Source organism: Psammomys obesus, unplaced genomic scaffold (assembly GCF_907164565.1).
Source record: "Psammomys obesus unplaced genomic scaffold, mPsaObe1.curated_primary_1811, whole genome shotgun sequence".
NCBI classification, from domain to species: Eukaryota; Metazoa; Chordata; class Mammalia; order Rodentia; family Muridae; genus Psammomys; species Psammomys obesus.
Window position 1 is genome coordinate 29,817,460 of NW_026587216.1, and position 71,712 is coordinate 29,889,171.

At 43.7% G+C, this 71,712-nt stretch overlaps 2 protein-coding genes and 1 pseudogene across 7 annotated transcripts; 1 reads left to right on the forward strand and 2 right to left on the reverse strand.

The window, feature by feature from the left end:
- Positions 1-16,493: 16,493 nt before the first annotated feature.
- On the reverse strand, positions 16,494-45,098 carry Adhfe1 (alcohol dehydrogenase iron containing 1). Of its 6 annotated transcripts, none has more exons than XM_055603155.1 (15): positions 43,683-43,819; positions 42,926-43,039; positions 40,982-41,019; positions 39,210-39,256; positions 38,008-38,061; positions 37,705-37,859; positions 37,361-37,557; positions 35,128-35,205; positions 33,610-33,715; positions 31,530-31,682; positions 29,694-29,792; positions 26,608-26,686; positions 26,297-26,393; positions 23,714-23,871; positions 16,494-17,010 (listed from the first exon to the last, which is right to left on the reverse strand). In XM_055603155.1, the coding sequence occupies exons 5-15, from the start codon at positions 38,059-38,061 to the stop codon at positions 16,927-16,929; spliced, it is 1,260 nt and encodes a 419-aa protein (XP_055459130.1). In that variant the 5' UTR covers positions 39,210-39,256; positions 40,982-41,019; positions 42,926-43,039; positions 43,683-43,819; the 3' UTR covers positions 16,494-16,926. The 6 variants fall into 6 exon arrangements, with proteins under 6 accessions (XP_055459130.1, XP_055459131.1, XP_055459132.1 ...); XM_055603156.1 differs by having other exon boundaries at positions 43,744-43,761; XM_055603157.1 differs by lacking the exons at positions 42,926-43,039; positions 43,683-43,819 and adding an exon at positions 45,031-45,098.
- Positions 44,203-46,525, reverse strand: Rrs1 (ribosome biogenesis regulator 1 homolog). Its single transcript, XM_055603159.1, has one exon. It carries the CDS (start codon positions 46,425-46,427, stop codon positions 45,330-45,332), a length of 1,098 nt encoding a protein of 365 aa, XP_055459134.1. The 5' UTR covers positions 46,428-46,525; the 3' UTR covers positions 44,203-45,329.
- A 19,228-nt stretch (positions 46,526-65,753) lies between these two features.
- Positions 65,754-65,875, forward strand: LOC129673753 (small nucleolar RNA SNORA17; annotated as a pseudogene).
- Positions 65,876-71,712: the final 5,837 nt, after the last annotated feature.

Here is a 71,712-nt window from a genome sequence, read left to right on the forward strand (position 1 = left end):
AGACCCCTTTACTTCTCCTGGCTGTTTAGGGTTGAGGGGTTCTTCTCGGGCTCTCTACCAATCTCCATCAACAGCAAACGCTGCCCGGAGCACACTCCAAGATGCTGCGCCCAAACTGTTTCTCTCCGTCTGCTCCAAACAGCCGCATTGTCCTCTTTCAGGTCTCTTAAAAGTGCTACTTGACACAAGCCCATACCGCATGCCACCCCTTCTTTTTCTGGGCTCTCAAATTTATATCCTCAGAGCCATAGGCCACACCCTCACCGTGCTGCACGTGGAAGACGGTTTCCAGCTGGCAAAAGCCACACCCTGCATGAGACAATTCACAGCTGTGGACAAACTATAGCCTATACGTGGGACAGAAACAAAAACATATTTACATAACATAACTGAGTTTACAAAAAAACCCAAAACTTACATACATTTCTCTCTCTCTCTCTCTCTCTCTCTCTCTCTCTCTCTCTCTCTCACACACACACACACACACACACACATACACACATACACACACACACACTTCTATCAGCACTAAAAACAAGTGATCTTGAGACAGGATGGTTGCTTAATTGCCCAGTTCAAGACTCTCTGGGCAATGTAGCATGGCCTCCATCTAAAAAATAAAAGCCCAAAATAAAACAAGCAAAAAATGATCCTGACAAACAGCTCAAGTTAGAGAGGGAAACTGCACAACATCTGGGGAAGAACATCTGCTCAGAGAGGGGAAATCCAATGCAAAGCACACCCAAAACGCTGTAATATGCACACTTACATAGTTAAAAGAAACAGACAAGGACCTCATGAAACTGAAAAGCTTCTGTGAAGCAAAGGACACTGTCGTCAGAACAAAACGACTGCCTACAGATTGGGAAAGGATCTTTACCCTATATCTGACAGAGATCTAATATCCGGAATATATAAAGAACTCAAGAAGTTAAACAGCAACAAATCAAGTAATCCAATTTAAAAATGGGGTACAGAGCTAAGTGGAGAATTCTCTGTAGAGGAATATAGAATGGCAGAGAAACACTTAAAGAGATCCTCAATGTCCTTAGTCATCAGAGAAATGCAAATCAAAACAACCTGAGATTTCACCTTATACCCAACAGAATGGCTGAGATCAAAAACTCAAGTGAGAACACATGCTGGAGAGGATGTGGAGAAAGGGGAACCCTCCTCCATTGCTGGTGGGAATGTAAACTTGTACAAGCACATTAGAAATCACTCTGGAGCTTTCTCAGACAATTAGGAATAGCGTTTCCTTAAGATCCTGATATACCACTCCTAGGCATATATCCAAAATATGCTCAAGTACACAACAAGGACATATTCAACCATGGTCACAGCAGCTTTATTCTAAAAGCCAGAACCTGGAAACAACCCAGATGTCCCTCAATGATGGAAGGGATACAGAAACTGTGGAATGGAATACTACTCAGCAATTAAAAACAAGGAAATCGTGAAATTTGCAGGCAAATGGGGGGGATCTAGAAAAGATCATCCTGAGTGAGGTATCCCAGAAGCAGAAAGACACACATGGGATATCCTCATAAGTGGATATTAGACATATAATATAGGATAAACATACTAAAATCTGTACACCTAAAGAAACTAAGCAAGAAGGTGGACCTTGGGTAAGATGATCAATCCTCACTCAGAAAGACAAACAGGATGGACATTAGAAGAAGGAGAAAAAAAGGAAACAGGACAGGAACCTACCACAGAGGGCCTCTGAAAGACTCTACCCAGCAGGGTATTAAAGCAGATGCTGAGACTCATAGCCAAACTTTGGGCAGAGTGCAGGGAATCTTATCAAAGAAGGGGGAGATAAAAGACCTGGAGGGGACAGGAGCTCCATAAGGAAAGCAACAGAACCAACAAATCTGGGCACAGGGGTCTTTTCTGAGACTGATACTCCAACCAAGGACTATTCATGGATATAACCTAGAAACCCTGCTCAGATGTAGCCCATGGCAGCCCATTTGGACATGAACTCAGTGGCTGGCTCTTTGATCACCTCCCCCTGAGGGAGGAACAACCTTTTCAGGCCACAGAGGAGAACAATGCAGCCAGTCCTGATGAGACCTGATAGGCTAGGGTCAGATGGAAGGAGAGGAGGACCTCCCTTATCAGTGGATTGGGAGAGGGGCATGGGAGGAGATGAGGAAGGTAGGGTGGGATTGGGAGGGAATGGGGGAGGGGCTACAACTGGGATACAAAGTGAATAAACTGTAATTAATATAAAAAATAAAAAAATAATAAAAAACAGGCAGAGTGAGCTTTAATGTTTTAATGTGGTATATCGTGTGTGTGTGTGCATGGGTATACCTATACATAACTTCAATAATATGTTTGCTAGTGTGTATCTCCTTTATATTTAAACCAGTTGTGTCGACTTTTCTGTGAGCTGGAACTTAGAGCTCTTAAACTGATGAACCACAAGTACGTCTACCTTGTTTTGATCTATTTTTTTTTTTAAATAAATAGGTTGGTCTTTAACTCACAGTCTCAAACGACCCAAGCAGCTGGGATGGATAGTGGACGCTCACAGTCATACCTAGCTTCTATCTCATCTTCTTCAGGGGCCTTGGTTTGACGGCATCACAGAACACTTAATGAAAGTTGAGATCTTCCTGTACTCATTTCTCGTACTAAGATACACACACATTCGGGTCTATCAGTATGATGAATTCTTAGAAGTCAAATTGGAGATTTTCGGATGATATCTAGAAATGTGTTTCTAACTGGGAAGTTAAAAGCGGTTGCCTCTTGGACAGGAAGTTTGGTGAATTAAGAATGAATGTTCTCCATATATTAAAAAACACAAATGTATACATTTTAACCAAAGAGGGAAAGGATGCAAATAGAAATGTGGAACATAGACTTCGAAGCTAAAAATATTATGCATAATGCTTTTTAAAGTGTGCAAAGCGGGCTGCAAAATAGTTCAGTGGTAGAATTCTTGCCTACGTGCACAGGCATTAGGCTATGTTTAGCCCTGTCAAAAGTTATAGAGACTACATAATACATGAACTCAATGGTAGGACAATCTACGTGGATATAAATTAGAGATCTGCAAGTTCTTGAGGCAAGGGTGTACTTTAGTGACTGAAGGCTTTGGCTAGTGTGTGCAAAGTACTAATTAGATGTCCAGAAATGAGAAAGAGTTACAAAGAAAAGAAAAAAGCCACAGATTTAGATGAAGGAAGAGAGGTAAAAATATTTAGTATGTAATTGAAAATACCAAAATAGCATCATTTAACCATGTAACCAATATAGAATAAATCATTAATGAGGTAGTTGAATTACTTTTAAGTTTTAAAAGGTTATTTTTGATTCACTGTATAGTCCTCATGCTGTTGTTGGAATCTGGTATGTATTTCCTATGGACAGCACATCTCAATAGCTCGTGTGGCAATTGGCCACCATATTGGAAACTGCTGATTCCCTCTGGCTTCTGGACCTTGTACTTGACATTCTTGGAGCCAGCATCAACCCTCAAGAAAGACTAAGTGCTCTGCATGGGTTTCTGTTGCTCTGATAAAACCAAAACAACTTGGGAAGCAAAGGGTTTACTTTTACTGGTCTTACAGGTTGACGTGTCTATCATTAAGGAAAGTCAAGGTAGGAACTCTAGGCAGGAACCTAGAGGGAGCAACTGTCAATTATACAAAATGATGGGTCTCATCACAACATCTCATGTATGCATATAATGTACTTTGATCACCTTCAATACATGATTATCATATCCTGCTCCTGATTCCCACTGTTTCCCCTCATCTGCACCATGTTCTCCTATTACTTTCATGTATTATCTCCATTGCTTTTTTATTATTGTTACATACATATATATATACATATAAACATGTAAATACAACTTGCTGAGTTCATTTAGTGTTGCTTCTAATGCTATTATATATATAATATTATATAATATATTATATATAATATTATATATTATAATATATATTACATATAATATATATATTAGGGCTGACCATTTGGTATCGGATAACCAATTGAGGGGGGCTCATCCTTGGGGAAAACAAATTCTCTCTCAGCAGTCATTTATTGCTTGCAGCTCTTCCTTTAGGGGTGGGACCTTGTGATATCTCCCACATCCATGTTGGGACATCAACTGATATTGTCATTGTTCAGGTTTCGTTTAGGCTCCCATATTGCTGAGATTTCATAGATGCAGTTTCTCTATTCAATATGGAAGACATAGTCTCTTAGCAGATGTCTTGGTTCTCTGGCTCTTACAATTTTTCTCCTTCCTCTTCCATGATACTATCTGACCCTTATAAGTAACAGGTGTGCTGTAGTTGGAGTTGGGGTCCCTCTCCAAGGTCTGTTGTTTTCTTCATTTTGACTAATTGTGGATTTCTGTGATGGTCTCCATTTGCTGCAAAAAGAAGCTTTCTTTGCTAAGGTTGGAGAGCCACCCTTATCTCTTCACATAATATTTAGAATACAGTTAAAAATATATGATGGTTTAGGAAAGGAAAATGGCAGTAGCGGGTTCTCCCCTAGATTCCATGACCTCAGCAGCCATGGGTAGTTGGCTAGGTTTGCAGTTCTATCATGACCTCCTCCTATTGAGTGTGCCTTAAGTCTAGTTAGACAGCTGTTAGTTATCCCCAAGATATAAGTTTGACTCTTGCACTTTTGAGGTTATCTTAGCGTACTGGTCATTGCTGGATGTCACAGGCATTCCAGCTGGACAGGACTATTAATCATGTTTCTCCCTTGGAAGCTTGTACAGCACCTTCTGGTAATACGAGAGCTAGTCCTAAGGGAGAAGACCTCCACGTCAGTCCCAGCGACATCCCTCCCAGTCCTACGTCTGAAATATGTGGTATCTTCATCAATAAGGACTTACCTTCAAGTTCCTTAAGTAACCAAGGCAATGGCAGTAGCTTGCATTTTGGGGGGAGTCTCTCGGGCTCCCCTAAACTTGGAAGAACGTTTCTCATGTCTGGTACTGGGATTTTTGTTGGATAGACTATGGCTTTGGGGAGGGGAAATTATCGACCTTTGTGGTTCAACTTCATTTGAATTATATATCCACGTGTGTGTATGGGCACACACTTATATAACATGTAATTTTAGGTAAACAAAAATCAATATAATTCCTTATGGCTTTCTTTTAAGTACTGTTATTTACCTCTCCCCCTGTGTTGCCGTCCTTCCCTGCTCCTCAGCTAAAGCCACCCCACCCCCATTTTTCCAATTCCCACCTTCGTAGCACCTGCAGCCTATTGATCCCTTTCTAGAGCTCCTTCCCCGCATCCCCTTTTTGCTTTCCTGGTTTCTGTAGTTGCCTTTCTCCTATAGCCCAGGCCTACCCAGAAATGACACCGTTTTATTGATGCTGGACCCTCCGACATCAATAGCAATCAAGAGAATGCCTCACAGACATGGCCATGGGCCAGTCTGATGGAGACCACTCCTCAGCTGATGCTTCCCTTTTCTGAGATGCATAAAGTCAGGAACCAAGATGAGTCATCGCACGAGGTGCTTTACTCACTGCAGCCCTCATGCGGGCACCGTGGCTAATCTATTTGTCTTCCTGCGCTGGAAACCCCATGTGTGTGGCCTCTGTGCTGGGTGGCGGTGGTGAGTGAGTCCTGAGGAAAATGGCAGTCAGTGGAAGGGACATTCTGCCTGTGAAATGTGTTGCAAAACTCCTGTTCGTTAATGTTGGCTTCTTTGCCTTATCCAATGTTTAAACTGTTATGTGAGCAAGTCTTTCTTTTTATTAAAAAGCAAAACAAAATAAAACAACTGTCCTCTGGGAGTTCGAGGCCGGCATGGTCTACAAAGCAAGTCCAGGGCAGCCAAGGCTACACAGAGAAACCCTGTCTCAAAAAACAAACAAACAACAACAACAACAAAAAAAACAAAAACAAAAAAGAAAATAAAACAAACAATAAAAAACAAAAAATAACCTATAAAAATATATATACTAAACAATGGATGCTCCCATTTTCCAGTTACCTCCATTTTATACATATTTTATTTTTTATACTAATTCAAAATGTATGCAGAGTGGAGATTATAGTATAATGACCTGTCACTCAGTTTTAACAATGATCAATTTTGTTTTGCCATTTATACTGCTACTTTCCCTCTCACCAAAATTTTATTTTGAAGCCAGTTTTAAGCTGTTTCTTTGTCTCTAGCAGCCCTATAGGAAACTGCCCCACCAGTGTGTGCAACTTCTACAGATATTTGAGTGTGCTATTCGGGTGTGTCTTTTCATGTTTCCTAGAGTTTTGTGGTGAGATCAGAAATATAAGTCAGGTCATCAGGCCCAATGTCAAGGTAAATGCTTGGGCATTTAATCGGATGGCTTGTTCATGACATGAGCAACTGGTTTTACCATTAGCTCTTGATTTATGAGGCCACATGTTCAGTTGTATGACGGATGTCATGAACATCAGCGTGGCAGGTTCATTCATCTGTCTCTGCCCAGAGCTCTTCAGTCATGAATGCACTCAACAGATGGGGAATTTCATGGTCCCAAATGGAATTGTTTATCCTCTCATTGTTCCCATGTCAGCAATCAGACTAAATCCATTACCCACCAATAAAAAGATCAGCCTGCTGCCAGTTCAGCTGTGGAAGGAGCGAAGCTATGTTGGAGGGATTTACAGAGTTTCAGAAGAGATAAACGATGCAATAAGAAGCCACATAAATATTAAGACCCCAGGGAAAAATTTGAGTCTTTCATTCTAAACTCAAAGGATTAAGGGATTTTAGAGGGAAGACCCAGTAAGTCTCTATTTTCTTTAACATAAGTACTCTAGAGCCCCCTTTAATTATAAACAGCTTTCACTGTGTGCTGACGGCTTTATTATGTCATTTAAAAATTCATAAACACTGTTTTTGTTTTTCTTTTGTAGTTGTTATTTCTTTGGTTGGTTGGTATGATTTTTCACAGGGTTTCTCTGTGTAGCCTTGGATGTTCTGTGTCCTGGGAAAGGCAAAGTTTGCTTTGCTTTGGTGTGTTTGTTGTCAGCAAATGGCTTCAGCAAATGAGGTTTGAAATACCAGTCTCCACACATCAGGAAAATTTCAGGGTGAGGACCTTTGCTGACTAATACTGCAAGGTTAGCAAATTGTCTGCTCCTGGGTGAGAATGAGAGAGAGCCATCGGAGCTGGCCCTAGGCTCTTGTAGGACCCAAAGGAGACACAACGTGGAATCCTTACTTAGGCTGTTGTCCACTTAGAGCTGAATATTTTCAAGGGTCTGTATGGCTAGTGGTGGAACAAGGTGTTGAGCAAAGAAAAAAATACGGATAACATCCAAACCAAAGGCTGTGGTTAGAATGAAAAAAATGTCCTGTTTTTGAAGATTGTCAAGGAAAGTAAGCATGCTTTATTGGTCAGGTTCAATGAGGGGGAAAACGGATTATGTTAGCTACTGGGTCTCAGTAACCACTCATGACTTTTCCTCTGTAAAAGTGCCAACAATATAAATGTATCCAAATCTGTAAATATGCTATAATCTTCAATGCTCTTGTGACCCTTCATTGTGAAATGAATTAGAGAGCAATTTGCAAGAACAAAATGCCATAGAAATGCTAAAACAACTAAACAAACAAATATTCAGTCTGAGCTCTGAAGCAGGAGGAAATGTCAGCTTCATAACAGGAAGGCTGCTGAGATGGACACTTGGGACCTTTGGGAGACTTTATGTGGATAACGCTGCTTTTTAGAAAAGTCTCGCTCTGGCTCAGCTTGTAGGTTCTCTGTCCATCCACCTGGTAATTCTCTGGCTCCTCCAGACTGACCTCCTAGCATCTGAAATGGACTATGGAACCTTGTTTTTAGGATGTGAATTCTAGAACACTTCTTACCTTTTGTTCTAATACAATATTACGGGAAAGAGGTGTTGGTTCCAGCATTCATGCACAGTGGTTGAGGATCTGGATATGAAGCCTTTCTTAGTCAGAATGTGAGATTTTAGTTAACAAAAAATAGTCTGAGAAAACAGTCTGCTTGATTCTTACTCTCTTTCTATTCTTCAAGTACATATTGCCAATTCACTCTTGCGGATGCTGGCTATCATGGGAGAGGATGAAGATCTTCGTGATAAAGACAAAGGCCTTTCCTAGTTCCCACCATTTGCATGCAAATTTCATGATTTCCTTGTTTTTAATTGATGAGTAGTGTTCCATTGTGTAAATGTAACACAATTTCTATATGCGTTGAGGGACATCTAGGTTGTTTCCAGATTCTGGCTATTATGAATAAAGCTGCTATGAACATACTTGAGTGCAGGCAAATGGTGAGAACTAGAAAAGATCATCAGGAGTAAGCATCCAGAAGCAGAAAGACACACACAGTATATACTCACTTATAAGTGGATATTAGACATATAGTATAGGATAAACATATTAAAATCTGTACAACTAAAGAAGCTAAACAACAAGGAGGACCCTAAGGAACATGCTTAATCCTCATTCAGAAGGGCAAACAGGATAGACATTGGATGCAGAAGACAAGGAACAGGAAAGGAGCCTTCCATAGAGGGCCTCTGAAAGACTCTCCCCACCAGGGTATGGAAGGAGATACTGAGATTCATAGCCAAACTTTGGGCAGAGTGCCAGAATCTTTATGGAAGAAGGGGAGATAAAAAGAACTGGAAGAGACTGAAACTCCACAAGGATAACAACAGAGGCAAAAGAACTGGGCCCAGAGGGGCCTGCAGAGACCAATACTCCAACCAAGGACCATGCATGGAGAGGACCTAGACACCCTATTCAAAGGAAGTCCATTGGTTGCTCAGTGTCCAAGTGGGTTCCCTAGTAAGAGGTACAAGGGCTGTCTCTGACATGGACTCAGTGCAGGCTCTTTGATCACCACCTGCTGGGGGGAGGGTGCAGGCTTGCCAGGCCACAGAGGAAGATGATGCAGATAGCCTTTATGAGACCTGATAGGCTAGGGTCAGATAGAAGGGACTAGGAAAGGGCATAGGGGGAGAAGAGGTAGAGTGGGTGGGACTGGGAGGAGACGAGGGAGGGAGCTGTAGCAGGGATATAAAGTGAATACATTGTAATAAATAAATATATAAATCAAATTAAATAAAAAAGACAAAGTCCTTTACTCTTAGTTAAAATATTAGAAGGAGAAATGGAGCAGATAATAAGTGACAGACAGGTACACAGACAGACAAACACACAAACAGACAGGCATATAGAGGATGTTCAGAGGACACTTCAAATCAGAGTTCCTTGATCTCTCTAGAGAGAGAGACAGCCACCGAGAGATTTTGGACTTCTCTCTTTCCTTTGTTTCTTTGTTCTGTCCTTCCTTTCTTTTCTCCTCTTTTTGCTCTTGGCAGTGTGGAGGATCCACCCAGGGACTCATTTCTGCTACTGAGATGCTCTGCCCCTGAGCTATGTTCCCATTCTCTACTGAGAGATTTTGACGAAAGTGTGTTTTACAGAGGCCGTTCTGGGCACAGGGAAGGGAAGGGCTTGTAAAATGTTTAGAGACAGAAGCAAGAACATGCTTACAGTATAGTACTTGTATAATCTAACCTCAATGTAAACTCCTATTTTTCTCTTTGGAATGTCTTTTCCAGCATGGACTATTATAACAATCTCTATAGGCCAGGATGGTCTCACATCTGTTTCTTATGGCTCTCGAGGTTGGGCAAGCCAACACACATGTTGTGTGTGGAATCATTTCTGGTGAGAGGTGTCTTCTTCAGTGGAAGGTGTCTGACTGTTCGTGTAAAGAGCAAGAGCTTGTTTGAGCAGACACACCCTTAAGACTTCAATGAAGCTTAACCGTCACACAAAGATCTCAAAACACTTGGAGTCCTAGCGTTAGCACTGGGAGCTGGGGAAGATACAAAGGTGCAAAGAAAATCCTGGTGGACACCGCGCAGCAGAACGGGAAACTAGGAGGAGTAAAACGAGAGGGGTGGCTACGGTTTGGGAGGGAAGAAGGATGTGGTAGGGAGGGGCCAACGTTCTTCATTCGTTCTCTAGGAGGCTCTGCCCCACGGGAAACCCTTCTTGTTGTTGGAGGCCAAATGAGACCGTGGGAGTTTGGGGACAAAGAGACCACAGAGGCTGGACAAAGAGCCTGTCTGTTTAGTGCCTGGAACGAAGCTGAGGTATTCTGTGGAACTAAAAGTTTGCTCCTCTGTTTGAGTGACAGGGTTCCATCATCTCTTTTGTCTTGATAGCCCATAATAGCCCATGATAGCCCATGACAGCCTATGATAGCGCATGGTACAGCGCTTCCATTTTTTTTAAAGTAATTTTCTTTCAAAAAATTATTTTTAACTTATGTATTTACTTTACATCATGATCATAGTCCCCTCCCTCTATTCTGCCTGGTCCCTCTCCCCACCCTCTTTACCCTATTCCCCCTCTCCTTGTCTTCAGGAAAGGAGACCTTCCCCCTACCCATCCCAGCACACTAAGTCACATCAGGACGGAGCTCCCCCTCATCCACTAAGGCCAGGCAAGGCAGCCTGGCTAGGGCAAAGTGGTTGCTTGTCCTCCTTCTTTACATTTCATAGTTTTTAGTCACTGTCACGTGGTCAAATTTATGAAAACTGATGAGCATGATGAAGCAGGAGGATGGCTCTGTTAAAGGAACTCTACTTCTGCAAAGTAGTGAACACTGCCTTCTTTATAAGATATTAAAAAAACATTAGACCACGGTTCAATCCACACATTCCTAAAGGTCTCTGAGGCAGTTTAGCGGTTACTTGTATGATTCAAACGGTGATACTTTGTTTCCTCTGATGGATAATGAGCTCTTTAAGGGGCAGGACTGTGTATTACTAATCTCTGCAGTCCCAGGCTGTCTTTGATCACTGGCCCTGCACGCATAGCTTGTTAGGGATCCACCAGCTCCCTATAACCTCACTAGAATGATTGGGGAGGAAAAAAATAGTTTAGGCTCCCTAGATATGGCTTAGTTGGTAGAGGTTTTGTCTAGAAAGGTTTTGTCTAGGTTCAATCCCCAGTACCACATAAATCCAGGTGTGCTGTTCACGCAGCGGATTTGAGGCCAGCTTGGGGTATATGGACTTCTGTTTCTAAGTAAGTAAATAGAATAGTAGTTTGTCTTGTGGATATTTTCCCTCATGTTTAGCACATGGTCTAAAGCTCACAGTGGGTGCCCTGTAATTGTTGTCAGAGGGAGCAAGTGCCCACACAGCTTCCAGAAGTTACCGATGAGAGAAAGCAACTGAGACCCATGGGAGGGGTCTTGGGGACGGGTCCTTGTCTCGCTCAGCTCTCACGGGGCAGCAGTCCTTGCACTAACCAGCCTGGATGACTTATAGAAAAGGGCATTTGGGTATTGTTCTCAGCCGGCAAAACCATGGCCCATGACTGTGAGAATACAGGCCTGTTGGCTAGGGAACGAGCCCTAGAGGTCCAAGAAGGCAAAAAATAATAAACAAATAAAAAAAAAGGCAAAAAGGAGAAAAAAGATCTGACGATTTTATAGTTCGACTTTCGCTTCACTCAAGTGTGTTTTATAAGTTGATTTGAGTTAATCTGCCAGGCTATATAGTCATCTCTCCATCTCTGTGCATTCTGCAGATACAAGTGAGCACAGAGCAAAAACATTCAGAGGACAATGGTACCTGACACTCACACATGCTGCTATTCTTGCTGTGCGTGTCTTGTGCTCCGTCAGGTCTCTGCCAGCATGAAGACCACCATCAGCTGCAGCCCCAGACCCTGCATTTCCAGACGCCTCCTTCTGCCATCGCAGCTCAGGCCTGCCTCCAGCTGACCGAACGCCAGCTGAAGGGGTGGCAAGGTTGCTGTTTCCTATGCTGTGGCTTCTTCCAAGATGGCTGCCTGCAAATCCTCCAACAGGGGAGGATGCCTCAGTATAAACGGGCCTGGTAGTTTGACACTGCTCGAAAAAAAGATGTGGTCAGAAGTCTACGGAACCGTTACTTTGCCTGGTGTGGAAGAAAAATAGAAGTGATTTTGACACTGAGTCTTTGAGCTTTAGAGTTATTGGTGTTCTGCAGCACGAAGTCAAATTAAATTGGCCTGAGAGGGCCTCCATATCTCTCCCCGCAACCCCTGCCTCTGTGCTGGACATATACAGACTTTCCTCTTGCTTGACAGTCCCTAAACAACACAAGGTACCTTTTTATACTGTATCACACACAGTGCCAGTCACCTCCAGGTGATTTAAATGATATGGATATAGAAGTAATGTCTGTATCATTTTATACAAAGGACTTGAGCGCCTTAAGATTTTTGGTATCTGAGAAGTGTTCTGGAAACTCCATGGATGCCACGGACGTTAAAAAAGAAAAAAATGACAGTTGGTTTTTGTGGGCCCATCCATGTGATTGACCCCCGCTGCATTTATCATTGTGCTAGGGGTTATGCTGAAGAGAGGGACGAGGAAAGGAGTGAGGAAGAGCCCTAAGATGAGGTACTGTGTGTGTTTAGACAATGAGCCAAAAGTCCATGCTCAAAATGTAAAAAGTTCAATGTGGTAAAGCTCATGAAAGTGACGGAATACACAAAAACACGTACCCTTTCATCGCCTGCCCCCTGCTGTGGTACTGATTAGAGTGAAAATCTGAAAGTCATCTCAGTTGCTTGGATTACGGATGAGTTATAACACTTTCGGTTTGTGAGCTTCTGTATGGCTTCTAAGATAGTGATCATGAAGCTTATGTGGAAACACTGGAAAACTTAAAATGCCGTATCTCCTTAGAAAAGAGCTGAAGACTACACATACCTTCCATGTGGGGAAAAAAAATGGTAAGAGAAGCTGACATGGTAACAGTTGTGTTTGGGTAATGCAATTTTGTACCATTTTTTTTCTTTTCTCTTGAGTATTTTAATTAGTTTCCAAGGTATAAAAAACAAATTCTATGGATTGGAAAGTGATGAAAAGCATCCAATTAAAAATCCAGTGTTTAAAGTCACAAAGAATGGAGGGTTGGAGTTAGCTGTCCTGGGCGTAGCCTCAAGGGGGAATGCTGCATGGGACAGCTCAAGCCGTCTTTGCAATTTGAAGGACGATTGCATTTAATCTGAGAGTGATTGGAGCTGAAAAATCGGAGGAGTAACAGCAGAAGAAACCAGGCCCTCCCAAACCAGCTGCCAGCAATTCAACTGAGGCCTTCAAGAACTCATTTCCGCCCATTCACTGCGGTTGTGCTCGGGAGACCTGCTTCCCCAGGCTATTGTAGTGGGGATGGCCTTGTCTGCCGATGGCTCCCAGAGGACCAGGCGCTTAATGGCAGCTGTCTAGGTTGGGGTTGCTGGCATCAGAAAAGCACAGGCTGTGTTGACCTGGAGGTGACCAGTTATCCTACTCACCACCCCCCTTCCCGAGGGGCAGCATGCCTCATTAGAGAACAGTTTCTAATCCAAACAACCATTAATCTTTTTTTCGGGGTTAAAGGGCCGGAAAAGCAGTTTTCAGGCACACGCTTTCTATCTTGATACTGTATTTATCTGTGTTTTACCGGGGCAGAATTACTTCACTGAACATTTGAAAACACCCTACAGCTGTGTCCAGAGCTAAACAAACAATGTCAAACTCAACATGGCCCTTCCTGTTCATGGAGAAGGGACAAGAGAGCAAAAACCCGCTTAGTGTAGCGCGTGACAATAAGTCATGGCAGAGTGGCTTAACCCAGGGCAAATTAGTGCTTATCTCATGAGTCAGTAGGAGATGAGTTAAGTGAAAATGCTGTATTGTGTGATGACTTTATGAACACAGCATTACATAAACTCTTGGGTGTTGCTCTTTTAATTTTTCCTCCCTTGCCAGGAAAACCAGGTAAGTGAACTTTAGAAATGCAACTTTAGAAATGTTTTTAAAAAGAAAAAATAGGATTTGAATGAGAAAAATGCACTTGTCCTCTCGAGCATGAATGTGCTTGATTTACAGACATTGGCCTTATCTTCTCTCTCACCCTTAAAATAGTGGACAATTTACCAAACACTTCTTTTCCCGTGTTTTCAAATTGTAAAGAGCAAAATGATGTGTTTCGAGATAAAAAAAAAAAAGAAACAACAAAAAAACTAATCTGTTTCTTAATGCATGGCCTTTAAAGTCTTCCTTTGCAGAGTCATTGTCAATGTGAACACCAGACAGAATTTCTGGTGAGTCACATTTAAGACATCTGGCTACGGTTAGGAAAAAGCACCAAATGCTCGAGAGATAAAGAATTCATTTTTTTATACCTCAGATGGTTTTTCATTAAATTTCTCAAATTCAAAACCTCACATCCAAGAGTTGACAATACATGATACGTATTCATAACATTCTCCAATAAAGTAAGATTCTCTAAATAAAGTAAGATTCAGGCGACAGGACAAAACCCCAGCACCCCAGACTCTCTAAATACCATAGAGCATCAGAGAACAGGCATGACCTGTGGGCTACACACGTGCAAGGCAGCCAATCCCAAACTGCAAACAGCCGAAGAAAAAGATTTCACAGGTTTGCCCAGAGCAGACCTGACTCTGTGGTGCACCGAGCACCGTGCTGAGTTCGGGAATTAAGCGTGTGGCTGCACCTCCCTGGAGCCGCCCAGCCCCGCACGCTCTCCTGCTTCCCGCACTAGCTTGCATCACTTGCCTGGAGTCTTGTGAAGTCACAGCTACAATAACACGAACGGGTTCATCTTCATCCCCTCACAGCACAGCACAGCACAGCACAGCACAATTACACAGCCGTTACCGCGTGTTAGATAGAAGGGGTCCAGAGTACCTTCAAGAGAGCACTAGAAGGATGGTCACAGGTTACACGGGGATACAGCTCACAGGTGTGTGTGTGTGTGTGTGTGTGTGTGTGTGTGTGTGTATATGCATACTGTGTACTAAGAATTGCACCATTTTACCATTATTTGTTACGGAGGAATTGGGTGTTCACAGATTCCAGTGCCTGCCTGGAGTCCCGGAATGAACCGTCTCAGGATGTAGAAGAACAATGTATTTTAAGAGTTCTACTTGGGCCTTTTTAAAAGGGGTGGGGGCTGCAATGGGCGAACCCCCAGCTTTTGCAATAAGCAAGTTTCCTTTCATTAACTGACAAATTTTCCTGACGATTACTCGTGTTAGCAGAGCTAACCCACTCTCTTCCTCGTTCACATATAGCTCCTATTCATAGTCCATTATGTACAGAAGCCAAGAAGTAATTTTAGCTAGACAAGGCCAGTTTTAGCTGGCACTCTGCTGGCACCATCTTACGCCTGTCTCTGGGTGCTGCGTGTAAGGAACTGAGTGTTGCATAGGATTTATCTTTTCGTATGTGCATGTGTGTGTCATGTGCTGAGCATGCATTCTACCTCTGAGTTATATCCTAAGCCCCTTGTTCTCTTTGTGTGTGTGTGTGTGTGTGCACGTTTGTGCACATGTGTGTCGCTGCACATGGTACATGAGTTTGTCAACACTGGGTGTCTTCGATTTGCTCTCCACCTTATTTTTTTGAGAAAGGATCTCTCGTTCCATCTGGAGCTCACCTATAGGCCAGCTGGCTGGCCAGGGATCCTGGGACATCCTGTTCTTCCTGAACCCCGAATGCTGGGATAATATGGGCACACCACTGTACCAGCTTTCAAGTCAGGTCCTCAGGCCTGTGTGGCGAACATGTCACTAACTGAGCTACCTCCCTAGCATCTGCCATCTGTGTGTGTGTGTGTGTGTGCCAGAGGTAGACATTGGTGTCTTCCTGTTACTCTACACCTTGGAGACAGGGTCTCTTGGTGAATCTGGCTAGGCTGGCTGGGGAGCCCTGGGGAGCTGCTTGTTTCCACCTGTGCCAAGTTTACAGATGCAGGAAGCCGTGGCTGACATCCACATGTATGCGGGGAGAGGGTCTGGACTCAAGTGTCTGGATGGCAAGCACTGCACCAGCTGAGCCATCTTCCCAGCCCCACCTCCCCCTTATAAGATTAGACACTTGCTTTCTTGAACAAATACAGACCATATAAGTATATATAAAATACCAAGCGAAGAGAGCAGGCTAGGGATGGTGGCACATTCATAATCACAGCGCTGGGAAGACAGAGGCAGAAGGACCCTGAATTCAGGACCAGCTTCGGCTCTATGGAGAGTTTAAGGCAGGCCTTACACTGCAGCTGTGCAGTGAGATTCTGTGGTAGATCTCCTGCCTGACATGCACAAGGCCCTGGGTTCTAACCTCAGCACCTTAAAAGAAACAAACCCGAAAGCATAAAATACTAAGTGCACACTTAATTTTTCTATACCTCCAATTTCATTCCTTTACTATCTTCTAATATTTTGACCTATACCTTTTCTCTATATAGATACATTTATAGATAATTGAAAATTATCTATAAATTATCTATTAAGTCAGACTATACTATTATATAATTTTTCTGCCACATCTTTTGTGAAATAGACGTATTTCCAAGAGATTTACTTCACCTTTATTAATAATACCGTAGTATTTTACCATTTACTATATCAGAATATAGAAATGAATATTTGTAAGTATTCACTTAGTAATGAATATTTAGATTGTTTTAATTTTTATTACCCCAAACAGTACTGTCAGAGACATCCTTGTCATATTTTTTACACACTACTGGTAGTATTTCTTCAGGATAAATCTGTAGACATTCAGTGTCTGGACATAGGCTATACAAATTTCTGCGTTTGATGGACAGTTTGCACCCATTTGGCACATGGACTGAGAGGCAGAGTGTTGAGTGAGGTTTGGTGCAGGAACACTGACCCCTGGGGAGTGGTCCATGGGTTTTGCCTAGCGAGCACCAAGGATTCTCTCAAAGGATAAAATCATATCAGGTTTGAATCAGCAACAGGAGAATTAAGTGTGGCGATAAATCAAAGGCATCGGTTAAGCTTGATCAGCTTCTGCTCTCTGCAACCTGTTGCAGGGGTCAATAGCGATTCTTCTTACTAATGTGGTCATTAGTACAGCTTCATTGATGCCTCAAACAAGGCAGACAGATCCTCTTCTGACTGGGCACGGGGCGCAAGCTTCGTCACCCTCTCCTGAAACAGTAGATAAGGTAAGAGGAGTAATCCTGGGCTTAGGAACGGCAGTTTGTCAATGCTAGGTGGTTATATAAATCAGCTTAGTCATTAGAAACAATGACTAGATACTTTAAATATCCTATAGAAATAGCTTGGTGTGTTGGTTCCTATAATCCAGCACTTGAGAGGCAGGTCAGGGGAATCATGAATCCAAGGCCAGCCTGGGCTCAAAAACCAGACGAACAAAGAAACCTCCCACCCCCCAGGTCCTAAGCCATATTCCTTGAGCGGTTTGGGCTAATTCTGAACTCGGATTTATCAAGGATGACTTCTTTCTCATGAGGCTTTGAAAGCCCTCAGCCCTTGCCTTCTGCTCAAATGTAGAGAAACAAATGAGCCCGTGCACTGATCAAACTGGGCCAGCCAACAGCCTCTGCCAGCTGTCACTGTCCCCGGTAAGGACAGCGCGGTGCTGCTAAGAAAAATGTAGCTGCTTGTCCCTGACTCAAGGCCACTTCCTTCAGGGCGTGGTCTTGAGACACATCCCGAAAGACTTTCGTAGGACATGACCCTTTAGGCTATGCCAAACAAGGAATCCATTGACCAGTGTTTTCTATTTACTTTTCCAAACTAGTTTAGAAGTTTACTTAATTTCTCCAGTGTTTTTTTTTTTTTTTTTTGGGTGGAGTTGGTGATGTCAGCATCCTATGCATAAATGCTCTCTCAAAGAGGGCGGTAATCTGCCACCCAGACAAAATGAACAAACATGGCATCCCGCGGGCTCCGTTTTCTCGTGCTGAGCAGGCGTTTGGTGTATACCCTATAATCAGGCAGGCAGAGGAGTTCAGACCCACCACCTGCCCTGTCCTCTTGAACAGCCCTGCAATGGACTCTTTCCATTTTTGCTCCGCTATCGCCCCCTAGTGGTTATTTTCTTGACAGTCGCCAGCTCTCCTTTAACGCCCAAGCAGAGACCTGGGCTTAGGAGCTCTGGATAACTTCCCTTTGCGATAGCAAAATCGTGGAGCTGCCCAGTAGCTCAGGTGGTGGAGTACTTGCCTAGCGCGCAAGAAGCCCTGGATTCCATTTTCAGTACGACAAAATCAAAGTAGGTGGCTCCCACTGCTAATTTTAGCACTCAGGAGCCTGGAGGCAGGTGGGTCAGAAGAAATTCAAGGCCATCTTGGGATACACGAGATTCATTCTCAAAAACAGACAAACAACACCATAGCGTCTGATGCCTCCCTGGTCTGTCTGTTTCTCAGCCTTCTCTCTCCCACTGGCTCACTTCCCTTGTTGGTTTGCTCGAGACAGAGCCCTCTGTTCCCTGACCGGCTTCAAACTCGGTGTTCAGCACAGGCTTGTACTACTCGGTCCTTCTGCCCACACTTCTTAAGTGCTGGGGTTACAGGTTCCGGCCACCATACCAGATCCACCATCCCCTTTAAATTGTAGCCTTTCTCTTCGTCCTTCTCCTAGTTGCCATGTCTGGGTTGGGGTGTCACACAAGACCCTTGACTACCCTCACTGGACTTCCCTCCACACTGTCCCCACAGGATTTCTCTCTCTCGCTCTCTCTCTCATTACCCAGGCTCTCTGTCCCACCAGTGATCATCACCTGAAATTTATTTCTCACTGGCAGATGCTCATGGCTTGTATCTCCTCGGGAGAAGAAAGGCAAGCTCCAGTCATGAGCCCTAAAACCTCTGAAGGAACACACAAACAGTACATGCGGCATATTAATGTCCAGAATATAAAAATTATTCTCAGAGCACAACAGCAAAATAACCAATTTTGGATCAATCAAGAAACCAGCAAAAGATTTGAATAAATATGTCTCCAAAGAAAAATATATAAATGGCCAATAAGCATAGGCGAAGATGGTCAGTACTTTTAGCCTGTAGTGGGGTGCAAATCCAATCCACTCCACACCACTTGGATAGCTACTATAAAAATAATGGAAACTATCAGGACAAGATGGCACATGTCTGTAATCCCAGCACTCAGGGAGGCAGAGGCAGGCGGATCTCTGTGAGTTTGAGGCCAGCCAGGTCTACAAAGCAAGTCCAGGACAGATTACACAAAAGTAGTCCAAGTCTACACAGAGAAACCCTATCTCAAATAAATAAATAAATAAATAAATAAATAAATAAATAAACTAACTAACAAGTTCTGGAGATGAGACTTGGAACCCTTTGTGTTAATAGGAATGTAAGTGGTGCAGGCACTGTGGAAAAGTTTACCAGTTCACCAGTTAAAAACTGGACTAAGGTTGGAAGCACATTCTGGAAATCCCAGCCCTTGGCAAGCGAAAGTGGGGATCACCAAGGCAAGCGGGCCTACATAGTGACATCCTGTCTCACTCATACAAACCAAACCAAACAGTAAGATTGCCATAGGAACGAACTGTTCTAGTCATAGACACTCGGAAAAACTGAAAGCAGGGACGCAAGCATATACTCGTGCACTAGAGCTCAGACCAGCCAGAGGCAGAAACAACCTAAGTGTCTTAACACACGTGTGAAATGGATAAACAAAATGTGGTATATAACCACGCAAGGAAATATTACTCAGCCGTAAACAGGAACAGAATCTGAGACATGCTACAGCACTGGCCAACACACTGAGGTAAAATAAAGCACCCACAGAAGGATTGACAGTGTGTGATTCCACGTATGTGAGGTGCCTGGTTTAGGCACTTTGAGAGACAGGAAAAGGATCCGACCGTACTACAGGCTGCGAGAAAGGCAATAGGATAATTGCTGTTTGGTGTAGGGAGAGCTATTTGGGGTGCTAGGAAAAGCTCTACAGCGGATAATGCTACTGTGTAGCACTTTGGATGTGTTAAATGGCGTTGAACTATGTGCAGAAGAGTTACCTAAATGATAAACTAATGTTACTTTACTACAGCTAAAAAAATAAAAATGACAAGGATGAATGGCATCTTGGAGAAAGTGGGAGGAATATGAACGAGACAAAAGCAAAATTTTTATATTCTCGCAGATCTTGTTAATAGTTACATAGCAATTTGTCATTTATCTATGTTTCTATTGTCTATCCTACCCATCTACATACCTTATCTGATTATCATCAATCTATTTGAAATCAATCATCTATTTATTTATAATCAATCAATCTATATCTATTTATTATCTATATTGTCTATCTATCTATCTATCTATCTATCTATCTATCTATCTATCTAGTTTGTGGCAGGATAAAAGCTGAATTTCAGTGTGTGTTATGGCTGATGATTATGGTGATGATGGTGATGGCTTCTACCACATTTTGTTATAACAAAGAAGAGTCCTTTGATGAGCTCAGAGTCTACCACCATGATCTGTTCATCTTTGGAGAGGCAGTTCTGGACTTTCAGGAGCAGCTGAGCCCCAGCCCATGCTAATTTTCTCTTTCACATTTCCAACCCCAGTGACCGGGCAAATACAGACAAAGTGTCTGATCTGATGCCATATAAAAGCCAAATGATTTCAGAATGAAGATGTGTTGAGCAACGAGCTATTATTTATAGACAGGAAGACCAAAGAACAACTGACTAACATGGGCACTGAAATAAATATTTCTACTTTTAGCACGTTCATAAAATAACAGCATTTCAGCTGGTCCGTCTACCAAGCGTGGGAACGCTCATTCGGGCAGACAGCTCTCCCCAGTAATGAAATGTTTTGATTTGAAATGTAAATGTTTCTTTCCAGAGGTTTCAGGAATGGAGCTCTGAAGATCGATTTGTTCTTGCCCACTCCCTCTGCAGCTGGGCCATGCAGTTGGCCGCCTCTGTGTTCGGGGCTGCCATTTGTTGCCACTAGCGCAGGCTGTGGTGTTTGGTTAAGAGGACTGGCCTGCTCATTCCTTCTAGAGAAAACCGACCCCTGGCTGCTGAACATAAAAGAGCCTTTATCAAACACGAACTGTATAAAACAAACTTTCTGGCAAGGCTCTTTGCAGGGACCAGTATATCTTACTACATTAAATCTGGTAGATACTAATGAGTAAAGATTGGCCCCCTGTATGGGTAAAGTTCTGGGGTTGCCATGGCATTCCCCTAAGAGGTGACAACAGTTTCTCATCTGTGGGTTATTTCTGTTCTAGCGAGGGATCTCCATTGCTGTGATTAAAAACACTGACCAAAACCACCTTGGGGGAGAAGGCTTATTTCACTGAAACAGCTCCACAGATCGAAGTCTGACACTGAGGGACGTCAGGGCAGGCGCTCAGGGCAGGAGCCTGGAGGCGGATCTGAAGCGGTGACTATGGAGCGCACTGGTTACCGGCCTGCTTTCATGTTGCCAAAGCAGCACCTCGTGGGAGACTCTTACACATAATCAAGTTTGGCTACCAGCTTGAGCTGTAGCTTTGGCCCCCTCTGGACCACAGCTTCTGGGTGCTGGCCCTCAGGGAATACTCCCCAGGAGATTTCTCAGTGATGGTGGTCTGTGATTAATCACACCTGAGTTTTCAGCCCCGGCTCACCAGAATCCGTTATCTCGGTAAGTCAAAGGTTCACTTCAGTGGTGTCGGCCTATTGGTAATCAAAGCTGATTATTCAGTCACAGCTGGCCAGAAACCACAGATTCTGAATTCAAATTATCAACCAAATGGCCTAATTGTCTCTGAGGGACTCTCCGTCTTTCCTGTGAACCTCCACAAGCCAGGCCTCCATCATTGGTACCTCTCTTTAACAGTCCTTTTTTGCTCCCATCAGAGTTTAGTGAGCCTTCAGGACTCAGTGGCCTTTTCAAGCCCAAAGCTCCCAAATCCTTTCAGAATACTCCCAAAACAATATGGTTATGTCCCTCATCATTAATCCAAAAACGTGCAACAAAAGTTCCGTTATTGTTGATTGTGTGTAAATGTGGGCCCCACAGTACACGTGTGGTGGTCGGAGGACAACGTGTGGGAGTCAGTTTTCTCTGCCTCTCGGGTCTCAGGACTCGAACCCAGGTCATTCCATTTTAGCAGCAAGCACCTTTACTGGCTGAATCATCACCGCTGGCCTAAACACATCTTCATCTTCTTGAACGTGGCCCTGAGGCAAAGTTATCCCTGAGATAATGCTGGGAAGCCAGCAGCCACATTGAAATCACGGTGGCCGCCGGGTCTGTGGGGTCGGAGCACAGGCTTTCATGGCTGTCCTTGTTTGACTCAGTCTTAGGCAAAATCTGCAATTGCCACCCAGCCACTCGCTCACCCGGACAGAGGGCTCGGCAGGGGGAGCTGCAGGTGTGACTCACTCGACATGCCTACCAGCCCGTGTGGGGTGCCGCAGAGGAGGGGGAGCAGAGCAGGCCCCTGCTCTCGTCAGTGCTAGGCTTGGATAAGACCACCACAATGGCTTTATAAACGCTTCCGCTTCGGCCCAGCAGGCTAGAACTGTGGATTTGCCGGTTGGCTTAGCACCAGTGCTGAGTCCCAAGACACTGTGTTCCTCACTCATTTACCCTGTGAGATACAATCGGATCCACTGGGCTTGGATTTGAGTCAGGGAAAGCAGTGGCCCATGGGCCATGCTTCGCTTGTATACTGAGAAGCCAAGAATAAGCACCCGGTTGATGATTTCTTAAAAGTTGGACACCTTTAAACTACCCACACAGGAACCTAAATTTGTGCTAAATTATGACGTGGGTCATTGTCTCCCAGTTTACTGAGGTTCCCTACCATCTGTTTCCTCAAATTGCTTTGTTCCTTGCTATTCCCTACATTGCTTGTGTGGACACATGGACCTGTGAGCTCAAACTGTACAAACATCTGTGAATGGCCAGGTCACCCACAGTCTGAACAGTGATGGAGTGGGGAAGAAGGTACTAGTTTGAGCCCCTGCTTCCCTGAAATGGGGTAAGGAAAAAGTACCGCTGTTTGCGGTAAGCAAGGCGGTTCTTGAGTGGATACTCTAGCTGTCTGCCGTCTGAGTGCCGGGGGGGTGGTGGAGGTTTGGGGGCTGGGATCTGTGAATGGTTAATGTTGGACAAAAGAGCCCCACGGTGAGCCCTGCTTTCCCGCTTTTCCTATTGACTAGGAGGGCTTGGGCGTGGCAAGCATGGTGTGGCCCACTGACTCGAGGATCTGAGCCCTCAACTTTAGAGTAAATTGCAATGAATCAGGACCTTGGTCCATTTCAGTCTGGTGTTCTAGCTCTGGAGAGGTCCAGACAGATCGCATCTTCATGTGGTTCTTGTGAGAGGGAGTGTTTATCTGTAATGATTCTACTTTATAAATGGGGGTAATTTAATTCGCATTCTTCAGCAAAATTTAAACAAATGAGGCACAGAGGGACACAGGTGTGTGTGAAATATACAATATCCCCAAATGATTCAAGCGCGAACTCGCAATAGTTTCAACCTAAAAGTTACACTGTATTCTACACAGCAGTAGGATGTTTTGCAGTGGGAAATGACATCAGCGGCCCTTTTGGAACGGTTTTGTGCCATCTCATAGGGAACTTCTGAAACAGCAGATATGAGGGAAAGGGAAGGGCTTCCATAGCTCAAGTCGGTTTTGGCAGTCTGCATCTCGACTTTTTGTAAAGGATTCTTTCAGTTCTACCACAATTTCATGGACAAACATAAGGGTACAGGGGCCAGGCTGCTTTTGTTCTGTGGGTTCCCTAGCAGCTGGGAGGGGTGCTGCAAGGCCACGAGCAGACCTGATTGTGGTCCCCGCTGGCTCTTGTGCTTGGCAGCATGAAGGCCATGGAGTGAAATCTTACCTGGGGCAGTGTTCCTTTCACCAGTGAAGGGATGTCGTCCTTGGAGTAGCCAAGGGCAGCGAGACCATCATCAACATTTAGGTCAAACAGGAACTTTCGGAGGGTATCTGCCAGCACAGGCCCCGCATCTTGGGTCCTGGCAGTTCGGATATCGGCTCCTGGAAGAAAAGGTCAGACCGTAGGGAGAGAGGGAAGCAGCTTCCCGGTGTAACTCAGTCACAATATCACTGATATTTTGTACACAATACCACCTCCAAACACTGAGGTCCAAGGCACTGCTAGGTTTCCCTGAGACGTCTCTGCAGGTCAGTGGTCGCGCCCACAGATGACACACTGGCAAGGTCAGGCGGGGGAGCCAACAGCTCTGTAAGACAAGCTGGCTCGGGATTCTGGTTCCTCCCTGTCTGCCTTTTGTGTGATGGGGGAGTAGTGTGACAGAGCCATGAAAGGAGGCGCTGAACAGAGCAGGTGCTAGAATGCGGGGGTAGCACATTTTAGGAGGCAGAGCTTATACTCCTTTCAGGGCTGGGCATTTACTGACATCTAGAGGTGTAAATGTTCAATGTCTTTTCTAACAGCAACAGAGAAAAACACGAGGCTTTTGCAAACAGCTTGAGGCAAGGCTATACTCTGTTACATGTGATCAGGGAAGGGAAGGTTTCCTCTTTAAAACCTTAAAAAAAAAAAAAAAGGTCTGTTGCCAAAGGATAGGGGACGGATGGTCCTCTTAATAAGTGTCTCAGTGACAGGCAGCTGGGAGACTTGGGGAATAGCTGCTTCCTGTGAAGATAACAATGTGAAGAAGGCTGCCAAGGCTTGGAGATTTGTAAGGACAGAAGTTTAACGATTCGCAGCACAAACAATAACAGAGATGCCAGTCTGGAAGGGGCACAGGGCTCTGCTCTTAGGCAGGATAGTGTGCAAATTCCCGAGGGAAGGGAGCAGGTTTCCCAACCCTCACCTAGCACCTGCCCAGATGCCCATCTAAGTGGAACACCTGTGCGGCCTACAAGGCTAGCATTCTGCGAATGAAGGTAGCATTGGATGACGTATAAACAAAATGCCTACAAGGGAGAGGAGGCCCCTCCTCCGTGTGGCACACTGTAAGTCAGATTTAAGCCTCCTCCTTCTCTGAGGGTCAGAGCAGCTTTGGTTTCAGGAACAGGTAAACAGGCCAGATACAGGCCAGATGGAGAGCAAGGAGAGCAACAGGACGGAAGATCTGTCTGCAACACCCAGCAGCTAAGAGCAGATTAGGTGGGAGGTGTGACACAGGATATGGGGTTTCAGGTTTATCATCCTGGGACGGCTGCCACTGGACACACTGTACAAATCTCTAGGTTCTCCTATGAAGCAGTTTTAGAAAGAGAGAGAGAGAGAGAGAGAGAGAGAGAGAGAAAGAGAGATGATATGAAAAAGTGAACTGCTACAGCTAAGAAAAAAAATGAAGGTTTCATAGAGAATTAATATAATTATCTGGCAAGATGGGATAATAGTGAAATTCCTAAGCAATTAGGAAGAACTGTGGGGTTTGTCTCCCAGGATCAGCCTTCTTTTAACATCTGTGCTGTCTGGACCATGCCCTGTAAATTCCCCAGGATTTCCCTATTTACAGTGGATTTAGCCTACAGTTTGGGGCCCCTCCCCTCTAATTTTTACCATTTGCTTATTTACGAAGTCCAGAGCTCTTTCCCAGCATGGCCATCCATTCCCCTCCCTAAAAAGAGAGAGAATAAGGCCCCTGGTCTCTCTGCCAATGAGTTCACACAGTACACACTGCAAATGGAAGCCTGGTTTGGCTTGAAGTTCTGTGCCTCTGACATTAACATTCCCAGCACAGCACCTGGAGCTTCGAGACACACAAAGGGCTGGTGTGTGAGGGAGGGCCGGGGCAGTAGCCCTGTGGGAGGATGTCTGCGGTTGCTCCTGCCTCCTTGGGGATAATCTTTCCAACGGCTCAAGCTATAAGAGCATAACGAAGAACGGAGTTTTCGTTTACAGCCTTTCTCTTCCCACCCCAAATGCAAGCAGGGGAATAAGATATTTTACAAGTCAGTCAAGTTCTCCAACTCACCTAAAAAAAAGTTCTTGTTTCAGAAAAACACTAAGGTTTTTCTTTTCTTTCTTTCTTTCTTTTTTTTTTTTTTTACCTCACACTATGGTTAGCATGCAGAATATAATTTTATTTTCTGTAAGAGTCAAAAGGCAGAGTGGGCTTCTTATTAGCGAGATTACAGGACAGCAAACAAGTTGCTCATTTAGAATTGCTTCTGTCTCTTGTTTAGCTTTGTGATTGGGAGGTCACTGCTGCTTTGCCGATTCATTTTATCAGACACTCTTGCACAGCAAAACTCAGGACATTGTGTGCCCAGCGATACTTTCTTTAGAGGCAAGAGCAGAGCAAATCGCATCAGGATACACTTAACAGAATCGGTATCAGGTTTCATTTCATTACAGATCTTTAGAAGCAAGCCTGAGGGCTGCCCAGGCTTTCGGGCAGGCCGCTGACGTTTTATCACGGGCTACCCCAAAGTGACATCCCATACCTTGGAGGACCACAGATTTGTGAGTAGTGGTTCATACCTAATATTTCTGCCGTCTCCAGGTGCCGCTCTGGAAACATCTGGGCTGTGAAGGTGAACACAGCTGGAGATGTGAGCACCACGGAGAGGCCATGGGGCTGGGGAGAGAGGGACAGAACAGCTGTTCTTCCTCAGTCCTCTAGAGGGTGCTCTGAGCAGCCAAGAACTCGCAGCGTGGGCTGGGGTGCCGCTCAGGGGCAGGGTTCTTGCCAGTTCGTCCCCGGCCCCGCCCCGCCCCCACTGACAAACATACTTACAGTGATTGTGACAATTTCAAGATTTAGCTGAGTAACTTATTATTAAGTATTTTACCACCAAAGGGTGATCCACATTGTACTCCTTGGCTTTGTATGTCTTCACTAAACCTGAAATTGGGTAAGACATGCCATGGCTGGAAAAGAAAAAAAAAAAAAAAAAAAAATCTTTGCGGACACACAGATGCCAGAATTCAGTAAACACGGACGTTGTTACAGGAGTGTGCCTCACGTCTCTGGACTGCAGTGTCACCTCACAGAGGTCTACCTGGTGTGTTTCTTGGATGTAGGGATGTACGGTGATGCTCTCCGAGTTTACTGTCTCCATTAACAAAACCCCTGAAAAGATCAGACTGCAATGATCAAAGAGTCGTTCGCATTGGATAATATGCAAGCAGGACATACTAGTGAGCCATTGTGCAAATAACTGACAGAGCGTTTCAAATGTTTCATATTAATGGTGCTGACTTATGAAGGACTAGTCTAGCCTGAGAAGCTAGGTTAATCAGTTCTGTTTAATTGACTTTTATCTGCCTGCCTTTTACCTTTGCAAACTGGTGTACAAGCGCGGGGCGGGGGGGAGGGGGCATTGGGTGTTCTGCTCTTCTCTCTCCCTCTCTCTCCTTATTCCCTTGAGACAGGCTTTTGAGTCTAGAGCTGGGCTAGCAGCATCAGGTCTCAGAGACTCTGCTGGAGTTAGTTAGTGTGGCCAGCCTCAGCTTCAGATTTTGAAGTACCTGCTGGAATCCAAACTCAGGTCCTCGTGCTCACAGAGAAACATTCTGCCCATTGAACCATTCTCCAGCCCACAGTGGGGTTTACTTTTACCAGAAAACAGAAACTTTGTATCCTTTTGAACTTTTAGTAAACAAATAGGAAAACATTGTAGCTTAATAGATGGTTCAGATTATAAATATTACAACAAGTTAACATATAATATTCACAATTAATATTGTAAAAATGAAATGCTTAATATGAGCAAAATGGTCTCATTCTTTTAATATGGTCTATTGGAGGATTGCATGCTTAGCCAGCAAAAGATTTCATGAAAAAGTAGTTTTGATAAATTACATGAATATTTATCCAAAAGTTCTCAGATATCTTGCATGAGATAAATGAAAAGCTACTGCTTCTCTGAGTTATTGGATACTTTAGAATGCACTTTACCTGTCTTGGAGTCAGAAAATTATAGCTTAGTATGTTTGCAAAAAGTATTAGGGTTCATGTAGCTTTCAAAGGCAACTTTATATCAATACTTTGAAAATTTTCAATTGTTTTTTAATAGTTATATATGTTCTTTATACAAAATAAAAACGATTCACATTCTCTACCATTCTAGCCATTTTATGCATATATTTAATTTATGATCACACTGAACATATAATTTATAGATTGTTTTCTTCCTTTTTTATTTTATGTGTTTGTATGTTTTGTCTGCATGTACCTCTGTGTACTTCATGCCTGCAGTGCCCGTGGAGGCCAGAAGAGGGCATTTGATCACCTGGAACTGGAGTTACAGAGGGCAGTCGCCCATTGGTGCTGAGACTTGATCCTGGGTCATTTGGAAGAGCAGCTGTGGATCTACAAACAGCTGAGTCATCTCTCCCGCCCCGTGCATGTTTTGTGCATAGCTTTTGTAGCCTAACATTCTTCTTGTTTTCATGCAGGCCAGGCTGATCTCCACCTGTCTATGTAGTTGAGGGTGACCCTAAACTCCTGATCTGTCCTGCCTCCACTTCATAAGCGCTGGAATTACAAGTGTGAATCATTGTGCCTGGTGTTATAGAATAGCCTTTGCAAACACTTAAGTACTGTTCATGGGTTGAGTATTTCCCATTGGAAATCAAACAGGCATCCAATATTTTCAGTTATAAATTACACTCAAGTGAACAGCTTTCTGAGGAAACCTATTGCACATACCATGAATTTATTTAGGCTAGATACATGAAAGTGAAATATTGGGCCAAGGGGGATGAACACTTTTGGACTCTAGACCACTTTGTTTCCGAGCTTTTGGTGTAATAAATTCATGCTCCCATGACACCAAGCTTGATGCTCACCACGGCCTTGAACCCTACCAAAGCTTGACTCTTAATTCTCGACATTCTCTGCTTTTCTACCTTAAGGCACTATATCAATAAAATTTCAGCCAAGAATTAACTTGGGACTACTAACAGAGATTCTGACTGCTTCCTTTCTCTTTCGTATATGAGAGATCAAGGAAAGATCCTGCGTTTGAGATTTTACAAATGACAATATATAGTGAGATGCAGAGAAATGGGAACCCTCACCTAATGCGGGTGTGAATGAAAAATGGTATAAACACCATAGAAGAGTGATAGTTTCTTTAAAAAAAAAAAAACTAACACAAAGTTACCATAGATCCAAAAATTCCATTCATTTGTATGAAGTAAAAGAAATAAAAAAGTGCACACAATAACTTGTACAGAATGTTATTTATAGCAACAAGTGTCCACTCCCTGGTAATAGGTCAAATAAAATATGGTATCTCCACACACTGGGATATTATTTGGCAGTGAAAAGAAGCGAAGTGCTCATGCATGAATGAATACTGAGGTTCTAACAGTATTTAAGTAAAGCATGGCGAGCACAGAGGTCCATGTGCTTTCACATCTATGACACACCCGAAGTGGAGAATTCCAAAGAGATGGAAAGTTGTCCAGTGGTCTCTAAGCATTGGGGGGGGGGTATGGGCATTGGTGAACAGTAGTGGAGGATGAGGGGTTTTCTTTCTTTTCTATTATGTATCTATCTATCTATCTATCTATCTATCTATCTATCTACCTACCTACCTCTATCTTCCTTTCTTTCTTTCAACATTTAGAACATTTTAAAATGTTCTAAAACTAATGGCTGCAGAACTTTGTACATAGAGTAAAAAAAACCACATTTAATCATATGTGTTTTAAATGAGCAGACTGTATAGTATATAAATTGTATTTTAGAAGCTATTATAAGAATCTATGACCTAATAAACTGAATTTGAATTAAGAAAATATTTGGGGAACCTTACCTTTCTATTTTAAATAGCATATTTAAAATTTTCCACTTGTCCTGAATTATATACATAAAAATGTAGAGGCAGTAGCTTGAGTTAAGAAAATAAATTGCATGCTCACTTACCACAGATGAACACCAGCATTTCCAAAGCCAATGCCAGCAAAAGCACTTGCCAAGTGCATACTGGACCTCGCTTCCAGATCATCAGGATTTTTGACAGCCCTGTGAATTATATAAATACATAGCAACACACCAACATTGCCATTTCCTTCTGAATAAAGATCTGCCTGAGGGAAAGGTGAGAAGGGGGGCTGTCATTCAGTAGAAAGAAAAATTAGGCAGGTTACTCAAACAACTCCTTGTCTTCTCAATGGAAACTGAAGGCAAGCATATTTTTCTCATCAACGGTTTCACCAAGGGCATAATAAACACTCTGTCAGCTGATCAACTGATAGGAAGGTGCCAGGGAAGCCAAGCCCTGACCTTGCTTTCTGAGTGCTGCTCAAGGGAGGTGACCTGGGACTTGCTCGTCTTCATTTGGCAGTGACTCTGATGGTCATGAATAAACTGAGAGAGAACACATTCTCAGAAGACACACAGAGCCCCGTAACCCCGGGCTACCTGCACAGTAAGTCAGCCAGCCTAGCCAGCTTTCTCTTTGTGACACTAATCCAAATTGAACTGTATGTTTTTGCTGTCTTAGGAGTCTGTTCCCATTTGTTCTCTCATAAATAATAGCTGTAAATACGATCACTTACATATTTGTATTCTTTAAAACATTTAAAGATTATTCAACTTTTAAAATATTTAGCTGGAGAGATGGCTGAGTGGTTAAGAACACTGGCTGCTCTTTCAGAGGACCCAGGTTCAATGACCAGCACCCACATGGTAGCTCACAACTGTCTGTAACTCCAGTTTCAGGGGATTTGGTATGCTCACAGATATACATGGAGGTAAACAGTGCACATAAAATAAAAATGAATGAATGAATAAGTAAACAAGACCCTGTCTCAAAAAAAATAAAAAAGAAAAAATTTATTTATGCTGGGCGACAGTGGTATACACCTTTAATCCTAGAACTTGGGAGGCAGAGGCCAGTGGATCTCTGTGAGTTTGAGGCCAGCCTGGACTACAAAGTAAGTTTCAGGACAGCCAAGGAAATACAGAGAAACCCTGTCTGGAAAAAACACAAACAAACAAATAAAATATTTAATTTAAATTTTTGTGTTTAAATATGAGGTCTTGCTATATGGCCCAGGCTGGTCTCAAATTCCTATGACCTACCTCCGCCTCCCCAGTGGTGGGGACTCCAGGTGTGTGACACCACACCCAGTTTGTATTTGTGTTCTTAGACCTTTCAAAACCTTCCAGGGACCCTTTTACATTTTCTGTCTCCCAAGTATCTGCATGTTTTCCCCCTTGACTTTAATTCACGTGAGTTTTCTCAATGGGTGGCTTCTGTGTGCCTTTGGGGTACAGACGACACAGCCAACATCTGTCTGTGTGGTTCTCATCCCTGCCCACTCTCATAGGCATCTCCCACACGCCCACTTCACTACTGGAGCCGTTGTTCTTTAAAAAAAAAGTCTTGCTTTGTAGCCCCGGCTGGTTTCAGCGCAGGCTGGCTTCAAACTCATGGCAATCCTCCTGTATCAGACCCCCAAGTTCTGGATTTACGGAGGTATACCACCGTGTCTAGCTAACTTGGGGGCTTTCTTTGGTGAGCAAACCTCTTTTTATCTGTATCCTGTATGTATTATTAGGAGCTTCAGTTGTCTTCTGAAACTGTTGCCCTTTTTAGACTGAGGGGTCCAGTTTTCTCTTCCTGTCCTGGGATCCCTTTAGAAGTCACAGGTGACCGACCTGGTCGGCAGACCTTTCGGCACCAGGCATGTCAGTTTTCACCTGAGAGCAGCTTGTGAGTTCCTGTCCCAATCCTTTCTCCTCACGGTGACATACCTCTTCAGGTACTTGGCAACAATCCGCAGTGCATGGACTGCCCAGATGTCGCTGATTGGGTTGCTGCCCTGGTATGCCGGCCGTTGGATGGGATTGGAAGGGCAGGGGCTTCGCATGCTGTAGGGAATGGCCGTGTACGACTCCAGAGCATGGCTGAAGAGAAATGTTTAAACACACAGAATGAGCCTTGCCCCTCTCCATCCCTTGCAAACCTTGTTCTTACAACTACATTTTAGATTCTTGACCTGAATAAAAAAAAAAAAAAAAGCGGTCTATTTTTAATGTGCCTTAAACTTAAGGTTGGCTGTTTCAGTATTTCAGAGCAGGCACAACCGGAGTCCTCCAAATAGTGGTGTGCAATGGCCTCAGCAGAACCGGGTCATAGTTCTCACTGTTAGATGGAGAATCTGCTTTCTTCTTCATGCGAGAGCCAGAAAAGCCACCTTCTGGACAAAACATTAGAAGGTAAGGAGAAATGCAGTTGCTGGATGGCTTTGTACTTCTCCGTAGGGGCTGAGGAGAAGTGCAAGAATCAGCTGTTCACAGCGGGTGACAGAGCAGTACTAGTGGCTGGATCTAAGATATCCCACAAAAGTCCATGAGTTAAAGAAGAGAGAGGTCCCCAGCCGATGGCCCTTTCAAGAAGCGGTAGAACTTTCAGTAGGTGAGGCGAGGAGGTGGAAGTTAGGCCACTGGGGATGCACTGAGAGGGATAATGGGAGACTCTTTTCTTCTCTCTTTGCTTTGTGGATGCCAAGTGTTCCCACCACAGACTCAAAGCAATAAAACCAAGTGACCGCAGACATATATATCTAAACCACAAGCCAAAATAAACCTTTTCTCCTTAAATTTTTTTTTGAATGACTTATTTCCTTTTTTTCCCCCCCTATGGGTTGTTGTTGTGTCTGTGTGAGGGTGTCAGATCCCTGGGAACTGACATTTTAGACAGTTGTGACCTGCAATGTGTGTTTTGGGAATTGAACCTTCATCCTCTGGAAGATTAGCTGGTGCCCTTAACTGCTGAGCCGTCTCTCTACCCCCAACCTTTCCTCTTTTTAAGGTTGTTCAGGTATTTTCTCACAGTGATGGGAAGCTGACTAACAAAAGCAAGCACTGATTCTCCCATCTAGCCCACTTCTTCTTCAGACGGTTCGGTCTAGGTCTGAGCCATCCCCTTAGAGGTTATTGCTTGGGCCATCGTAGGCTTGTTATGTTCTTTATGACTAGGAAGAGCAACTCCGTTTCCGCTATTTCTGAGCAATTGGGAGATGTCTCATCACATTTCTGATAACGTTGAACGGGGCGGAGTTAGACAGCTTTCTAGGCGATAGAACACAGTGAGGAACACAGAGAAGGACTGACGAGCTAGATTAACAGTCACTACTCACTCATGTGAACCTCATGGTGTGACAGTCACATGGTCCGGGGAGAAGTCCCGGGGACTAGAGTAAGGCGGCGGTTCCTCCCCAGCCTCACAGTGCGGGGTGGGGGTGGGGGGATGGGGGGTGGGGGGGATGGGCAGAGCTTCTAGTGTGTCAGTCAGATCAGGAAGCAGAGCCAGGTTGTAACCTCCAAAAGTCTGCCCCTGGTGACGTAGCGCCACCTGTCAGGCTCCACCTCCTCAAGGTTGCATGGCATCCCAAAGCGGCACCGCCAGCCAGGCACCGCGTGTTCAAACACTTGAACACGTGAGGGGTTGTGTGTGCGCATGCTCTTGCAGTGCGCTGGCCAGGCCGCAGTCTGGAAGCTTGTCAGAGGGATGGAGAGACTGTGGGATGGAATTAGGGAAGGCCAGAAGGGGGTGCTGCCGAGAGCACCCACGATGGTCTACACCCTGGAAACACTGTTCCTTTAATCACCTCTCCCCAACCCCCGGGGGGCAGCCTTAACCCTTCCGAGGCCATAGAGGCAGGATTCCCCGCTTTGGCATTTTTCACCTAGCGAGGGGACAGCCGGCGTGAGTGTGCTCGACAGTGTTAACCAGGGAAGGGTGATCAGGACTACAGACAGGTGATCTCGTGGCAAAGCACGGTCCACAGACCGGTCTTGAAAAGCCCCTCCAGCAGGCACCGGCACTCACCAAAGGACGTCGAAGCCGCTGTTGGCAACCACCTGGCAAGGCATGTGGCGCGTGTGCAGGGGGTCAACCAGGCCCAGGGTGGGCTTGATGGCTCGGGAAGCAATGCCTAGAACCGGAGACATTTTAATACGTTCGAGGTGTGGGCCCCATCAAGAACTTAATGACCTCAGGGCAATACGTTTGAAAACAGAAGTATGAGGAAAGACTCCTTTTCACGGAGTGATGCAAGAAGCACCAGAGCCGGCGCTTTCAGTGGTGTGCGGGGCTGGCTTCCCCGGATCCCAGGAGCCAGTTCATGTAGCTCTATCAGCGGCCTGCTGGCCCAGCTGCAGTGTTTACCACCCAGAAACTGACAAGAACTGCAAACTACGGCTTGGTTCTTAATCAGTCCCAAAATGTTCACTCGTATACAACTGGCCATTGTTCTACATTGTGCTGTGTGACACTGGACAGGTCACTTAATCACTCGGAGTTCTGATTAGACCCTGCACACACACACACACACACACACACCCACCCACCCAACATCCTTCTCAGGAGCTACAAGGATAAAATGAGATAATGTGCATATAAGCCTTTTAAACACCATAAGGCTAAATTTAAATGTTGCTGTTGTCATCCATACCACAGGATCATATAATTTAAAATAATGCGATTACTCTGGGTGTACAGTTCAAGGTCAACTTATTTTGCTACAGATGCTGGAAGCAGGATATGGAGTCAAACTTATTCCTACCACAGCTGCCAAGAGTCGAAGAGAAGGTAAACCCAAAATGACTAAGAAGACAGAACACAGAACAGAAGTGACTGGGGATGGTCCAGGATTGGCTGGGATGGAGCATGAGGCAACTTTGTGGAGTTATGGGAATGTCTAGAATCTTGACTTGCCACATGTATTCGTTAAAATCCATCAAACGGACTCTTGAAAAGTATGTATTTTGTTGTAAAAAAAGATATCACGTTTTGATAAAATCAATTTAAAATTTAAAAAATGTCAGAGAGAGGGCACATCCATCATCACTGATCCAACCACTGGCGTGGACGGGAACATGGCCTATTAATACTCATGGCACTCGGGGGCTGGGAGATGGTTCAGTGGTTAAAAGCAATTATTGCTTGTTCAAAGAACCTAAGCTGGGTCCCCAGCAGACAGGTCAAGTGGCTCATTGCTGCTTGTAACTCCAGCTCCAGGGGATCTGACACCTTCTTGTGGCCTCCAAAGGCATATTCCCACAGCTACGGAACACATTTACACACACACACACACACACACACACACACACACACACACACACAAAAGAATATGTATGAAAAGAAATGTACGGCTTTTTGATAGCCTTTTCAGGTAATTCTCAACGAGAAACTTCCCAGCCCATTTTCACACATCCTTGGAGAAGAGAAAATGTGTGTTTGAGTCCAGTTAACTCCTTGATTTCTAAGTAACAGCACCAAAGACAAAGGAGTGAGTAAGAGAGGTTAGAGAGAGAATTTCAAAATAATGCTGAATAAAATTCTTACCAGTTTTTACTTTCATATGCTCATAGTCAAAAATGGCAACCCCGGTAGTCTCACTGCCAGTCCCGGAGGTAGTTGGAACTTGAACCAAACAATACTGATATTAGAAGGAATCTGTACAGAGGTTAGCGGAGATATTTAATTCCACCTCAGAAACAAGGAGCGAAGTTAGAAAAGGAAGTGTCACTGATCTTGCTGCTTGTCTAACATGTGTATCTGTGTAACATATATGTTGATGTGTGTGATGCCCATGCTTTACCTTAACACACTTATGAGTGTTCCCATCATCATGTTTTGTCTGTGGCAATGTTAGCATGCATGTATGTAATCTAGCATATATTTTTTCTTAACATACATTATGGTAGTCATGCTTAATGTCTACAACATCTGTTTTTGTTTGTTTGTTTGTTTTGAGACAGGGTTTCTCTGTGTAGCCTTGGCTGTCCTGGATTCACTTTGTAGGCCAGGCTGTCTTTGAACTCACAGAGCTCTGCCTCCCTGAGTACTGAGATTATAGGCATGAGCCACTGCACCCGGCTTAGGATCTGTCTATATTAACATGAGGTCTATATAACACTTACCTGGCTTCTATAGTTGTGTTAAAATGCCCTTATCAGATCTTTTAGTTTTGTTGGTCTTAAGCTTTGGCTACATGGCAATAGTCGAGAACTCCCCCTTTCAGTGGACTAGGGGAAGGGATGAGGGGAAGAAGGAGGGAGGGTAGGACTGGGGGAGTTAAAGGAGGGACCTTCAATCAGTATATATAATGAATAAATTGTGAAGAAAAAAATTTAAAAAATGCCCTTATCATATACATGGCTGCGTTAACATGCATGTATGGTTAACATGCATGAGTGTTTAATATGCATGCTATCTGTATATGTACAAATGCATTTTGTGAATTTATATTGCATATATGATAAGTTAACATACATGTATGGTCAACATGAATGTATATTTAACACACATGCTGTCTGTATCTGTGCAAACAGGTTTTATACTTATGCTGTCTGTGTCTGCACTGACATGAACCTGTGTTGAATGTAAGATCTCTATTGTAACACACATGTATGATGTCTTTGTCAGTGTTTTTTCAAGACAGGGTTTCTCTGTGTAGCCTTGGCTGTCCTGGACTCACTTTGTAGACCAGGCTGGCCTCAAACTCACAGCGATTTGCCTGCCTCTGCCTCTCTGGCTGCTGGGATTAAAGGTGTGCACCACCACACCTGGCTGTCTGTATCATTTTTAACTTGTATACGTTAATCTTGCAGGAAGTCTGTGCCATATTAACAGCGATGAGCTCTGGGAAGCTCTGCTCTCTAGAGCCAGAGATCAAGTTGCTCAGCATCTCCTGTCTCTAAAAGACATCTTTATTCTGCCTTGGCAGCAGCCATAGGAAGGAGCTGCTTCTGCTGGGCCCTGCGGTTTTGTACTTCTGTCAAGTTTCTAAGCTTTACTAATCACCTCTCTGTGTGATGCCGACATGGTTTCACCAGCGGGTCCCATTCATGTCAGAGCAGTTCATGTCCCACCGGCTCCCCCAGGTCCCCACCACGTCCGTTTACAGCAGGGGCAGAAAAAGGGAGAGAGTGCAGGGACAAAACTTAAACAGAATGTTTTTCTCCTCCCAGGCAGTGTATTTTAACAACACAGAGTGTGCTAACAGCTGTAGAAATGAGAGGGAAGAAAAGAGTAGAAAATCCCAAGTCCCCCCCCCCGCGGAACATCCAAGCTATTCTGACATAGATTTGTGCACTGGGCAGCCATGGAGCAGACGTCATCCAAAATAACGTGCCCATGCTGGCCACATGTCCCAGGGAAGACTCCAAACTCCAGAGCTGAGAGCCATTATATGGAAGAAAGGGCTGAACCTCCCCAGTGGCTGGGAAATGGGACAAGGCAGACAGGTCTGGAGGCAAGGCTGCCAACAGATACGAAATGTCAGTGAGAGCCCTTCCCTCCCCGACACAGCAACACCACGGCCTGAAACTCCAAGCTTCCTCCTGCTGACCCAAACTGTCTATCTGCAATGGATGAAGGTCAGAATTTTCAAATGAAGTAATTGCTGTCTATGTTGGCCTCTAAATAGGCAGTGATTTGAAATGGACAAATCAGAGGTTCTGGAAATGCAGACTTTGAAATTAAGAGCTGGCATGGCACCTAAGGCTTTTTTTTTTTTTTTTTTTTTTGGGGGGGGAGGTATTTGTGAAATAAAGCGAACGAACAGAGTCTTTACCTGCGATCAGAGGTTTAAGAGGCACAGTCACCGGCTTCCCCTTCCCAATGGGGGCGTTGACATAATCAAGGAACTCCGAGTGAGGGCTGGACGCATACAGATTGGCAGCTTTGCAGGTGTCCATGGTGGAGCCCCCGCCCACGGCAACATAGGCGTCAAAGCCTCCCTTTTTGGCAAATTCAATCGCATCCATGAAACTTAGAGAACAGAAAGCAAAAGAACATTATGCTATATTTTAAAAAGAAGTGCACGGCCGTGCTGTCGAAGAAGGCCCGGGACAAATTCTCAACGGTAGCCATTTTCGTGGGCATCCGCATACATAACTAACCAGCACCCAGCATTACCTTCCATCTGTAGGCTCCACCCTCACGTCATCATAAACCTGAAAGCTGATGCCGTTCTTTGATAGGGAATCCATAACTATTTGTACAGGAGGGAGCTGGGAGAGGTTTTTGTCTGTCATCAGGCAAACATTCTTAGCTCCCATGTTCTGTAGATCCTATAATACAAATCGACTCATAAGTTAGGCATGGGTACAGTAACACCTCTGGGGAAGCTAAACGTGATCTTTAAGAACAAAGGACTTCATTATCGGTCTGTTAACACTCTCAAGCCGACTAGAGGCTGCAGACATCTTAAATACTTGCCATGCCCACTTCCTTTGTAACCCCTGCTCCATATCTAAGGTTTGAAACAGCCATCTGAAAAAAAGAAAAGCATTGTGTATTAGAGTTGGACAGTGTATTTCTAAAGCCCTGAGCTGACTCCTCCATGTTTAGAGAATAAATAACACGTTCTTTAGCATGGCCTTCTAGGTCCCTCACCTTCTGGCCTCCCCTCTTCTTTAAGCAAACCTTGGCACCGATCACAGTGAAATGGTTGCCTTTGTCTTTCCTCAAATACACAATAAATTCTCACCTGTTCCTTCAGTTTCATAACCCACATATCAAAACTAACTCTCAACACTCTTACTTTACAATTTTATATGTCTCTCCGGTAGTTTTGCCCCTTCGTTTACCCAACCCTCGTGTGCATATATACACACCCAACATTTTGTGCAGCTACTCACGTCCATCTAACCTCCTGACCACCAACCCCAGTGAGGGGTGCCCTGCTGAAGGCCTTGTGCTGGACTCTGGTACCACAAATAACTAAAACACAGATGCACGGTCTTCTGGTGTTTACATACAAAGGCAGAGCTTTCACACAAATGCATATAGGCCGCTTTTCAGTTAAAGAACAAAACAATCATGGTTTGTTCAGACTTTGTTTCTTTCTTAAAAAAAAAAAAAAAAAAAGTAACTCTTTGAAATGAAGACTTAAGCAGTCCAGCTGGGTCACCTGGATCTCTATCATTCTCAAATGACCTAGCAACCACGAGGATTGTATTTTCAAGTGTCAGCCATAAGATGGGGCTTGGGCTGTCAGACGGCCCCTGGTGACCTAATTTATGATTCCTAACCAGAGGAGGGCCAAGGAGTTAAACAAACAATTATAGGTAATTATGTAATTAGTATGGCAAATTGCACCAGAATTTGTTGCTCCTCTACTCTCCCTTCAAAAGGTTACTTTGACTTCCTTTGTTAAATAAAGCCTGAGGCAAATTTTCAGAGTCTCGAGGTAGAACTGGGAGTTTGTCATATTTTAATAGTGATATAAAAGATGGCGTTTTAAACATTATTCCTGTTTTCTGACTATATTCCCCTAGCCTCACAATGCACACTGAAGCACAGTGCCTGGTCAAAATGAGACTGTGGAGTATCAGCTAACAAATTTCAAATGAGACACTAATGCTTCAGCAAACACTGCAGGTCATCCATAAAAGAAAGAATGAATTGATGAAGTCTACCTCAAAGGCATAATCTGTTGTTTTTCCCGAAGGTGAGGTTCCAGGAGCTAGAAGCACAGAAAGTAGCATCAGAGCATGCATCAAAAAACAAGCCTAACTAATTGTTTTTCGATAATAAAACCCAGCAGTGAACATAAACATCTTCTTTGAAATCTTACCAAAAAGTACACTTTTTGGCATTTTTATGGTTATACATCAACTATAGGTCAATATCTACCAAAAAGTACTAAAAAATGTTTTTCCCTCTTCTGTAAAGCTGGTTCTTACATAGGGCAATTAAGAGGCCATCAATGAATTTTATATTTAAAAAGGTTATTATTGCTGTGTGTGCATGTTGGCTCTGCATGCCACAGCAAGCATATGGAGGTCAGAGAACAATTTTGTGGAGTTGATCCACCTTCATGGAAGTTCTGGTCCAACTCAGGTCAGCAGGCTTGCATGGCTAATTGTCCTTCTCTGCTGAGCCATCTCCCTGGGCCATTTTCTTTCCTTTCCTTTCTTTTCTTTTCTTCCTTCCTTTCTTCCTTTTTTTTTTTTTTTCTTTCTTATGTACATTGGTGATCTGCCTGAATGTATGTACGTGTGAAGGTGTTGGATCCCCTGAAACTAGAATTACAGACAGTTTTGAGCTGCCATGTGGAAATTCAATCCGCGTCCTTTGGAAGAACAGCCAGTGCTCTAACCACCAGCCATTTCTCCACACTCCCCCCCCCCAGTCCCCATCTTTCTTTCTACCCTCCTTATTTATAACCAGTTCTGGCCAGCCACAAGATAAAGGAAAGTCAACATGATAATTTGTACTACCCATTTTTTGCTGTTAAAGAAAAAGAGGCCAGAACTAGATAACAACACAACACAGTATTGTTCCCTGAGGGCAAAGGCATCTTATCCAAATGCACATTTCTCTGATTCCTCTATGGCTTTATAGACATTCTTGCTACTACTATTGCTGCTGCTTCTACTACCGAAGCTTAGTTCAGTTTGTTGGAGTTATCTTTCTCTAAGCCATTCCCCAAATAGAAAAAAAGCCAAAAAAGATTGGAGAAAATGGGTCAAAAACAAAATGGTGCCTGTTTTCCCAAGAGCCCTAGAGGCTGGCTCTCCCTAGTGGCTGGTGGTAAGAGACCCCATCTGCTCTGAAAGTGAATCACTTACCAAGTAGGAAGGGCCTTGGTATGTCTGACCTGGCTTGACTCCTCATCAGGCCTGCTGTGCTTTCTGCTCAGGAGCATGCCTTGGCTGGCCTCTCCTTTCCTGCCTCTCTGTTAATAGCTTACCTCCTTCCAAGAAGATAATCAGTTTCTGTGTCAATCATGTGACATGAGGACTTGCTGAAGCTACAGTGAACTTTATGGGCCACAGAGTCTGGCAAGGATTAAGATGGTGGGAGCTGAAGACTTTGTTATTATTTTTAATTATTAAGAACTAGATTATTTAAAAAATGGATATGGGGAGAAGTTTTCCTTCTAGCAATCCCCTTTTAGAGTTGTCTTTTAACATAAAATCGTGTTTCTGAAGAACCTAAACATTCTTAAAGTATCATAAGTGTGTTTTCAGTTTTGGAAAATATTGTATTTAAAATTGAATGCACAAACAGCTTTAAATATCATGCACTCAACTAACCTGGCACAGTGGGAGCTATGTGCTACCAGCTTCACAGTGAGAGACAGACAGCCTCACACATGCCTTGATTTCCCTTTTCCACACTTTACCCAAATGTCAGCGGTGGAAAACAAAACTGTAAGTTGATGTAAAAACTCGAAACGCATTACCTTGGGAGTAAGTATGAGAGTGAGCCGGGCACTGGCATCTAGGGGAAAGGAAAAAAGGAAAACATAAACAGAAACAAAAACCAAAAGGAAGAAGTCTTAACGTGACTTTACACAACACCCTGGTCTTGAGTCTAACCTGGGTGGCGGCCGGCAGGGTGTAGAGCCAAACCCAACCCACTATAACGCCAAAGGCAAAAGCTAAACCCATCACTGTGCCAGACAATCCTTTTCACGAGGTTATTTATTCAAGCTCTACTCAGCCAAGGCCTGCAGGCAGCTCTGAGAAGCATGTTGACGGGGCTTCGATTTGCCCTGACAGGTCAGGAGCTCTGCACCTCCCGGCTCTGCCCACCCAGCTCTCCACCCTGGGAGCATTCTATGCAATTCTCCCACATCTTCAAGGTATGGTTCATCTGCGAACTGACTCTGCACTTGAACCTCCAGGAACTCTCAGACCACTGGCCTCTCAGGTCCCACCACTCTCTCCTGGGCCGCAGCCTCAGGCTCTGTGAGCTGGTCCTGTCCCTACAGTACGCGCGCACATCTAGCACATTTTCCTCCCTGAAGCCCTTCTCCTATGCACTTTCCACATTCTCCTTTCTGGAAACTTCCCTCCCACATCGGTCACTTCTCGGACAGTCCCTCCTTACAGCTTCAGTTTCTCCTGCTCATGAATTGTTTCTCTTTATGGCTCAGAGGACCTTGCCTTAGCGGTGTGTAGGCAAACACTTGACTGCACAGCCTCCTCCCCATCCCGCCAAAATTCAAATCTGGAATTAAAACATTCAGTCGGGGGGGTGGGGGGGGGAAGGTGAAGGGAAGAAAACGGTGGTTTACTCTGTGGCTCCGGGATCTCAGGGCTTGCCGAGGTCAAGACAAAACATAGAGCAAGGCTGCCATCTAGTGGCCTGCTACTTCCTCCAGGGGACAGGAAAGCAGGCCAGGCCCAGGTCCAGGCTCAGCTAGATTTTCTCTTTCCAGACCCTGCCCTGCAACAAACTTCTAAGCAAGGCAAGAGAAGAAAGACATCCGAAATATGGCAGGGACATGCCTGCCTCTTTCCACCCATTCGTGTTATTTTAAGTTCCAAGGCTAATTAACACACATCTAGCCCTTAGCTGAGGTTCCTGCCTGGCCCTCTCCTGCCTTCTGTGTTGGATCTCCTCGGCTCCCTCCTCACTATCCTTCCTATCCTATTAAGAGATTCATGTCTGAAACTCCCAGGCTTGCTCATCCTTTGGTTGTCCCGTTGGCCTATAATGGCGGGCTGTTTCCTTAGGTCCAGCACACTTGTTGGCCCCTGAAATCAGGCTGGATATTTACTTTGTTATGGAGCTCTTAGGGTCGGAGCCTGAGCTCTGGCAGTCTTAATAACTAGGCTCACTCACTCAAGAGGCTAATTAAGGAGTCAAAAAAGTCAAAAGCAGGTTGAAATTTATTCAGTGTGGCTGCACCGGGAAGGGAATCCTTTCTGTGTCCCTTCCTTACTGAAACTGCTTCCGGGGGCTGGAGAGATGATGGCTCAGCGCTGAAGGTGGCGGTTTTCAGAGGACTTGGGTTTGGTTCCCAGAACCCACAAGGTGACTCCCAACCCTCTGCAACCTCAGTTCCGGGAAATCAAATGTCCACTTCTGTCCTCTCCAGGCACACGAGGGATGCACTTCCTACTGGCCCTGGTGTACTAACGTAACTGCACTCACTCATATTGCCTCCCCAAGCGGCTGTTCCAATCATGTCCTGGGTGACACAGGTTCTAAGGAATACAGTGCTTTGAAGGAGTCTCAAAGCACTTTACATACTAACACAGACATCAACTCAGTGAGAAGTAGCTCCCCAGGTTTCCCTGGCCATGGAACTCTTCTTTTACCACACTGCATCCGGAGACGCTTCAGGGCGAGACATGTGGCCTTAGTAGCTTTCTGTTGTTAACAGAACACAACTTACCATTTCATTATAGGCTGGGGAACAAGGACTGCAAAGCTGAAGTTCAACCCATGGCTGTTCCACTGCTCAGCTATTGTGACATTGAACAAAGTATTTTTTCACATTTTTCTTATGCTAGAGGAAAATACTCAGCATGTCAGAGTTGTCATAAAGATTATTTCCTGCTACCCATAGTTCATGTGCACTGTATGTTATCTGGTATGTGTGCATGAAGTGTTTTCCTAGTCATGTATCAGTCCTTACTGCCTCCAGGAGGGCAGGCCCCAACTCTCCGACTCTCCCTCTCTGCCAGAATTCCTGTCCAGTCCCTCTCCTTTCCCTACCTCATGTCAGCTCAAGCTTCCATTTCCCAGGCTGACTCTGGCACTTGGACATTCACTCAGCCTTTCTGGAAGGAATCAGGCCAGGGAGGATAACTCTGTGTGGTCTTTTCCCTTTGACAACCCATCTGCTGAGATCTGCAAACTGTGCCTATCCCCTCATTGGATCTCTAAGTAGCCTGTGCTCTTCAGCCTCCCACTGTTGTATTCTCCGAAAAGAGCAGATCTACACAGACCAGTGTACAGTGCAGCTTCACTGTTCATTGTCTTAGCAACAGTGCCAAGCTCTACACTCCCCATCACACTGTGGGGCCAGGCCGGCTTCTCTGAGTATTTCCTTAATGGTAGCCACGCCACACTGCACTTCCTGTCCCACCATGGTGTCAGGCCCTCCCTGCAAATACTGTGGCATCTGCTTTCCTGAATTCTACAAGTACCTGCGGGGTGCTTTCAGGGGTTGCCAAATCCTGTGGCATCATTGGTGCAGCCTGTACTCACGCTGTGCTTTGCAGATGCCTCAGCAAGTGTGCGACCCGTGTGCGTGCGGCTGCGGCCATGGCAGTTCTTCTTGTCCTCTGGCTGCTCCACCCCCACTGCCAGCCAATCCTAGCGGCTGGACTCCAGAAGGAAACTATCTGCCTCCAGCTCACTGGCGTAAGGTCACCTGACCCAACTTTAGCCCATTTTTCAGCAGCAGTCAGAACCAGCTGCCAACTCTGAAAGAGCCTCAATGGCAAGAACTCCATAGGGTCATGTGTAAACTTTAATGCCGGCTGTGTGTCAGGGAAAAAAAAAAAAAAAAAAACAAACTCCTCGGCAAACAGCTTTGGTTTTGATGAAGTACTTGAGATGCCTTTAGCCTCATGGATACTTACAACTGCAAACTAGCAGGGTTCAGCAGTGCTCATCTGCCATGCCCCAGGCCAACAAACTTAATTAGAACTTTACCCAAAGCCATTAATAACCCACAAGTTTTATTAATTATTATGAGCTGAGCTTGCCTTGCATTTTCTAAAAACAAAACACTAAAACGGTAACCTCCAGCCCAATTCCCCACTGCTATCAACTGGCATATCAGCTTGCTTTACGGAGAGGGCTCCTCCCTCAATTTTGGATTTTCTATTAATAATTTTCAGGAGATCGTGATGGAAAGTTAAGTTTATTAAGATCAAAAGAAGACATTGGTGACGGGGAGACACCCAGGACAGCAATAAACGCGGAATCTCCTGCTGGGTGCGGCTGCTCGTTTATAATCTCAGCACTCTGGAGACGGAGCCACAAGTTCCAGGTCAGCCTTGGCTCCGCACTGAACTCCAGGCCAGCACTGGCTAAAACCTAAAACCCAAGTGAACCAAACAAAGGCCACTGGTTGTAGACAAAATGCCAAGTATTTTCTGTAGTAATAAGGGTAAGTAGCATTATTTACTGTGGTTCCAATTTTTCATTTAAAGCAATGTGCTCATTTGGCCTACTGTACCAACTGAACCAACATCAGTCGCACTATACTTTTAATTAGTGCCAAAAGAACTTTTGAGTTTCCTCAATACAAGTGGCTCCTGTAACCACTTTGTGCTTTTCAAGCACACTCTATATTGGTAGCCAGATCAATGGCTTCACCTACAACTTCTACCGACAGTAAGAGTTCCTTTAAATACTTGTAAACCACAGGCAGACAGAGTTCTCCCCATTCTCCCTGCTTTGATAAATATACAAGTTTTGTTACAAAAATAAGGCAAAAATGTTGAAAGCAATCTACTAGAACTCAGAAATCTGATCAACCCTTACCCAGTATCCAAAGTCAAGATTAAAAAAAGCAGGCTGTTCACTTATTCCTGGTTCTGGTCATATTATTTCTGTAATTCTCATGTTTTCAAAATACACACTTAACTTCCAGCCAATGTCTCTATTGTGGGAAAAGTTTCAATTCGTAGTCCAGCACTGACACTTGAGGGGGTGGCAAACCCGCCCCCCATCAATGGCAAGCTCAGTGAGGGAAGCAGCCACCTCCTGAACCCGCTTGCAGTGTGCACAACTTAACCCTTAGTACAGACAGTCCTAGCTTTGCAGGTCCAGTGGGGAGAATACTACTTCCGCCTCTTCCCACCTTGGTGCGGCATTCCTTTCTTCTTGCCACCTAAAGCAGGCGGCCTGGAATGCTTCTTGCCAGCCAAGCCTCCTTTCCTTTTCTCTCCCTGGCCTGGCGGGCCACCTTTTCTCTTGCCCGAAGGTCCTGGCCGGCCTCCCTTTCTCTTGCCTTTCTGGCTCATTTTCCTCCTCTTGGCAGCCTCCTCTTGATCCTCCTCCCTCATCTGCTTGTTGGTGGCCCTCGTCACGTCCATCTGAGGTTTCTTGCTGTTCATGATTCGAAGTAGCTCCAACTGGTTCTTCTTCTCGGCTGCGAAGTCTCCAAAGAGGGGCTGAAACTTCCTTTTCTTGCCGGAGCCCCGGGGTGCCTTCTCCTTGGGGAGGCGCTCCTGGAAGCGACCCACCGAAGCGGTGGACACCTTGGCCACTTGCATGGCGCGGCCCAGCTCCTCCTTACTCTGGTGTCCCGTCGGGTGTAGGCCAGCTGAGCTGGGCATCTGCATCTTGTGCGCGCGGGCCAGGTTCCGCAGCCGGTTCAGCTCGTTCTTGGCCACACGTTCCTTCTTGGCCTGAATCCGCTTGGCGAACTGGTCTTCCATGGGGTCGGCGCTCCCAGGCACCTCGATCAGCCATTCCTTGGTGTCGTCCCGGGCGCGCTTGTAGCCCCAGCGGCGCCGCCACTGGCCACTCACCTCGTCCCACACGAGGTTGGTCTTCTTCTTGGGACGGATGCCCTTAAGGCGGGCGAACTGCTGCCAGCGGGTGAGCGGCCGGGGCCGGGGCAGCGGCTTCTCGCGTGGTAGGCGCGTGGCGGGTTCCGGCAAGCGCGCTACCACCGCCTCCTCCACGCGCTCGGTCGGCAGCTGCCATAGCTGGTTGATGAGCAGCTGCGTGTTGTCTCGCGCCAGGGCTCGCAGCTCGGCCTCCGGCGAGGGCCCGGCCTGGCGCAGCACCGTCGGGGGGTTGCGGTCCAAAGCCAGCAGGTTGCCCAGGTCGAACTCCAGCTCCAGCTCCTTGTGCACCGTGATGCGCTGCAGCTTCTCCGCCTCCTCCTGTTCCGCCTTGGCCAGCAGCTCCTCCACGCTCTGGCTCTCCATGGCCCCCGCTCCGGCTCGGTTCGCTCACTCCGGGGCAGCAGCAGAACACAGCTCCAACGCGGCAGCACCCAAGTAACCGGCAAACCACGTGCGGACGTCCGGACTCGTAATCCGGAAGAGAAGAGTTCACTTCCGGGGTACCCGGAACCGGTGTACAACAGGGCGGCTAGGAAAAAGGCCGGCAGAGGGCGGCATTGGAGAGCTGAAGGTTTTAGAGGCGGGACTGAGCTCGCAACCGGCGGTCGGTCCGACAGGCGCTGAGAGTTGGGTGGTTGAACACAGACAAGCTCAGGGCCTGGTTGGGACTACGTTTCCCAGAATGCAGCTGGGCAGGGGGGGCGGTCGCGGCAGGAAGCGGGCTGTTCGAACGCCTGGGGTTGCAGTCGCTGTAGCTTCCGGATAGTGTGTGCATAGCACAATCTACAGGTGAATTTGTTACAGAGGTGTTTAGCTAATCAGCTCTTCCTGGGGCGAGATAAATTATTTCCTCAGAGTCACAGCCCATTCCCTGTGCCGTACGCGTGAGCAGAGGCGGATCCCACTTAAAGGAGGCTGATCAGGACTGGCAGTTCGGCTTTGCTGGGTGGTTGCATGGCCTGGGCTCCAATTCTGGCTGTGCCACTGTTTGATCCTGGGATATTTATTTAGGCCTGACAAGTCGTGTAAGATGGAGACTCTAACAGTACTCCGTATCTAGGACTTTTAAAGGTAAATGTGTTAATATGCTTTAGGGAGGACTAAGATTCAGTGAAAACCAAATAGCAGTTTTTATTCAACAGTCATGGTGGCCTGGGGAGCTAAGGCAGTATTATACCTGTCTCAGTTTACTATTACTTTGATCTACTGTGTTTTACCTCAGTCCTTTTCATTCGATAAGTATGAAACCTTAATTAGTAACTGGTAGAAAGGAAGGATTCAAGAAATCTATTGTTTCCACTAATGAAAAGGCACCCTTAGGAGGTGAATTGACTTACTAAGGTTAGACAACTAAGGAAATGTGTTTGCAGTAGGCATTTTGACCCTGGTGTTAGAATGGTCATATATTCAGTGTAATGTCATCCAAAAATTTGTTTTTGAATCACATAAGTAGACTTTTACTGATTTTTTTAAAAGTCCCGGTTGTCTAAAGTGTATATATTTTTTGTTGTTGTTCTGTTTTTTTTTTTTTTTTGTTGTTGTTTTGTTTTGAGACAGGGTTTCTACGTATAAGAGCCCTGGCTGTTGTGGACTTACTTTGTGGACCAGACTGCAGGCTGACCTGGAACTCACAGGGGTACGCCTGCCTTTGCTTCCCCAGTGCTAAAGTATATCTAAACAGATGAACTTTGAACACAAAGCTGAGGCCGAGCAGCTCAAACTCCCCGTGTAGCTGATGAGCCCATGAATTCTTGATCCTCCTGTCTCTCCCAAGTGCTGGCATTACAGACATGCAACACCACATCCAGCTTTGTTCCTAAAACCAAGTTTTAAGTTAGCGTACAAAGTCATAGTCTTCTGTATGGTGTGTTCACACGTCTCTGCTGTCTTACTCCTTCACTGCCTTTCCCTATTCCCCCTTAAAAGGTTTAATGAGCCTGTAAGACAGCAGAGCTGTCAGGAGCAAAGTTAAGAGGCATTTTTGGTGACAGTGACTGGGCAATGCCCCTAAGACACTGAGAGCTTGTAAGACAGCAGAGCTGTCAAGGAGAGATAAGAAGATATTCGTAGTAATAGTAACTAAGAACGCTCTTAAGGCAGCTGACGTGTGTGCGTGCGTGCGTGTGAAAGAACGGTAAGCCAAGCCATGCCCCCAAAAATGTATGAAAATGCAGGCTGAGCCTACACAGGCGCGGCAGGCCGGACTCTTTGGTGAGTAAGCCGAGACACCGTCACTAACCAGCCAATTCCTGAACGGCTGCTTGAAAAGCCCAGACCACCTTAACAAACCGGCCCTGAAAGGACCACCTTATCAGACCGGCCCTGGAAGACGGCTCCTGAGCACCTGAGCAGCCGCAGCTTCCTCCGCGTCTGAGGCCTGGCTGGAGCAGAGAAGCTCCGAGGCCCATCAAGTCATCAGAAGACGTGTCTGAGGTCTGGCTGGAACTGCAAAGTTCTGGGCCCTAGAAGACACCTGAAGCTGGAGGCAAAGTGTCCGAGCCCGCACCTGTGGCCAGGTTGTATTCCCCATAAGATGTATAATGTGCTATGCAATCCTTAGATATCTGTGTGATTTGTGTGATTAGAGCAGCACTCAAAAATCTTTTATCAGTACCTTGCCGCCCTCTGTGGCGTCTTGGTTAAAGTCCTCCGGCATAATTAAGCGCTCGTGACAAAAAGGCTGACTAAACTGGGTACTATGGCAAATGCCTATAATCCCAGCACTCTGGAGGTATAGGGAGGCAGGAGGATCATATGTTCAAGGCCAGCCTTAGTTGCATAGGAAATCATCCAAATTATTATTTAATGTGCCTTAAATTTGCTGTATGGCTAAGGATGGTCTTGGAATGGATCCTCCTGCCTCTGATTCCCAGATTCTGTACTTACAGGCAGGAGCCACTGTATTGGCTTAAATGCTGTCCTCTTGTTGCTAGGACAGTATATTTTACTTCAAATTCAAGACACAATTTTCCCCTCAAAGTTGCCACTCCTTTCACCATCCACTTCTCATCTTTTTCTTCCGCCAAACAAGTGTTGATAGGTTGCCTTTGTCTTCCCATGCCATTGGGAATACAAGAGGGACAACAGTTTCAGGTATGTCATAATCATTCTAGTCTAGTAACTTGCTCTGATGATGGCAAATTCATCTTTGATTTTTCCTGTAATAATCAGTTCAAAAGCCTTGGTAGGCTCCTGCTAACAATGGTTTGTTTCTATAGATTAACCTATTGTTTTGTAAAATTCCACGAAAGTAAAAACAATAGAAACTAAAACTTGTAGGATACACTTTTCTTTCCTAGGCGTTTTTTCTCTTGCCAAAGGGAGACAGCAAGGGAGAGAGCCTCCTTGTGGCAAGTAGGTGTCACTGCATCTTGGAAACCGCAGCCTCTTCGCCGCGGGAGCCTCTGGTGCTTCGGAGGATGCAATGGCCTGGGATTTATATATACCATCCCAGGCATTTCCCAGACTTGACTTCCCTTGCTTCATTATCTAGGATATAAGAGTTTAGGGATGGGCAAGTTGAATTTTGGGGTGCTTCTGGTTTCTTTGGGATTTCACTGGGAACACAGTTTAAGTCTTAGGCTCTAGCTTATTCATTTGGAAAATGAAGGGTTTAATTAGGTAGGTTTTACAACTCATCTCTCTGATCTTTTCCTCTTGTTACAATATGTTCTTTAGGTGTACCAATGTTGTTGTTGTTGTTGTTATTATTATTATTATTATTATTATTATTATTATTATTATTATTCAGCACTCTTCTGGATGTCTTCCTCCTGGGTCATGAATGGACTTTTCTATATGAGAGGACCTGACCTCTGACTCTAACTTAGAAAGTTCATCTTTTTTTCTGAGATAAGGTGCATGTCTGATATGGAGAGGAAGGAAGGGCCTGAAGAACTTCTGTGGGTAGCTCAGACATTTTAAAAATGAGCTACTTCTTCGCCTGTATTCTTGAAATTACTGGTCTGGGGGGATGGTGGCTCAGCTGTTGAAAGTACTGGCAATCAAACCTGCTGACCTGAGTTTGATTCCTGAAACCTGCACAGAAGGAGGAGAGGACTGAGTTCTAAAAGTTGTTCTCTGACTACCACATGTGTGCACAAACGCTCAAATGTTAAAAAACAGAAATCATTTCTTCAGCCCACTGCTGTATGAAATCCTGGCTCATGGCACTCTGATTTGAAAATTGGCTCCCCGAGCTAGCTCAGCATCTAGAGAAGCCACACACCTCCACCGTGCGAGCTGTTTTATCATGTTTGTATGCTGGCTTATTTGATTTGCCCTCTCATTTTTCTAAAGTAAACCTAAAAAACGGGGACTTTGTCATCATCGCCGCAGTGACTGCAGTGCCCAGAACATTCTAGAATAGCACCAAAAGCATCTACTGACTAATATGCCATAAATGTCTATCGAGTGAGCAAAATGCAGCTGTTCTTTTCAAGGAGTTTATGGTCCAGTAAGAAAATCAAAGTAAGTACATCCAGACAGGAAAAGAGTAAGAGGCTGTCCACTGTAAGGAGGGAGAGTGGGGATGAGTCTAGTCTCTGATTCACAGACCTCTTTCAAGTTCTCCTTCTGCCCTCGACAGTTCTCGGTTGTATTGTGTGCCCTTTCTCTTTCTCATTTCTGCTGTCTCAAGTCTCTGTCTTCTCTCTGTCTCTGTCTCCCTCTCTACTTATGTGTGGACGCCAGAGGCCAGCAGTAAGTGTTGTTCCTGAGGAACCATCCTGTTTTTGAAACAGGATCTTTCACTGCGAGTTGGGGCTCATCCGTTAAGTTAGGATGTCTGGTCAACAAGGCCCAAAGATAATCCTGTCTCTCTCTCCCCAGTGCTCGATTACAGGCTTTCATGTCTGGCTTTTAATGTGTTGTTGGGGACTGAGCTCAGGTTCACATGCTTGAACAGTACATACCTATTGACTGAGCCATCTCCCCATCCTTGTTATTTTGCCTTTTTTTAAAATCAGTTTTACCATAATACTTTCTACATTATTGTTTTACCTCAAGGATCTTTTGGTTCAGTGGAGACTACTCATCATTGGGCCATTGTTTTTCATCTTATTAACTAATTAATGCTTTTGAAATAAATTTTCTTTCAACTGTTCTTATTTCTAAATAAAACTTTATATATTCAATTTAGTTTCACCAGTTTTCAGACTTTGAATATGTGTGTATACATACGTACGTGTATATGCCTGTTTGTATGTATTTAGAGCTATGTCTTCTCTGCTACTATGTTCATGCTTCCTGCATTTATATTTTGCTTTTTGCACTTTTCTGAATTTTCCTGGAATTAATCTCCTTTTAAACTAAAGTTTGTATGTCTCTGTGTCTGCTTATGGTAGCTAGATTTTGTCTCAACTCACGTTAGTTTATTATTGTAACATTTTGCTCTGAACATCAATCACAGCTCCAATGGGAGCCATTCATCTGAAGACATCCTTGTCAAAACTGAGAGCACTGCCTAACGTTTGCAGTTAATTTCTGACAACTAAAAGCTTTCTAGTGATATCAGTGTCCGACAATGAACACACCATCGGCTAAAGGAAATGTTCATTAAAAGCAAAGTTTTCCCTGCCTTCAAGTCAGCAATAGAGATAATTTTTATCACCACATTTACTGTCAGCACTTTTACTTTAACAAGGTGTAAATTATCTCAGCAGCACTAAAGCAGTGATCCTCAACCTTCCTAATGCTGTGACCCTTTAATATATTTCCACATGTTGTGGTGACTCCAACATAAAATTATTTTTGTTGCTACTTTACAACTAATTTTGCTATTGTTGTAACTCATAATGCAAATATTTGTATTTCCTGATGTTCTTAAGTAATCACTGAACCTGTAAGCCAGGCCCAATTAATTTCGCTCCCTTATAAAGAGTTGCTGTGGTCACGGTGTCTCTTTATAGCAATAGAAACCCTAACTAAGACAGTCTGCAAAAGTAAAACTCCCTACAAGAACTTCTATTTATCAATTTACAGAAAGAAAAAGAGTATTTATGTCTTTCTAACCATTTACTCTTGCAAAGGTCTTGCGGTGTCTTCAAGACCACCCACAGAGGACTTTGCAGGCTGCTAGGTAGCACTTCAAAACCTAGTGGCTAGGTTTTGAAAAGGGTATATACAGTCTCTGTCTTTACATGGCTAGTTTAAGATGTGTCTGAATTTAACTGTCTTTAACATTTTTCTTTTTTTCTTTTTTTCCTTTTTCTTTTTTGGTTTTGTGAGACAGGGTTTTTCTGTGTAGCCTTGGCTGCCCTGGACTCGCTTTGTAGACCAGGCTGGCCTTGAACTCACAGAGATCCGCCTGCCACTGCCTCCCTGAGTGCTGGGACTACAGGTATGCGCCACCACATCCGGCTTGGTTCCCATTTCTTCATATTTATTTCGAATGAGAATTATTCTTCTAATTGTTTGAAATTAGGCACCTTTTACAAGTTCTCTTTTGTTTTTATTTAATCTAGTGAAGTCTGAGGTTAATACCTTAATATCCTCTACAGAATGGGCATCCCTGCATCAAGCTTTTTACTAGCTAGTATTTTACTTTTAACTTTTAAAACAATTACAAATTAAGGCTGAACTGGTGGTACAATCTATAATCCCAGTTTTAGAGGCTGAGGCAAATGTGAGTTCAAGGTCAGGCTGGGTCACATGTGAGAATCTGTTTCAAAAATAAAACAAAGTAAAGTGATCCAAATTTGACATTATTACCTTATAGATAATGGGCTTAAACATTTGGTTAGTTAGATAGTAACAGTTCTTGCTCCTTGGACATTGTTTCCATTCCTGTTCTTGAGAAATGAGCTTCTTTTTTCTTTTTTTAATTCTATAAAATAATATCACTATGAACTTACTTATAAGTATTTTACTAGAGTCATAGATCTCCATTATTTCTTACATATTTCATCTTGTCCATGAGTACTTGGATTACATTTTCTTCTGACTGAAGTGTTTCTGTCTCAAATTATTTCTGGGGAGTGGGATGGGGAATGTTTGGATGGTAAAAACTTATAATTCGTTTATGTTTAGAAACTTCTCTGGAGGCTGGAGAGATGGGTTGGTGGTAAAGAGTGTGTTCTGCTCTCACAGAGGTCTCACGTTCATGTTGGATGGTTCACAACTTTCTGTAACTCCAGTTCCATGGGATCCAACATCCTTTCTTTGCTTCTTCTGGCCATCAAAGGTGCCTGCACAGATGTATCATACCCTCACACAGACACACACAAATACATAAATATTCTTTAACATTTATTATTTATTATTTTTAAAATTTTTATTTGTATTGGTTTTCTGCCTACAGGACTGTGAGAGCGCCAGATCCTCTGGAACTGCAGTTACAGTTATAAACTGCCATGTGGATGCTAGGAATCGAACTCAGGTCCTTTGGAAGAACAGCAAGTACTCTTAACCGCCGCATGAGCTCTCCAGCCCCAGTAATTTTATTTTTAATCTTAAAATTATCTTTGATTTTTTTTTTTTTTTTTGTGGCCTGAGCCGTAAGTGCAAAGGGCATTCAGATTTGTCACTGGCCCAGCCACAGAATGGTGGAAAATCTAGGGGAGGGTGTACCAATGATAGGGATCCTTAATATCCATGTAAATGCTATTTTGATCAGACACAGGATTCTTGAATTATATTTCTCTTCTTTTAAAGTCTCTAAATGCTGATACCTGGGCTCATTGGGTTCCTCTAGAGATTCCCAATTTTTTGTCCCAGGCTCTTGTGTCCTGGAGTAAGAAATTGGACATAGATGGCTGGGTGGTAGCAAAAGCAAGGACATGAAATTAGAACAAGATTCACATTCAAGAAAAGAAGCAGGCTAGAGCATGGTCAGCAGCTCACAGGACAGAGCTGTGCAAAAGGTAGGAGCTTTTCTGTCATTTCTCAGAGAGCACAGCAGGAGTGGGACCACTTCCTACCCCAATCAGGCTTGGATCTACTTACTCAACTCTATAGAGACAAAAGCCATGTCATGATGAAGTCAGTTAAGCTGTTCCCTCCAGAGAACTGGCTTCTGGGTAATCATGTGACTGGCAGTCTGCTAATGTGACTGACAAGATTGGAATTTCCCTCCCCCACTGCAACACTTACTCCCTTGCTTGACCTTTTTCCTCCCCTCCCCCTTGACTTGAGCTATATAAGCCAGTTCTGCCACTTCAATAGATGTGCTGTCCTCCGAAACAGTCTGCTGGGTCATTCATACCCACCATATGCACTGCCACTTGAGACCTTGTTCCCCAGCTCCTCCAAACCCTGAGACTTCTGGCGTGCTGGTGTGCAATGGCAGATTGGGGTCAGAGGATCCACATCTAGCGCCTGAACAGGGATCAGAAGAGGGTAAATACTAAGGGACGCTAAGCGACACTGGCATTTTGCCCTGCTATCCTGACTTGAGGAACAACTGGTTCTTCCTTCCCCCTTTACCATCAATTTAAGCCATCACGAGGGACTAGCTATGATGAAGGGGGAAATGACGCCTTTTGGCTGGGGCTACTCCTGGCATTGACTGAAGGCCCTTAGTCTTCAGGTTTGAGCCGATTAGCCCCTTGGGCATTGGCAAAAATCACCTCTCTAAATGTCTTTGAAGAACCGGGTAACACAATGACCAGTTAAAGCATTAGGAGTTAGGGTATTGGGCATCTGGTCTCAGTGGAACCCTCTGAAACTCCTGTAGTTCTGGGAACATTTCCCCTCTGACTGAGAGCTTCCATCCTTTTCTGTCATGGGAAATTCTACTTGTCATCAGAAGGAGTCCCAAATTAGAGGCCTTCAGGCCTTCCTCAAGCTGCAGGGGTTAAACTCTTCCAGAAAGAAGCAATTTCCTTCTGAGAGGAAGTTCTTCAACTATCCCCTTCCATGATCTCCAGTGACCTCTATGATGCTGAGATCTGGACCTGGGTGGCTTCCCCCACACAAAGATGGGAAGTCCAAGAAGGGACCCCTTCCCCCTTCTTCATTATTGAGGCCATCCAGCAATGCATGGGTTCCTCCCAGAAGTAAATTAAGGATGATTTTAAACCCCTTATTCCCAGCATTGACTGATGAGGAGAACCCTGAAGACTGCCCTATAGCAGGCCTCCCTGGCCTTGAACAAGCCATCGACCACATTAGACAGAAAATGACCCCTAACCCCCACCCTTTCACCTTATGTCCTTCCTGCTTCTTCCTCTAAGGGCATTCATAAAACTCTTGAAAGCCCCACACCTGCACCCCCACAAACTACCACCCAACAATTTTTCGTGATTAATACCTGCAAACTTGCTTGTTGGAGGACCCTGCTGTTTAAGGTCACAGTCTACCATGTCTGGATAGTTTTCTGAGTTTGCTACAAAATGGAGAACTCCCCCCAGCAAGGCCTTCTGTTCTCTGCTTGAACTAATTTGCTTGAACTTATTTGGAAGATGTCTCTGGCATAGTTGCCTGACCTTATCTGGAGTATGGCCTTTGACACTCTCCCCCTATAGGGATAATTAGATATTGTGTTCCCATCCATATGAGAGGACTGTGCTGCCAAATGAAAATAAAGCACATCATGAGCACCTATTAGGTGATTCCCAGGGTACTGTCTGCTCACCTCCCTTGAATAAAGTTCAGCTGTCTCAATGAAGCTGTTCCTTGAAGTCATTCTGTCATACTCAAGGGCTGCCTGAACCCTGCTTGATGCTTCTGCACCCCTTGCCTTCATGGGCCAGTGGCCAATGACCCTCAGAGGAAGCGGAGACCCACACTTGGCCACAATGGAAATAACACCTTGGCTTTTCCTGTAATGTTCAACCTCCTCAGTCTCTGCCCCTAGATTGGTATCCCTACCAGGCCAATAAATTCAGAGAGCTTATATAGTTGGTATGAGAGGATGGTATACATGCCCTTTGGACCAAATCCATTCACCCAAGCCTTTGTGTTGTTCTTAATACACCATAGGACAGCTCTGACATCTCTTGGTCTTCCTTGCCTAGCCTCCCCCAGGCCTTCACAGTGGCCCTTAAAAGGAAAATGTTTGCAGTGTGGAAAGGAGGGGCACTGGGAGGCGAATGCCCTAACTTAGGCCCATCTGAGGGCTTGGAAACTGTCCCTCCTAAAACCATCTGTCCCCAGTGCCATAAAGGGGTTCCATTGGAAAAAGATTGTCGTTCTACATACAATTAAAGATGGTAAGCCCCTTGAGCCTTTAAATTCCAAAAAGGGCAAAACTCAGCCCTGACAATAGAAGGGGAAAACCCACAAAATCTTATGTGTCACTAACATTTTGGAAGGCTCATACCTCAAACTCAATATAACAATCGGGGGAAAACCATTTAAATGCCTAATTGACACTGGAGAAGACAGGACCATTTAAAAATGATCTGAGGTCCCACAGCTTGGGGAACTAATCCCTGGGTCACAATCAGTGAGCATAGGAGGCTCTTCCTGGCTGCATACCACAAAAGACGCCTTCAAACGGGAGGATCCAGAGGGTGTCATTAGCCTTATTGTCATCAGACCTATTATTTTTTATTTTATTTTTAGCTGGCTCATGCCTCTTTAGTGAGATTAAGGGCTCCTGTGTATGTTTTGGGAGTAAAGATAGCACAGTCCTCCATGCTGCCTCAGACTCAGAGACCTGTCTGCCTGCCTGCCTCTGCCTCCCCAGTGCTGGGGTTAAAAGTGAATGCCACCACTGCCCAGCAACTTTGTTTTTTTCTGATGTTAAATAGTTGTATTTGAAAACAAGTGGGGCAAGTTACACATTTATGTGTTTGACAAATGTGTTTAGTTTGTTTGTAATGCTTCATTTAGAAGAGTTTTGTCAGATTTATATTTCCATTTACAAGTTTTACAATTTTATAAAGGACTTTTTGCAAACAAACAAACAAAAAACCATTTGTAGCTGCAAAACTACATACTTCCGAAATTAAACTCTATAACTAAAATGCTTCTCCATAGGATTTTTTTTTTCTGTAAAAATCAGTAATTTTCTCCATGCTAAAATTCCACTCTTATGTTGAAAGGCATGTTTGATGTTATATCATTTTGTGCTGACTGTTATGCCACACAGAAAAGATGAACAAGTTTGGACCTCTTGTTTTCTCATGAATTAACCAAAACCTTTAATGTCTATCAGCATTCAAACACACACAGCAATTGAAATTGTACGGGGTCTAACTTATCTGTGTACTTTGTTCTGTGAAAACACAAGCATTAAAATATTGACTCTGTTCTCAGTAATATTCAGGAGGTGTAAGTCAATAAATACTGGGTCTACAAATGCTGAGCTCCCAGCTTCCTTTGGGCTACGGCCAGAAACCACGTGGCATGAAAACTTTTAAAACACGATCACTACACAGAAAATTTATTTCTAATGTCATGACTGAGCCTGTGATGGAAAAATTCTAACTATCTTTCAAATCACACATTTGTCTTATGTCTGAAGACACCCTGTGAATATATGACCATCAAGTCAAAGGCTTTGCAAATTACATCTCATTTTGCATTACATATTAAGTTTATATCCTATTGTATTTTTAAAAAATTGTGTTCTTTCTTTCTCTTTTGTTTTTTGAGAAAAATATCTGTTTTGTTTTTGTTGTTGTTTTTTGAGGTATGTATGAAAAGTTGGCTAGAATCCAGGCTTCCCTTTTATGCACAGGTAACTTGGTTTAATCTTACACCATGACTTATTTTACTACTGATATCTGACCTGGAAAGTCAATCATGGCAGCAGATACAAGATTCTTTCTTATAAACTGCATGTTTTCTTACCACTGAAATTATATCATTATCTGCAATTAATAGTTGTATTTTACAACAAAATAAGCAATCATTTTGATCAATTTTGTATGGTGTAAGATGTCTTATGTGCAAAACAGATTAAATGCTCTGCTGCTGTATTTACTCAGGAACTGTCTTACTAATATTTAAAGCATGGATTGCTGTAACTTTAAAAAAGGAGTGCTGGAAAGAATGCTTTATCTGAAGAGGATAAGTGCACACAAGATGCCACAGGGGGAAAATAATACTGGTTGCAAGAGATAGAAAACACTGAAAAATAAACATCTTTCAATAGTAACACTGCAGAGTGATGATCTTAATTTTCCAGAAAAAAACCTTATTGTATTAGAATACAGGATATATCTTTTTTTTTTTTTTGCCTCTAAAAAACACACTGTCACCAAAGAAAGATATTAGCATTGGTTCAAAAAAGTGGGAAAAAGGCATTCCAGTAAAAAAGGGATAAGCAGGCATAGCTATTCTGATACCTGACAAATTAGGCCTTAATCCAAAACTAGTCAGAAGAGATAAAGATAATTCTTTCTTGGTTAGTGGATCCACCTCTCCAGAGAATATTAATATTCTGAACACAAATACACCTAAAATGGCACACCAAATTTAGAAAACTGTATAAAATAACATAGTAATTAACATAGTAATATTGGGTGACTTCAATAGGTTACTCAGAAAATAATCAGAAAAAAAACACTAGAATTAAATGGTGTCACTAACCGAAAGGGTCCAGCAGCCGTATAAGAGTCATCCAACTAAATATTAAGGAATGTACATTCTCAGCAGCACATGAATCTTTCTCAAAACATGCTCACATAATAGGATATATTTATAAGAATGAAAACATTGGGATTGGAGAGATGGCTCTGGAATTAAAAGTGTTTGCTGCTATTCCAGAGGATCCAAGTTCAATTCTCAACACCCATGTAGGTAACCAACAATCATCTGTACGTTCAGCTTCAGGGAACTTGATGCCCTTTTTTGGCTTCCATTGGCACCTGCACACGTGTGGACACATACACACACAGAAACCCACACTTACACAATAAAAAAAAAAAATCTTTAGAAAACATAATGAAAAACTGAAGCAAATCTTCTAATCTATTTGGCTACCATGGCTTAAAGCAAGATCCCCCCCCCTTTTAATATTTCTTTATGTTTTTAAAAAATTATTATTTTTTTATTACAGTTTATTCACTTTGTATCCCAGCTGTAGCCCCTGCCCCATCCCTTCCCAATCCCCCCCTCCCTCTTCTCCTATGCCCCCCCCCAGTCCAATGATAGGATTGGTCCTCCTCCCCTTCTATCAAGGCTCATCAGGAGTGGCTTCATTGTCTTCTTCTGTGGCCTGGTAAGGCTGCATCCCCTCTCAGGGGGAGGTGATCAAAGAGCTAGCCCATGAGTTCATGTCAGAGATGGTCCCTGTTCCTATTACTGGGGAACCATCTTAGACATTGAGCTGCCATCGGCTACATCTGTGCAGGGGTTCTAGGTTATCTCCATGCATGGTCCTTGTTTGGAGTATCAGTCTCAGAAAAGACCCCTCTGCCCTGAATTTTTGGTTCTGTCAGTCTCCTTGTGGAGCTCCGGTTCCCTCCAGGTCTTTCTATCTCCCCCTACTTTCATAAGATTCCCAGCACTCTGTCCAAAGTTTGGCTATGAGTCTCAGCATATGTTTTGATATGTTTTTCAGAGGCCCTCTGTGGTGGGCTCCTGTCCTCTTCCCTGTTTTCTCCCTCTTCTGATGTCCATCCCATTTGCCTTTCTGAATGAAGATTGAGCATCTTACCCAGGATCCTCCCTCTTGCTTAGCTTCCTTAGGTGTACAGATTTTTAGTAGGATTATCCTATATTATATGCCTAATATTCACTTGTAAGTGGATATTAGATATTAGATAGTGGATATGTGTGTCTTTCTGCTTATGGGATATTTCACTCAGGATGATATTTTCTAGATCCCACCATTTGCCTGCAAATTTCATGATTTCCTTATTTTTAATTGCTGAGTAGTATTCCATTGTATAAATGTATCACAATTTCTGTATCCATTCCTCAATTTAGGGACATCTGGGTTGTTTCCAGCTTCTGGCTATTACACATAAATCTGCTATGAACATAGTTGAGCAAATGTCTTTGTTGTATACTTGAGCATCTTATGGATATATGCCTAGGAGTGGTATAGCTGGATCTTGAGGTAGCACTATTCCTAATTGTCTGACAAAGTGCCAGATTGATTTCCAAAGTGGTTGTACAAGTTTACATTCCCACCAGCAGTGGAGGAGGGTTCCCCTTTCTCCACATCCTGTCCAGCATGTGTTGTCACTTGAGTTTTTTGATCTTTGCCATTCTGATGGGTGTAAGGTGAAATCTCAGGGTTGCTTTGATTTGCATTTTCCTGATGACTAATGGCGCTGAACATCTCTTTAAGTGTTTCTCTACCATTCCATATTCCTCTATTGAGAATTCTCTGTTTAGCTTTGTACCCATTTTTTAATTGGATTACTTGATTTGTTGCTGTTTAACTTTTTGAGTTCTTTATATATTCTGGATATTAGCCCTCTGTTAGATATAGGGCTGGTGAAGATCCTTTCCTAATCTGTAGGTTGTCATTTTGTTCCGATGACAGTGTTCTTTGCTTTATGAAGCTTTTCAGTTTCATGAGGTCCCATTTATTGATTGTTGCTCTTAGATCCTGTGCTGTTGGTGTTCTGTTCAGGAAGTTGTCTTTTGTGCCAATGAGTTCTAGGCTCTTGCCCACTTTTTCTTCTAACAGGTTTAGTGTGTCTGTTTTTATATTGAGGTCTTTGATCCACGTAGATTTTAGTTTTGTGCAGGGTGATAAGTATGGATCTATTTGCATTTTTCTACATATAGTCATCCAATTAGACCAGCACCATTTGTTGAAGATGCTATCTTTTTTCCATTGTATCTTTATCAATAATCAGGTATCCATAAGTGTGTGGGTTTATTTCTGGGTCTTCTATTCAATTCCATTGATACACCATTTTGTTTCTCTGCCAGTATCATGCAGTTTTTATTATTGTTAAAGCAAGATTTTAACAACATAAAAAATACAGCAAGTTCAGAAAGTCATAGACATTAACTAATACATATTTGAATGATTAATAGGCTACTAAATAAATAAAGGGAAATTTCCTATAGTTTAATAAAAATTAAATTTTACATATTAAAACCCATGGGCTATATTGAAGGCAGTCCAAAGAGAAAAGCTCATAGATGCAAGTCCCTATATCAACAGTTCTGAGTGAGTAAGAAAAGCATGTTAATGATGCACACAGGACCTTGGAGAAAACAACAAACAAAATCCCTAAGTAGTAGATAGAAAAAGATAGTTAAGATCAGGGCAGAAATTAAGGAAATACAAACAAAAACTACAAAGCATCAATGAAATGAATAATTAGTTCTTTGAAAACATAAATAAAATTGACAAATTATTTGCCAAATTAAGCAGCACAAAGATAGAAGACATAGTTAATAAAATTAGGTATTGAAAGGGGACCCATTACAATGGATAGCAACAAAATTAATAAATCATGAAATATACCTTAAGAATTGATGTTCTACCAAATTTGGAACTCAAAAAGAAATATATACACACCATAACTAAATCAAGATTGAAAAAAGGTAAGTTCAGCAAACCTATAAGAGGTGGCAAAAATAGTAATTCCAGCCAACCTATAAGAAGTGGCAAGATTGAAATAACAATTTAAAAAATCATTCAAGTTAAATGCTCAGGTCAGATTTGTACTAGAATTGTACAATAAGTACAATTCTAAGAGAACTTAAAAAAAGAATAGCTCAAGAAGCTGTAGTTGGACTTTTGGATACTTTATTGAGTTCTTTTTCCTACCTCCCTACACCACTCATATCCCCTGTAGTCCCCAACACAAGGTGGGAGAGAAAGAAGGTTGGAGGAAAGAGGGGCATCAATATCGTTAGACTCCTTTTTTTTACCCTGATCAGGAGTGACAACTTCCTTGGTGGTGAGTTTGGGCTTCATCATCAGGGTATCTCCAATCAGCATCTAGCTATCCGGCAGTCAGCAACAGCAGCCAGAGCAGACAGCACTAGCAACAAGAGTAACAGCAGCAGCAGGAGAAGCAGGGAGAGCAGCAGCAAGGGAGCTCCAGCTGCTGCCTCTCTTGGGGCTCTGGCATTTATATACTCTCTGAAGTGTCCCCTGGATTCTAAATGTAAACTATCTTCAGCTGGCAAAATCATGCCGCTGCCAGAGCACGAGACAAATCATAGTCAGCTGCTGTGGACAACCTGAAGCAGCACACATCCCATACCTGGAGTTAAAACATAAACATTCACATAACATTTCTATGTTAAAAACCCCCAAAATTATCACTACAAGAAGCTAATTTAAAATATTCATGTGATAGACGGGATTGGGTAAGGCTTGCTCAGCTTGAGCCATGAGGTTTTAGCTGAAAATAAGGAAAGGAAACTGAAGGTGCACTAAGTGTAGGATGTAGCCTCTGTAGGTGCTGCGCTCACTTAGTGGCTAAAAATTCCTCCCAAGACATTTTGTTCATCATTCTTCAGAGGGTTTGGAATGAAGTCTGTTTTCTAAATCTATTCGTGGCTGGATGGAGACACTTCTTTTTTTCTCCTGGTTTTAGCTTTTTATTATGTATGCTAACAGAGTTTCAGTTAAAAAAAAAAAAAACAGCCAATGCCGTCATCAGACTCATCTCTTTTTCTTACTATTTCTTCATCTGTGACAGTGGCAGTGGAGGGGTCAGGACTGACTGCTGGCATGGAACCAGTAGGTGGAGCAGATCACCAGCCCCAACATTGCAGATGAAATTCTCAGTGTAAACGATGGCCAGGGACCTTGCAAAAGAGTCAGGCCTAGAAGGTTCAACATTGAAACTAGCTGCTTTAATAAGAGCGTTGATATTAACCTCAGTGTGGGTCATCTCATCTTTGCAAAGCATTAGGAAAGAGTTATGTGAATTGCCTGGTGCAGTGCTAGGAACTGGATGGAACAAGGGCCTCAGTTTCCTCAGAAAGACAGATCACTTTGGCAACAGCTGAGAAAAACTGGAGACACTTGATTGAATATTAAAACACTTTTTTTTTTTATGAAAGCAAATAGTTCATATATCACCACATCAATCTGTATAGGTCATTTCCTTCTATTTGTAAAAGAGTTTTAAAGCATATTTAACTATTCTATAAACTCTGAACAAAAACTGATATTTGCAAGCTATGTAGCCCTGAAAATATAGACAGACTTACTGTCTATGGACTTTAGTCCCCAAGACAGTCAGGCAGGCAGGCTTCTCAGAAGAAGGGAGGGTTGTCTGTCATTGCAATTGCACTGATCAGGATCTCAAACTTAATCAAAGTGAAAACATGCGAAGCTTAACATCAGAAGAGTTTCACTAGATGAACAGACAGTCTAGTATAGCAGGACAGAAAGACTCATTTACTGCCCAAAGGTCCTTGTTATTTGACTTTGTTTTCTTTAGGAGATTTCATGGACCCTGTTTCTGGTAGGAGCGGTAGAGACCTCACCCAAGTCCTGATTCTTTTGTCCTGTTTACTCTGGTGTATTTAAATTAAAGGAATTAAACAATGCAATTAAAAAAGGCTTGTAATTTGCAATTAGTTATTGATATTTAAAAAGACCTTGTTCAAATTAAGTTAGGTCTGTCTGAGGGGACCACGATTCCCAGGCTCTTTAGTATTTTAAATTTTCTGATTCATAGAGGTGAAGTCTTGTCTTTACAGAAGGAATTTTCAGGTTTGTGTATCTATGAAGGCTCAACATTATTTGCCATTCATTGAATACTAAATGACTGTAAAGGAGCTGTAATTGCATTTCTCTTTGAGGTCACTGGCAATGTGACAGGCTTATCCTTTTTTATGAGTTCTGATGCAGCCTGGCCTATGTAACCTCGTAACTCTGTAACTGGCTCAATGAAAGGACATCTCATGCTGCATCAAAGTGATATTATTCTCCAAGGGTCCAGGAAATTGTATTCATTACTTTGAAATGAAAGTGCCATTTGGATCCATAGGTAACATTATGTGACGTAGCCTACATGTAGGCTTCTGTGAGGATCTGACTGCCTGCATCTTACAGAGGGTACTCTGCATCACCGACATCATCCCACCCCATAGCCACACTTCCCAAATGCTCCTCCAGCCTTTTCCACAATCTACCAAATTTGTCTGGGTCCTACAACCAGTGCATCAGCCTAGTCTGGCTTTCCTGATCTTCACTGCAGAGGAGCTTTAGGCTTGTCCTCTCTATCTATCACCCATACCACAGGACTCTCCACGTCATCTCCAACCTTTTCTTTTAGATACAGCTACCCCACACTCTCAGCTTGAAACAGAATCCCCCCCTCTCTGGTCCAGTCCCCCTTTCCACCTGACTGTATTCCACCTAAGCCAAGTTCTCTAGATCCAAACCATTCCCACATTTCTCTTCTCCCCACCCAGATTCATCTATAACAACCTTAAAACTAACAACGGAAGTCTACATCCCAGATTTCATCGTAGAAATACCAACAATAGAAACGATCAAACTAGTACTTTCTCTCCAAAATTTACCAGTCCTGTAGGAATGCTTTATAATGAGAATTACACTGGACACAAAAATTAAAAGAACAATCATAAACTGCCACAAAGAATTCAAGGAATTTAAGTAGGACACACGGAAACGGCTCAATGAAATCAAGGAGAAAGAACTTAAGGAGAATAACTACCTGAGTAATGGCCAAGAAAACACAAACATAAAGGTGATGAAAATGGCGATCCAGGACTTGAAAAACAGAACTCAGTAGAGAGAAACAAGGAAAAGAACTTAAGCTTAAATGAAGATAAAATTGAAAAACGTAATAAACCAACAGAACTCAAATGAAAAACTTACAAGTAGAATGACTCAAGCAGAATACAGAATGTCATGTCTTGAAGATAAAGTGATGAACCTAGACCCAATAAGGAAGGAGCATTAAAAATTAACAAAAGATACCAAGAGAGGAAACCACATTGCACATGGCACACCATAAAAAAAAAAAAACAAAAAGCAAAAAACAAAAATGAAAATAAAAACAAACTTTTGAATTACAGGCAAAGATGAGTAGAATAAGCCCAAGTCAAATGGATAGAGCTGACATTTCAACAAGATCATAGAAAAAAAACTTTCTAAAACTGGGGAAAGACCCACCCACTTAAACACAAGAAACACAGAAAACCCCAAATAGACAAAGACTAGAAGACCCACACAACATATTGTAGTTAAACTATTATGCATACATAACAGAGAGTGTATGGAAAGCCAGAAGAAAAAATACCACAAGTCACATATAAATGAAAAACCATTTGAATAACAGCTGATTTCATAATGGAAAATTTAAAAGAAGAGTCTGAAGCATAGTCCTAAAGGACTATGACAGCCAACCTAAATTAATATATTCAGCAAAATTATCTTTCATAATTAAAGGAGAAAGAAAAAATTTCCAGGACATAAACAGCTTAAAGTACTTGTATAATACAACGAATCAACAAGCCTACGGTCTGGTTCTTTGAGAAGATAAAATTTAGAGACTCTTGGTCCAACTAACTAAAAGAAAGAAAGAGAAGACCCAAATCAACAGTCAAAAGTTAATAGGGAACATTGCATCAGACATCAAAGTAATTCAGAATATTATAAGGAACTATTTTTAAAACTTGTCTGCTATGAAGCTAGAATATCTGAAAGAAGTGGGTGGTTTTCTAGAGTCAGCCAAAGTACCAAGAAATTAAACCAAGAAATCAACAGCCTAATTGAGCTCATAGCAGATGAGGAGATTGAAATAGTTATAAAAAAGACTTCCATCTAGGAAAAGTTCAGGACCAGATGGAATCACAGCACAGTTCTGCCAGTCGTTGAATGAAGACCTCTATCCTGCCCTAGAAGCATTACAGGTGTGGTTGCTGAGTATCAGCAGGTATCAGAGAGGAGAGAGGCTATGTCCATGCTCAGAGTTCTGACCTGGGAACAACTGAACGGTTAGCAGCCTATCACTCCGTGAAGAAGGTGAGCCTGACATGGCCACCAGTGTGGCTCTGCACAGGCCTAGACCAGCTCCCGAGGCAGGGAGTCAGCCAGAGGCTAGAACTCCACGGGGGACCGCAGTCCTGGGTGGGAGTGGGCCCGAGACAGACCTCTCTCGCTTGGGGCTACACAGGTGGGCCCAAGTGAAGATCGAGATGAGATGACCACTAGTCTGGCATCATAGGGCCCCGAGAGAGAGCAGGCCGTGGGGAGGGGGCATGTCCGAGATGACCGCTGCCTAGTGTCATAACACACAGGCAGGGCATAGCACTCCTGAGACTACTCATGAGATGACCCGAGACACAGAGACCCTGGGTACCACTAATTGGAGCATGTAAGAAGCGGGGGAAATGTAATAGAAGGAGAAAGAAGGATGTGGACACAATGAAGAGAGGCAGAACTGGAGACTCAAGGGTAGTGAGGAACAGCCTGATATGAGTAGCCAGTGATGCCACCTTGGACTATGGTGGAGTCCTGGCCTGGGCTGCCACAGGGGCCATGCCTGTGTTTGTGGCCCTGCTGTAGTAGGGGTTTGTTACCACTAAAGGCCAGGCGCATGCCTCTAGTCTGGGCTGCTGTCCAGGGACATGCTGACGTATGAGGGCTTTGTAGAACTGGCTCCATCACTCGCCTAGGCATCGTGGGAGAGCTGGCCCTGTGGGTAGGAGAGCAGGAGAACTGACTCTGCCCCTAGCCAGGCGCAGCACTCAGGAGAGGAGCCCACACGCTGTGGGAGTTTTAGGTGAGCCAGCCTTAAGGGTCTGAGCATGGGAGAACTCCCGTGGAAAGGAGAGGGAGAGACACCCTCCTCCCCTCTTGCCTCTCGCCACTTGTGGCAGGTGGGAGACCTGGCCCTGGGGTCATGAGAGCAGGAGAGATGTCCCTGCCCCTTACCAGCTGTAGCATTCAGGGGAGCCGACCCTGCACCTTGCTTGGGCAGTACGGTAGAGCCGTCCATGGTGGTGGGGGTACGGGCAAGCCAGACCGGAGGGCTTGAGTGTGGGAGAGCTGGCTCTGCTAGTTGTCTGCTATGTGGTGACATGGGAGAGCAGGCCTGCACCTCTACTGGGCAGCATAGTAGAGCTGACTCTGGATGTGTGGTTGTGGGTGAGCTGGCTCCAAGGGCATGGGCATGGGTGAGCTGATCCTGTCTCTTGTTTGCTATGCAGTGGCCGCGGTGAGGGAGAGATCTCCTCCCCTCTCTTTCCCCTCCCACCTGCTGTGGGTGGGAGAGCTGGCCCTGATGGGGTCAGGAGAGCAGGAGACCAGCCCTGTACCTCACTTGGGCAGCACGGTAGAGAGCCCTTCCCCACCCTCCCCTCGTGCCATCTACGGCTGGCCCTGGAGTCAAGAGAGCAAGAAAGCTGGCCTTGTCTCTCACCCACTGCAGCGCTCAGAGAGTGGGCCCTGAACGCACCTGGCAAGCACGGTAGAGCCGGCCCTGGAGTCAAGGGTTGCGGTGAGCCAGCGCTGGGGGATGAGAGCGGGGCAGTTGGTTCTACCCCTTGCTGGCTTCAGCTTTGGATAGGTCATCCAAGGCAGGGCAGGGCAGGAGAGCTCACCCCTGTGGTGTGGGGTGTGGGAGAGCAGGTGGGTTGACCAGCTCCGATACCTCTCAGGTCCAGATCCAGGGCTTTGAATTGTCCCACTCCAACATCTGCCCAATCCACGAACTGCTGGAGTGCATTAAGAGGATATCTACAGTGAAAACTGTAAACCTCTCCAGAAAGAGATTAAGAAAGGTACTAGAAAATAGAAAGACGTCCGATTTTCATGGATTGGTAAAATTAACATTTTGAAAATCACCATTCTACCAAAAGCTATTTACAGGTTCAATCACCATCTCATATTCACAGAAATATATTAAAAAAAAATCTATGTTCAAATTCACATGGAATTACCAAAGACCCTGGAAAGCCCAAACAATACTGAGGAAAACAAAACAAAACAAAACAGCAAACAACAACAAAAAACCCAAAACAGAACAGAATAGAACAAAACAAACCAATATAAACAATGACAACAAAAACCCAAACAATTCCTGATCTTAAGAAATATTATAGAACCATAGTATTAAAATTAAAATCAAAACAATATGATAGTTGCACAAAACAGACCTCTACATAATGGAACAAAATCAAATACACAGATATGAACACACAATTTCAGCCACTTAATATTTGACAAAGATGCCAAAAACATGCTGGGAAAAAGAAAGTGTCTTCAATAATTGGTGCTTGGAAAATTGGATTTCCCCATGTGAAGGAATGAGATTAAACCCATGCCTATTACCCTTCTCAAAAACCAACTCCAAATGGATCAAAGTACTAACGCTGAAAACGAAATAATTGAATCTGCTAGAAAAAACCATAGGCAGTATAATACACGTTAGAGGTGTTGGAACAAAATTCCCAAATAAGACTCTACTTGCCAAAGAATTAAGGACAATTGACAAATGGGATCTCATGAAATTAAAAAGCTTCTGCACAGCAAGAGAAACAATTAAGAGGGTGATTAGGAAGCCCCCAGAGTGGGAGAGAATATTTTCCAGCATACATACAACAGATAACTTAATATCCAGAATATACAAAGAGCCAACAAAACCAAATGACTGCCCTCCTCCCAATGTACCTGGGGCCTGAATACAGAGTTCTTAAAGGAAGAAAAACGAATGGCTAAGCAGTATGTCAAACAACAATAACAACAACAAAACAAAAACCAAATCAAACCAAAAATAAAACGTTCATCATCCCCAGAAATTAGGAAAATGCAAATCAAAATAACTTTAAGCTCTACAATAGATAAGTTGGCAGTAATTAACTCCTCTTCAGTTGGACTTAAGACTTGCTCAATAAGAGGGACATGGTGTCAGTTACTGGAAACCTAGCCAATTAATCAGTGCAGTGAAATCATGGTTGTTGGAGGAGAATCTACAATTACTAGTTTACCAAACCAGCATACTCCTTAACAACAATCTACATACATTTTATCCTTCTACCCACAGATGGGCGTAGTCTTCAGCCCTCATCAAGGGAACTTCTCTTTGGAATAGATGGAGATCACGATAGAAAACCACAACCAATTAATATGCAGAGTTGTGGAGCCCAATGGATACATCTAGAAAATGCTCCTTCATCTAAGGCTCACTGAACAATGTGGAAGAGGGGGTCAGAAGATTGTAGGAGCCCGAGAATCAGGGACTTCGCTGTGAAATTGTGTGTCCTGGTAACATCAGGAGACATATATAACTATAACCATAAATTCTCAGCAACATGACTGCCCAAAGGTTAGCTCAATGGGAGAATACCAACAAACATGCCAAGCTGCAAAGGAAGGAACCCAGTGGCTTCAATCCTACACAAAGAGCTACAGGCAACTGAGTGAAACTGGGAGGAGGAGATGTAGCTCTCCCCGGGAAGACCGACCAATTGGTTGTCAAATGCCATAAAGCCCTGAAGACATGCCAACAAGTAACGTTATGTGGACCCAACAGGTTTCATTTGGAAATATATATGTATATACAGATACATATGGACATGCAACTACTAAAAAAAAAAAAAAAAAAAAAAAGAGAGAGAGACCATGAGTTTGAGGGAGAGAAAGAGGAGTATAAGGGATGACTTGGAGGGAGAAAAGGGAAAAGAGAAATATTGAAATTAGAATACAATTTCAAAAATAAACCAGAAAAGAGTAAAAAAAAAAAAAAATGGGGATTAACTTGTTAAACTTCTGTTTTTTAGAGACTCAATGTGTTTTAAACACTGGAAAAATTTAATAGAAGACCTGAACTTTTTTTTTTTTTTTAAAGTAATCTGATTTTTGCTTGCTTTCCCACCATCTACCTTCCCCATCCCAGAGTCCAGGACACTTTCTGTCTCCTCGTCTTTTTATAAGTAGCTGAGCTGAAGTTGTAACAGGCCTGAGAGGGGGGATCACAGCTAGAGACTCTCTTTGGACAAAGCTGCATATTCGGCTGCACACTCAGCTGCCTGATTTCATTTCATTATGCTGAGTCTCGTATCTGGAGCACCTTTGGCCTTGTTCGTATCTGCGGGATGAAGAATGCCTTTAAATCTGCCCAGTTTTCAAGTATTAGGACAGATAGTGTTCCTAATCTTCCAGGTATCCTTTGCAATATCTTAGCATCTGGTATTCCTAACCCTCCTCATGTCTTTCCTTCCTGCTTTGACCATGTAGCTCCAGCTTAGGTGTCAATGGGAGTAATCTGGTTCAACTTAGGAGCTCAAATATAGCTTATCTTCCATTGTACTTTTAAAATTTACTCAGTTTTTCTCCACTCCTTTCATTCTGTCTTTTTGCACTCCAGTGTCTACATCAAGGGTCTGGCACCATCCATTCATACAGGGAAACTTCCAAAACAAGGTTACAATATGGTTTCCAATCTTGCTCAGAAAAACAATACCAGAGCAGACCTGGGTCAGGTCCTGAGAAGATATTTCCAACAGTGGAATACAGATTCCCAACAGCAAAAGAGCCAGCCCAGGACAGGCCATCTCTCCCTGTTACCTCTTGCGTTGGGAGTCAACCAGCAAACGTTGAGAAGCTTTCAAGATGAACTCCCAATTTCAGTTGCCAATTTGTAACTGAACAAGTGGACTTCCATCTTTCTGACGGAAACAAAATAATCAGAGTGAAGACATCAAAGAGTGGAGAAAGATTTATTACCCACAGAAAGTGTGAAGGCCATAGATGTTATTAACAAAGAGATCCCATCTCTGAATAAAGGAAGTATAGGGATTGCATTCAAAGAGCCTACCCACACTCACCCAGGGTTAATCCATTCCTCAGAACTCACTGGCCACTGAAGAGTGCAGTGAGGGATACGCTCAGCTTAAGGTTATGGTTTAAAAAGTGAAAATAGTAGATAAACTCTGAGATTTCTAATCTCAAAGCTATAAAGCACATGTTAAAAAAGATTTAAGTGATGGACAGGAATGCCTTGGGACAAGCTCAGTGTGTACCATAAAATTTTAGATGAAAATAAAGGGAAGGACAGTTTGAAGGAACATTTACGGAGGAACCTTCCCCTGGAGGTCCCTGTCCCTCTTAAATGCTGACAGTGCTTTATGGTCTTAGCATTCATTCTTCCTTTAGCCTTTGAATCTTCCACAACAGAAAGCAAGTGGGTAAGCTTACCTTCAGGGTGAGTTAAAGCATGCCGCATGCCGGGGTGGCTTATACAATCCTATGCTTCTTTGTTACTGGCTGCACAGATCTTGTTAGTTAGTGTTTGAACTATTCACTTTTACTGTTACTTATAGTATTACTGTTACAGTTACTTACACTCCATCTCCATTTATTAAATGGGATCCAATTCAGTTTCATCTTTAGTTATTACACCTTAAGGCTGTCCATCCATATTCAATCATATTGCTTTCTCTGTCCTTTTTTTCTCCTCTCCTTTCTCAGCATATCTAAATGTTAATCATTCAAGTAAACAATCTCATAAAGAGAATTGACCAGTTTCATTTTCCTATGTGTAAACATGCCCTTACCTCTGTAACAACTTATATAAGATTACAGATAGTCACTCAGAATCAACATTTCAGCCCATGCTATAGGAAACAAAGAACCTCACTTTATAATAAATGCCAAGTGGTGAAAGCAATTCAGTGTGTTCTCTGACCTACTCAGCCCCAGAATGGCAGATGGATGGGCTGATTCAGCACAAAGAAAAGTTGTAAAACCCTGAACTCATGACAGCCCCTCCCTTCCCTCATTAACTTAGCAACTGGCAGAGCTTACATGTCAACATCTCTTGTTTATCTTAAGGTGAATCTGGTGTGT

Coding starts and splice junctions, on each gene's coding strand:
- Adhfe1 (XM_055603153.1), bottom strand. CDS start 43,802: ATGGCCGCAGCCGCACGCACACGGGTCGCACACTTGCTGAGGCATCTG. Junction 26,687..29,693: donor AATGCTGGTGTTCATCTGTG/GTAAGTGAGCAT, acceptor TTTCTTTTCCAG/CCATGGCATGTCTTACCCAA. Junction 17,011..23,713: donor TGAAAGGAACACTGCCCCAG/GTAAGATTTCAC, acceptor CTACTGTTTCAG/GAGAGGGTGACGAAGCTTGC.
- Rrs1 (XM_055603159.1), bottom strand. CDS start 46,427: ATGGAGAGCCAGAGCGTGGAGGAGCTGCTGGCCAAGGCGGAACAGGAG.